The sequence below is a fragment of the Petromyzon marinus genome, chromosome 27, assembly GCF_048934315.1.
Source record: "Petromyzon marinus isolate PM22_M1 ecotype Great Lakes invasive population chromosome 27, UKy_Petmar_22M1.pri1.0, whole genome shotgun sequence".
Classification (NCBI taxonomy): domain Eukaryota; kingdom Metazoa; phylum Chordata; class Hyperoartia; order Petromyzontiformes; family Petromyzontidae; genus Petromyzon; species Petromyzon marinus.
In genome coordinates, this window is record NC_133693.1 from 2,767,701 (window position 1) to 2,839,789 (window position 72,089).

General features: G+C 47.0%; 2 protein-coding genes across 6 annotated transcripts in view; both read left to right on the forward strand.

The window, feature by feature from the left end:
- ELOVL5 (ELOVL fatty acid elongase 5) overlaps positions 1-6,033 on the forward strand; it is a 14,763-nt gene extending 8,730 nt beyond the window's left edge. For both annotated transcript variants that reach the window (XM_032961753.2, XM_076070012.1), the window contains exons 5-8: positions 448-619; positions 1,282-1,406; positions 2,343-2,477; positions 3,412-6,033. In XM_032961753.2, coding sequence (XP_032817644.1) covers positions 448-619; positions 1,282-1,406; positions 2,343-2,477; positions 3,412-3,540 — 561 coding nt within the window. In that variant the 3' untranslated portion in view covers positions 3,541-6,033. The remainder of the gene's footprint in view (positions 1-447; positions 620-1,281; positions 1,407-2,342; positions 2,478-3,411) is intronic.
- A 10,196-nt stretch (positions 6,034-16,229) lies between these two features.
- Positions 16,230-44,908, forward strand: LOC116946639 (uncharacterized). 4 transcript variants are annotated; one of them, XM_032961748.2, is made up of 17 exons: positions 16,230-16,384; positions 18,642-18,848; positions 18,977-19,874; positions 20,016-20,173; positions 20,362-20,492; positions 20,717-21,364; positions 21,535-22,153; positions 22,951-23,092; positions 24,265-24,424; positions 24,529-24,645; positions 24,774-24,866; positions 24,986-25,118; positions 31,783-32,194; positions 34,288-34,417; positions 34,663-34,752; positions 35,625-35,820; positions 39,363-44,908. In XM_032961748.2, exons 2-17 carry the CDS (start codon positions 18,785-18,787, stop codon positions 43,595-43,597), a joined length of 8,226 nt encoding a protein of 2,741 aa, XP_032817639.1. In that variant the 5' UTR covers positions 16,230-16,384; positions 18,642-18,784; the 3' UTR covers positions 43,598-44,908. The 4 variants fall into 4 exon arrangements, with proteins under 4 accessions (XP_032817639.1, XP_032817638.1, XP_032817643.1 ...); XM_032961747.2 differs by having other exon boundaries at positions 16,231-16,384; positions 18,584-18,848; XM_032961752.2 differs by lacking the exon at positions 39,363-44,908 and adding an exon at positions 36,369-38,994 and having other exon boundaries at positions 16,231-16,384; positions 18,584-18,848.
- The last annotated feature ends 27,181 nt before the right edge of the window (positions 44,909-72,089 follow it).

Genomic DNA, 72,089 nt, shown 5'->3' on the forward strand with positions numbered 1-72,089 from the left:
CAGACTCTTTCCTTCCTGTCCAATTTTTGTTAGATTTCTTCTTCGTCATGCTGTTATGCACCTACCCTCTCCCTCCGCCTATCAATAGTCATGCAGCATCTTGCTTTTTCTACCTCTTGGTCATTTTCCCAACATCATCTTTTTTCGACAAATAGATATCTGAATAGATAATGGGAGTTGAACAATGTGAGCTGTGAATATTGATGTACAGGTCCCCATCGGTTAAACAAGGAGTATGAAAAGTAACTGTTTTGCAGGCAAATTCAGCCAACTTGCACAGTTGGTGTATCCTTGTTACAGTTTATAACATTGTTTATAGCATCGTCATAAACACTCAAGGTATTTACAACACGATGACTATTTTAAAGTTTTACCAGTGGAAGGGGGTTGTGTACTGTGAGATAAAAATACAACCGATTGATTTTTTTTTTGTTTCTCACTGCACAGATTGCCCGTGTACTCTGGATCTACTACCTCTCCAAGCTCATTGAGTTCCTGGACACGGTGTTCTTCATTGTGCGCAAAAAGAACACCCAGGTCACAGTGCTGCATGTCTACCACCATGCCTCCATGCCCACCATCTGGTGGTTCGTCCTCAACTGGGTACCCTGCGGACACTGTAAGCCACGGATGCCTGCCACGGAGCACTTGACTGAGCGGGGTTTTTGAACTCGTGACCTTTAAATTCCACTTCTGTTTGCAATGTGAAATTCACACGAGTTATATCATTTTCAAATTGCTTGTTAAAATATAGAATTGTATTGACTCGCCCCCTGCCAAACTCTCCCCTCTCATCTCACTCTACTCCCCTCCACGCATTCTCCTACCTCTCCCCACTCAACTCAGCTCACTCTACTCCTGTCTGTGCTCTCCGTACTCGAGCAACCGAGGCTTTTTCTGTCGGAGCCCCCAGATAACCTGTCAGTGGAAGATCCCTTATTCTCCTCTGCTGCCCCCATAGTATGGAACTACTTTCCCCCAGCCATCCATGCTGTCGACTCTACCCCTGCTCAAGTGCAGGCTCAACAACTTCCTTTTTTCTTCTGCCTATAAATGGCTGCCACTTTCTTCCTATAAAATAAATATGCCCACTGTTTCTGTACCGTATCTTGAGATGCGGTCACATCTAACCGCTAAATCCAAATTACGTTGTATAATTGAATTAAACGGTACTAATGGTGACCACATTCCTTCCCAAAGAGGACAATAACCCTGCACAATTTTCTGCAAAGGTATTTTGATGTTTCAAAAAACCATGCCGTGCATTGGTGTACGTTGCAGCGTACTTTGGGGCAACGTTCAACTGTTTCATCCACGTGCTGATGTACGGATACTACGGACTCTCGGTCATCCCTGCCATGCGGCCCTACCTCTGGTGGAAGCGCTACATTACCCAGGCGCAGCTGGTATGTGTGTAGACCCGCCTAACTAAACTGCCTTAACGTGCTGTTTGCTTTGACATTCGTTTTTGTAAATATAAAACACAGGTTCTTGGAGTGGGACTTTTGGGTTAGGTCACATATTGCTCTGGCCAAAATGTTTGTCACTTGTACATGTGACATTTTCATTTGTTGGGTATGTTGAGTGGTGGAGGGTCTTTATGACTAAAATTTGGTAATATTTATGACGTGGCCTAACCCAAAAAGTAACTATCACTCGTTAATTGTTCTATTACATACTGTTAAACCCCAGCGTGAATATTGCATGCACATGTAGTTAATTTTGATTATGTAAACAATTGCTTATCCTGTGCAGTGATCCGAAGCCCTCTGCTGCACGGATGATTGGATAATAAATTATCAATGCTGCTATGTGTACTGTAAATGCGTCCTCAGTATAGAATTACATTACATAAGTTAATTAATGTGTATGCCAAATACCATGGGTGTTTAAGCATTTAATAAAGACAACCTGTATTTAAATGATGTTACCCTGTTTTTGCCATGGTGTAATGATTAGGACATTCGACTTGCAATCCAGAGGTCACTGGTTTGATTTCCTGGCATAGAAGTTAAAACAATAGTGCAAGTTTATTAAATCCTGCCCGCCTCTGTCCACCCAGCGGTATAAAAGGGGGCACCACAGTTAGTTATGGTGGGGTAATGTATGGGTTCTCCCAGCTCTTCCAAGACATCTGGCCAGGGTTGCAGAGTGGGCCAAATATCCTCCAGAGGGTCTCTGCAGAGCTCCCTTTAGTGGAGGCCTTTCTGTCAGCAGTGGAATTAGCAAGTAATTGCAGGGCTAGACCTGCAATTACCTTGAGTTTATTGATTCTTAATTTCAGATGATACTTGCTGGATTTGTATAAATATCTGTTTTGTGTTGCTCTTGGTCCCGTTTAGACACAGTTCGTGATGACAATGGTGCAGTCGGGGAGTGCCATCGTGATGCCGTGTGGGTTCCCAGCTGGCTGGCTGTGGTTCCAGATCTCCTATATGATGTCACTGGTGCTTCTGTTCTCCAACTTTTACATCCAGGTAACTTTTACTCATGGTTTGGGCTCGGGGAACGATCATCGTATTGAACAATAACAACAATAGCAAGATAAATGGGAAATATGTAGTAGCTGTGCTCAAACCCACCCTAATGTAACAGTCCTAACCCTGTCCCAGTAAATTTAATTCTCCTGAATGTCTGTCATTGAATTACTGATAATTTATTGGTTGGCTTTTGGAAGATGTACGTCTCTTTTTTTAACACACTTCCAAAGCGTAGACCCAAAGGACAAAAATGTCAAGCGGCCAGCTATAAACAGTACGATCAAAGTCGTAATAGCTAATTAACACACTTCTAGAATTGAGAAAATTGGGAAGAAGAGACTATGGGAGGGGAATGCCAAGTTGTTGCATGGTCACGAAAGGAGAGGAACTTGGCTCCTAAGATGTTCGCACAAAATGTTCCTCATTGAGAAAACACATTGTACAATCAATATCAGATAATCAGCGTTCACCATTCATGCATAATTACTTTATTTATAATACAACGGATGTATGACTTCTACAGATAATACCCGAGCACGCCGTTGCTCGCTGCAGCACTTTGAGCGGTTTACGTTGTTGAGTGGAAGCACGTCTGCCGCGCTTTGCTCACGGTTCAAGTGCCGTGGTTCCACCCTGGTTAATAGTATGGATGTACATACTAAAAATACGTTAAGTTCCCTTCACAGTGGACATTAAAGATCCTGTGACGCCCTTCGCAAGAGTAGGTAAATATGTGCCGGCGTCACGGTCAAAATAAAACAAATTACCCCCAAAATTACTTAGTCGGCATATGCACAGCAATCATTGTCCCCCTACTGTCTAAACTTGGCTGGATCTTCCTGAAAAAGATTGACGGGACTCCGTGATGACTTTTCTGGGTAAACAGTCGTAAAAATAATGATACTAATAATGCTTGGTGTTTGCTCCACAGACGTACATCAAGCAGGGCTCGCGCCCGAAGCTGGAGAGCCACGCGAACGGCAAGATGGAGCCACGGAGCTCTGGGGACCTTCACGAGAACGGCAACAGCACGCGGCAGCGCAAGCCCAAGCGCGTGTAACACAGCGACACCCCAGGCCCATTTATTGTACATGAGCCGTTGATTTAAGCCCTCAACTTGGCGTGTCAAAATTGGAAGAGAAGGAAATGCCAGTTTATTTGTAAACCTAACATTTTTCCCAATAAGTCGGTGCTCACGTCCTGTACTGATCATCAACACAAAAAGCTAACACTGCATTGATGACAAAAGTTATTATTTATGTCTGTTCCCAAGCTGCAACATTGGTATATAATGCAGCCTTCTGCAGTGTGCAAATTCGTAAAATTACACTTATCTGGGAAGATTCAAGCTGCTCTGGTTTGATTTACATTTTCATGAACTCCACGATAAATTTCTTACACTTTAAAGCGGGGCATTTAGAGACTCTCATTTTGTTGACCTTTCACAATGAGGATACACATTTCAGAGTTACTAACTTGGGAGGAAAATGCACTTCAAATCTTTACGAGCACTGTCAGAATGAAGCGTTGTAGTGAGGCGGTTTATTTTAACAAATTGGTGGCACGTCTCGCGGCTCGCCGTTTATTCAGACATCTCCTGAATAATGTAAATGCCCTCAGTGACTGCGTGCGTCATCTGCGCGCACCGTGACATGGCAACTCCTAAACGCTTGACTTCCTGGCATTCTCACAAACTTACACTGGCACAATGTTGCCACCTTTTGAAGTCATGAACATGATCCTTATCTTCGTCGCTTCAGCATAATATGAGCAAAAGGCAAATGTGCAAATGTAAACGTGTGCTGAAGTGTTTGCATAACTATGTTTAAATTTGCTTAGATTTTAAGTACAATGCAACTTAAGTATACTGCTGACAAATTTGGCGTTGCTACCTCTTGAGTCCGCAGTTATTTCGTTTTTATATGCACAGATAAAAAAGTGGCTTTCTCTAAATTAGTTTTGTTAACAATGTGCGCATTATCTTGTGGCTATAGAATAAGAAAGCCTGCCCTAGGACTAACTGCTTCGTGTATTGCCATGTAACCCTTGTAGCCTGCCTAAAGCAACTGGTAATGTGTTGGCGTGATGTTCACACCAAACTGATAAGGTTTTTTTTTAATCCACCGTGCCTGATATGGTGATTATAATCATCTGTTTACCAACGACTCCAGCTTAAAAGCACTTACCTAATGTGTAGTTTTTAGTGAAATCTTGTTTTTTTATTTGCAAAAAGGGTTATTCATTGTGTTGTCATTTTAAGACCAAGAAAGACCATTGTATAGACACACAGTATCATTGTGACGGACAGGGATATACACTTAAATTGTTGTGGATCACAAGGAAATCAGTTGTAGAATGAGCACAGCACAAAACCTGCAGCTGTTGGTTTATATTCGACTTTGTGTTTTGTAGCAAGTGGAGGTATTTGCTTCCAAACTTTGTGAAGCCTTATTTTTCGGAATATACAGAAAAGACATTGCCTTAATCTGTATAAATGCGTTTTTCACAAGTATTTTGTTCACTGACTGTTGTCACTTTGCGAAAGAGCATCACTTGTTGTACCACTAATGGCCAGCTTCTAAGGGACACTTTAAACACCCAGAACGTGACTTAATGATGTCACAGTGAGTCGAATGTGTTGATCCACTTTATTTCTTACAAGACTGCTCATGCACCCACAAAGCTTTGGTCCCAGACCTGTACTCATATTCCTACACTTACGCAGATTTAACCGAGGAAGTAGTGCTGTTGCCTCGTCAATTTGATGGGGGTGTTCTGGAAAAACACTAACCCACAAAAGCGTATTGTTCAGAAAGTAGTCGGATTTTAGTTGACAGTAAGTGAATTAGGTGGTCGAAGTAAGTAAATTATTGGGGTTATTTGTGCGGCCATCTTTCGGGTAAGTGACACAATCAAATCTATTCTAGATTTGAAGCTTTCGTGACTGCAAGGATCCATACTCTTTGGTAACAATCATATCTATCAAAAATGGATCGTCAGGCGATTCAATGAAATCATGTATTTTCTACTGAAATTTAATGTGGGTTATCCCAAGTATTCCAGAACATTCCTAATTTATATAACTCGCCACACATATAAGCCCAGCCGTTTGGTTTGTTCCGATCGCCATTGCGTGTTCATGTTGGTTCACATGAGCAGCCAAGCGGCCTCATTGTGTTATGACTACCAAGGGCAGACAAAGCACCATGTCCTCATTTCTGGCTTCCCATCACTGTTGTGGAGTTGGAGTGGATCAAACAGGGCTCTGTTGTCTTCGTGTTGCTGATGCCAAGTGGATATTTGCACATTAGAGCAAAGCCAAGGAAACCGCATTGCAACCACCGACGCCATGCAGATATGCCCTTCGACCGTCTTAATTTTATTTCCGGATGATTTTTAATATTTGTTTTTACGCGTATTGTACTAAGAATGTGAAGTGTACCGTGATAAGATCTTGCAGAATTTAAATCGCCCAAGGTTTGTCATCACAACGTGCGCCTGTCCTGCAGTAACTGAGGTTTGGCTTGCTAACAATAAAAGCAGTTGAACTTAATGAGGCCAACGTATTTTTGTGTGCAGCGAATGGCACAGAGTCCTGCTTGTTGTCAATTGTACCGTTTCCTTTAGCAGAGATTGGTGTTGAACAGCAAAAATGGCTTCACAACTGGTAAATGTGCTGCGTCTTAATAGATCCATGTACTTTCATAAATACCGTTTACAGTTAAGCTCATTCTATGTTCCTTTATGGGCGTTCTCATTCACTTATGGCCCATTTTAAATTGGTAATTTTTAATGATTATCCCTCGGTTAACATTTCAAACTACTGAATCGTAAAACAACTACCTTTTGCGACAAAACAAATGTAGTACCAATAACATTTAAGATGGTTAAAACGCGATCAGAGAGCATACAACCGTGCCGCAGACTTTGTCAAACACTCTTAACATAAATTTAGATTTTATTTTATTATGTTTATTTTATTATTTCCCTTCTACGTGACTTTACCGAAAGAACCATGAAGATGACTCTTAACATACTTTGAGCGACAGACTGACTCATACTCGTTGAGTGCTTACCACTTTCAATCCGCCATCAGGTAAATTCTAACAATATAATAATTTACAATTGCTTTCTGTGCACTTGTATTATTTAGTAATGCATTTGAATAAATGCACACATGCTAATTAAATAGCACCCGTAACTGAGCGTTTTTACAGTTGGCAGTAACGTTGCAATAAAATTTATATTTGGAGATGAGTAATCTCTCGCACAGTCTCATCTCCACAGTAACGCCACATGCTCCCAATTCCTCGTTTAAAAACATCGCATGTTTTATTCAGTTTGCAATCATTACAATTACTGGAAATTTATATTTATTCCTTGATTACCGCATTACTTAAATGTTCGAAATCCAAACATCACCTTCAAGATAGCCCAAGTTGAATTGAGCAATTATCTCGGTTTCAGGTTTATTTTGTTTAATTCCCGAAAGTATATAGTCCATGGGCCCAAACAGAAATTGGTACAGTACCACCTTAGGTAGCAAAACCTTAGCAGTAGCGATGCATTTATATGAATGATAAAATTGGATTATTTGATAACCCCATTAATTTCAAGCAGCTATCACATTATTGACTTATTAGCCACGCGAAAAACTTGGAACCAGTATAGTTATGCCACCTCGAGTGATACCGATCAGTGAAATATCAGATATGGGCTCATGGACTATTGGCAGAGTTGAGGACACATTCGCTGGCTTTTTTCAATATTGCCAACCTGCCCACCAAACTGAACCCTCCATTTATCCTGGAAACCATAAACTGCCAGGGTAAGCTGTCCTCCCATTTCTTGGGCAGAGCCCACGCTGTAAAGCTGTGCCCCCGACTTTATGCCACTAACTAGGGAGGGACTCAATCCAACGTGTGATTCATTGAGGCAAGAACACGCAACTGCAGGGTTGGTGATCACGAAAATATTTAACGAAACTAAAACGTTTTTAATTCACCGGGCAAGGGCCACTGAGTTGCATACTGTAGCTCTTTTTCAGAAGCGACCTAGCCACAAACGATAGCTCAACGAAGTGGCCAAATACTCTGAATTTGGAAGGAAAAAAACAGGACCAGGATAAAAATCCACGCCACCACGGGGAGAGAGACACAAACTCTCCAGGCGAAAGGGTCATGATCGGACCCACGACCTCCTGTATACCAGGCGAGGTAGTTAACATCTCGCCAACCCTGGTGGGTTGAGAACTGGAGTTGGTAAGCACTGCTGTACACATTCATCGCCTTCTGTCATGCTCTATCAACTGCAGGACGAAGATATTCCCAGGTCGTCGCTTTTCCCCAGGCTGAATCAACCAATGCCTTTTATTTTACACTCGGACACGGAGACCAACACATGGATGAGTGAACAAGCACAAAAAGTTGGCATGGGCAAGAAACATCACAGTAAGAAGGGCCTGGGATCGATTCCCGCATTTCTGTGTGCAATATGTATGTCTTGTTCTGCTTGGGTTTACTTTGGCTCCTTCGGTTTCCCTCCTATAACGAGTACTACTAATGGTCAAACATCCCAATGCCAAATTTTAAAAATAAAAAATATATACACGCACAGTATCTGCAAATAACACGTAGCAATATCGCCTCCTACTGTGAAAACTTTTATTTCACAAAACTCACAAAATAACTTTAATTATAAAAGCCCAGCGTTCCGAACGCTTATTCGTCAACTCAATTAGGCGCCTGGAATTAAAAAAAAGTTATCGAAAGTGGACCCCCCCCCCCCAAACCCCACAGATGTGAGGGTAACAAGTTGATCCAATAGGTTCACAACAAATTGTCGATCCCCCCCCCCCAAAAAAAACCCTAAATGTATTTTGTAGGCGTATATACATACACACCCTACATACAAGTCAGTAGTATGAGGTCATCCATTTAGTTGGTAGCAAAAATCTGTCAAAACTTGACCCCCCCCCCCCCCACTTGTGTACGTTAGCCTGACCCCCCCCCCCCCCACACCGAATCCTATAGAACGGCCGATATTTAATCCCCGCAGAAACGATCAAGGGTTAATAATATTAACGTGTTTAAGCAAACAGATAGTCCACCGCCCGACTATCTAACTCATTTGAAGGCCAATGTAGACAAATTATTATCGAGGCTTCACCCCCCCCCCGTTCCCTATGCGGACATTGTCAGTAGACCCCCCCCCCCCCATACACAGGCTACGCATTTGGGTGAACCCCCCTCCATGCGTACGTACTAAATGGATTGCCCCTATCGACACATAAGTCAGTAGTATCTACATTTCTGCTTAGGGGCCGTCCATAAATGACGTCACGCACCTAGGGAGGGGGTCAGACATTTGTGACGATGTGTGACGAGGCGGGGCGGGGGGTGAGAAATGTGACGTCATATCAAAATGCGCAACTTTAAATAAATGTAGACAACACGTTCTACTTAATTAAATAGACTTTTTACATAAATGTTTTCTCCTACAACATCAGTGTAGCGCCACATTAAATACGCGCTAGAATGACAATAGTTTAAAGCGATTTGAAGCATGTTTTATTTTCGAAATGAAAATATGGTTTTGGGGGGAGGGGGCAGAGCTTTGTGACGTCATATTTGAGGGGGGAGGGGGTCTGACTTTTTGAGGCGCCGTGTGACGAGGGGAGGGGGTCCAAAATCGTCCAAAATCGTGTGACGTCATTTATGAACGGCCCCTTATACACCCTACATACTCTCGTCAGTAGTATCTCCAGATATGCTTCATACCCTACATATATCTTAACCTAAAGCTTTTAATATTAATGTTATTTGGGTCTTTCGGTAAAGTCACGTAGATAGGTTCAATTTAATAAATAAAAAATAACAGAGAAATACGACGTTTCGATCTTCATTTTCCTGATGACGACCGCTTGTGTTGCGATCGAAACGTCGTTTTTTGTTATTTTCTTCGAACGTATCTACGTGACTTTACTGAGAGACCCAAAGAACACCCTACATGCACTACTAAGGCAGTAGTATTTGCATCTATACCTACACACCCTACATACTGAGTTAGTAGTTTCTACTGACTCTATATATTACACATAATACAGGTGTTTGAGGTCAGATCGCGTAAATATATAAGTGTGTCGTTAAACCCGCCACCACCCGACACAGCCAATTTATTCAGGTTTGTCACGTAAACAGACCTTCCCACATTGACATGCTAATCTCTCACATTTCAATTAACGTACAAATTCCTTCTCTAGCTCGGCCCACTTACCCTTGGGTTGAGCCCACCAAAATCCGATATAAGCTCTTGTTGTTAGCAGATCTTTCTCCTATGTCAGCAGTTCTCCTGCTGTATCTGTTCCACCTGATGACGGTCGCTTGTGTTGCGATCGAAACGTCGTGATTTACTTTATTTTATGTTATACCTACCACGTGACCTTACCGAAAGAACCAAAGCGTATGGACCCCTGCAGTGACGAAAAACTTCAAATCTAGATTAAAGGACGTATAAGTGGGAGACGTAATCATCACTGTGCGTTCACGGCCACGGAGTTCCTGGCTTTGACGTTCCTCCTAAACGACAGTGGTGTTCACCATCGAACGCATGTCATCAGTACATGAAGGAGAGGCCGATGCGCATATCTACTTGACAATCGGATCACTCAAGACAAACCACAGAGGGGTGCGACTGTACCCAAGCAACCCCAACTATGGACCATATCAAATTTTGACTTAAAACTTTCGTGACTGCAGGAATTCATATTCTGTGGTTATTTCGGTAAAGCCACGTAGATAGAAAAAATAATAACAAAAAAATTATACAAAATATATTTTTTTGTAAAAAATATGTAAAAAATATCACGACGTTTCGATCGCAACACAAGCAATCGTAATATTTTTTTATTAACTTTATTTGCATTTTTATTATGTAATTGTTATTATTTTTTCTATCTACGTGACTTTACCGAAAGAACCATAGAATATGGACCATATTGTAATGCTATAGACACAGAGACTGTCACATATAGAGATAAATTAGCACTTTAGTGCGGTTGTGGCAATGCAATTCAAACTATGGATGAGTCTGCACTCCTTCAACGGAGGAACAGCAACGCCTCACCAAGTCTCTGTCTGTGTCTCTGTGTCTCCCCTGTAAGGCCCTCTCGTGGTGACCAGCAGACTGTTCTCTACATTGGCATCTCACTCCTCATCACTTTGCTGCTGCCACCACTACAACACCACGACTACTACCACTACAACACTACAACACCACTACCACTACAACACTACAACTACACCAACACTACAACACCACTACAACACTACTACTACACCAACACCACTAGAACACTACTACTACAACACTACAACACCACTACAACACTACTACCACAACACTACAACACTACCACTACAACACTACTAAAACACCAACACGATAACACCAATACCACTACAACACTACTACTACACCAACACCACTACAACACTACTACTACAACTCTACAACACCACTACCACTACAACACTACTACTACGCCAACACCACTACAACACTACTACCACAACACCACTACAACACTACTACTACACCAACACCACTACAACACTACTACTACAACACTACAACACCACTACCACTACAACACTACAACACCACGACTACTACTACAACACTACTACTACAACACTACTACAACACTACTACCACTACAACACTTCTACACTACTACTACAACACCACTACAACACTACAACACCACTACCACAACAACACTACTACTACACTACAACACCACGACTACTACTACAACACCACTACTACTACTACAACACTATTACTACTACAACACCACTACCACACCACTACAACACCACGACTACAACTACAACAACACTACTACAACACCACTACTACCACTACAACACCACTACTACCACTACAACACCACTACTAATACAACACTACCACACCACTACTACCACTACAACACATCTACTAATGCAACACTACCACATCACTACTACCACTACAACCCCACTACTACCCCTACAACACTACTACTACACCAACACTACTACTACAACACCACTACCACTACAACACTACTACTACACCAACACCACTACAACACTACTACTACAACACTACAACACCACTACCACTACAACACTACTACTACACCAACACCACTACAACACTACTACTACATAGTTCATAGTTCCATTTATTTGGTATAGCCCTGTGAGCCATTCGGCTCTTGAATCGGGTGCAACCGCAACAAACAAAAAACACGAACAAGAAAAACATCTTAAAGTGACTGTGACCACTACAACACCACTACTACCACTACAACACCACTACTACCACACCACACCACTACAACACCACTACAACACTACAACTACTACAACACCACTACCACTACTACAACACCACTGCTACTACAACACCACTACTACCACACCACTAAACACCACTACTACCACTACAACACTACTACCACTACAACACCACTACTACCACTAAAACACCACTACTACCACACCAACACCACTACTACAACACCACTACTACCACACCACTTCAACACCACTACTACCACACCACTACAACACCACTACTACCAAACCACTACTACCACACCAACACCACTACTACCACACCAACACCACTACTACAACTACCACACTAATACAACACCACTACTACTGCAACACGACTACGACTTCAACACCACTACTACCACACCAACACCACTACTACTACAACACCACTACTACCACACTAACACCACTACTACCACACCAACACCACTCTTACCACACCAACACCACTACTACCACCACAGCACCACTACTACCACACCACTACTACCACACCAACACCACTACTACCACACCAACACCACTCTTACCACACCAACACCACTACTACCACTACAGCACCACTACTACCACACCAACACCACTACTACCACTACTACACCACTACTACTACACCAACACCACTACTACACCACACCACTATTACCACACCAACACCACCACTACCACACCAACACCACTACTACCACACCAGCACCACTACTACCACTACAACACCACACCAACACTACTATTACTACACCAACACCACTACAACACCAACACCACTACTACCACACCAACACCACTACTACCACTACCACACCACTACTACCACACCAACGCCACTACTACCACTACCACACCACTACTACCACTACCACACCACTACTACCACACCAACACCACTACCACCACACCAACACCACTACAACACCACTACTACTACACCAACACCACTACTACCACCCCACTACTACCGCAACAACACCACTACTACCACTACAACACCACTACTACCACACCAACACCACTACTACCACTACAACACCACTACTACCACACCAACACCACTACTACCACTACAACACCACTACTACCACACCACACCACTACTACCACATCAACACCACTACTACTACAACAACACCACTACTACCACACCAACACCACTACTACCACTACTACCACACCACTACTACCACACCAACACCACTACTACCACACCAACACCACTCTTACCACACCAACACCACTACTACCACTACAGCGCCACTACTACCACACCACTACTACTACACCAACACCACTACTACCACACCAACACTACTACTACACCACACCACTACTACCACACCAACACCACTACTACCACTACAACACCACTACTACCACACCAACACCACTACTACTACATCACACCACTACTACCACACCAACATCACTACTACCACTACAACAACACACCAACACCACTACTACCACACCAACATCACTACTACCACTACAACACCACACCAACACCACTACTACCACACCAACGCCACTACTACCACACCACTACTACCACACCAACACCACTACTACCACACCACTACTACCACACCAACACCACTACTACCACACCAACACCACTACTACCACACCACACCACTACTACCACTACAACACCACTACTACCACTACACCACTACTACCACTACCACACCACTACTACCACACCAACACCACTACTACCACACCAACACCACTACTACCACACCAACACCACTCTTACCACACCAACACCACTACTACCACTACAGCACCACTACTACAACACCACTACTACTACACCAACACCACTACTACCACACCAACACTACTACTACACCACACCACTACTACCACACCAACACCACTACTACCACTACTACACCACTACTACTACACCAACACCACTACTACCACACCACTACTACCGCACCAACACCACTACTACCACTACAACACCACTACTACCACACCAACACCACTACTACCACACCGCTACTACCACACCAACACCACTACTACCACTACAACACCACTACTACCACACCAACACCACTACTACCACACCAACACCACTACTACCACTACAACACCACTACTACTACACCAACACCACTACTACCACACCACTACTACCGCACCAACACCACTACTACCACTACAACACCACTACTACCACACCAACACCACTACTACCACACCGCTACTACCACACCAACACCACTACTACCACACCAACACCACTACTACCACTACAACACCACTACTACCACACCAACACCACTACTACCACTACAACACCACTACTACCACACCACACCACTACTACCACATCAACACCACTACTACGACAACACCACTAGTACCACACCAACACCACTACTACCACACCACTTCTACCACTGCTACCACACCACTACTATCACACGAACACCACTACTACCACACCAACACCACTCTTACCACACCAACACCACTACTACCACTACAGCACCACTACTACCACACCACTACTACTACACCAACACCACTACTACCACACCAACACCACTACACCACACCACTACTACCACACCAACACCACTACTACCACTACAACACCACTACTACCAAACCAACACCACTACTACACCACACCACTATTACCACACCAACACCACCACTACCACACCAACACCACTACTACCACACCAGCACCACTACTACCACTACAACACCACACCAACACTACTATTACTACACCAACACCACTACAACACCAACACCACTACTACCACACCAACACCACTACTACCACTACCACACCACTACTACCACACCAACGCCACTACTACCACTACCACACCACTACTACCACTACCACACCACTACTACCACACCAACACCACTACCACCACACCAACACCACTACAACACCACTACTACTACACCAACACCACTACTACCACCCCACTACTACCGCAACAACACCACTACTACCACTACAACACCACTACTACCACACCAACACCACTACTACCACTACAACACCACTACTACCACACCAACACCACTACTACCACTACAACACCACTACTACCACACCACACCACTACTACCACATCAACACCACTACTACTACAACAACACCACTACTACCACACCAACACCACTACTACCACTACTACCACACCACTACTACCACACCAACACCACTACTACCACACCAACACCACTCTTACCACACCAACACCACTACTACCACTACAGCGCCACTACTACCACACCACTACTACTACACCAACACCACTACTACCACACCAACACTACTACTACACCACACCACTACTACCACACCAACACCACTACTACCACTACAACACCACTACTACCACACCAACACCACTACTACTACATCACACCACTACTACCACACCAACATCACTACTACCACTACAACAACACACCAACACCACTACTACCACACCAACATCACTACTACCACTACAACACCACACCAACACCACTACTACCACACCAACGCCACTACTACCACACCACTACTACCACACCAACACCACTACTACCACACCACTACTACCACACCAACACCACTACTACCACACCAACACCACTACTACCACACCACACCACTACTACCACTACAACACCACTACTACCACTACACCACTACTACCACTACCACACCACTACTACCACACCAACACCACTACTACCACACCACTACTACCACACCAACACCACTACTACCACACCAACACCACTACTACCACACCACACCACTACTACCACTACAACACCACTACTACCACTACACCACTACTACCACTACCACCCCACTACTACCACACCAACACCACTACTACCACTACAACACCACTACTACCACTACAACACCACTACTACCACACCACACCACTACTATCACACCAACACCACTACTACCACACCACACCACTACTACCACTACAACACCACTACTACCACTACAACACCACTACTACCACACCACACCACTACTACCACTACAACACCACTACTACCACTACAACACCACTACTACCACACCACTACTACCACACCACACCACTACTACCACTACAACACCACTACTACCACTACAACACCCCTACTACCACAACACTACTACCACTCAATGGCATGGAATCACCGCCCATCGACTCTGCAGCCTCCCATCATGGACCCCTCCCCTCATAGGGCCCCTCCCCTAATGGGCGGATCCCTTCCCTTCCGAGGGGCCCCTCCCCTCATAGGCGATCTCCTCCAATCATGGGCGGACCCCTCCCCTCGCCGGTGGCCCCTCCCCTCAGGGGCGCCTACTGCCCCGCCGCTCAATCCCCCTGGATCCCGCCCCTCTGCCGCGTCACGTGACTGTCTCGAAATGGCGGCTCTCGGTTCGCGCTGATTACCGTCCGCCTGGGCCTCGCGGTCTCCTTCCAAGAAACAAAACTTCACGCCTGAGAAGACGACTTCGCCGCGGTAAACTTCGCCCGTCGTCGTCGTCGTGTTTCCCGAGCACAGTTCACGTTCGCGACGTACGTGTCGTAACCTCTATGCGCGGGCCGATTGTTGTGTGGGTTGACCCGCTCGTCGCGGGGGCGTGAGCGCTGCTCGTGTGTGTGCTCAGGCGAGGCCTGGGCCTTGTGCCGTCCTCCCCGCGGCCCTCACGCCGCGCTCCCCCGAACTGTGCTCGCTCCCTCTAATCAGCGGGGTATCCTGCTCTCCAGGGTCTTTCCCCCTTGCTCCCTTGGGGGGTTTTCCGCCTCACTCGACTCTTAATATCGGGGCTTCATTTCACCCTTACTGGGCGTCTCCCGTTGAAGCACCGCTGTCTTGGGTTTCCGAATTCAATGTTCATCTTCACGCGGCGACTCTCACCATTCTCACCTGAGAGAGCGGTCTTGTTACCGAAGTTTTCCTCCCTCTCAGCGGGCAGCCCCGGCACTCGTGAGCGTCCTGGGACGATGCGAGGGTGAGCGCGAAGCTTCTGTGGTCGGTGCAGTGGCTGCACATTAGTCGCCTTTCTATTCGTGTGTTTCTTTCAGCTGGCGTTTTGAGTGCTCGAGTCTGGATGTTGTGCCATAATGCAGCCTCGTCGAGGCAGAGAGAGACAGGAGCGTGTGAAGTCGTGCGGTAGTGGAAATGGCGATGGTCATTGGGGCCCCGACCTAGTGTTTATAGCGCAGTTCGCTGCTTTCGATGGTTTGTATTCGTACATTTCCTTGCTTATTGTGGTGTTTGGGTAAATAACTTCGTGGTCCACGAGGATAACAAGCCCGCTTGTTATGGGGGCTCCCACGCGGAGTAAGATGGCGCTTTTCCCAGTGTTCGTGCGAGGCTTTGATAACTCCGCATGGTGGAGCGGGGTAGGTAGGTAAAGTCCATTGGGCTGTGAAGTCTTAGTTTATACCTGGTGGTGCGTGTTGATTTATTTAAATGAAATGCCTAGCCGGCTTCTGAGTTGAACTATTAATATGGTATGCTGTTTGTTTACATTACACTGTTCAGGGAGTGCATACAGTATGTTGTACTGCACTGCACGCTGCGACACATTCGCATAACAATGACACGCATTATCGTAAAAACTAATTTACTTGAACAAAAGTCACCACATTTAATGTTTAATCCGATAGTTATTTTAGCATACTTAAAAAACAACATTTGTGAATGGTAGCCAATGGAGAAAACGCGTCCAATAGGACGACTATCGCGGAGATAGAGCGATGAGATACTGAATGGACATGCGGTGGAATGACATGGATGCAAGTTGCAATGGTCCTTGAGGGCTTGAGACGGTGTGGGGGAGGCCTTCATCCAGCAGTGGATAGACTAAAGCGGATGATTAAACAATTGTATACTTTTTATCGCCCCACGGAGCGGATGTGTTTCAAATTGCAAATGTTTATTTGGGGTTCTTAATATGCCAACTTCGTGGCAGCGTCGAATTAAAAGTTAATGTTTTCACTGCAATGAACTGTACCTCGTAAAATGCTCTTGAGTCTGGAAAAGTATGCGTTGTAATGGAGTTCCTATGTAATGTGTAATGGAAAGCGTCGTTGTTTTTGGTCATCCCTATTTTATCGCGCGGTGCATTCGCCTTTAATTCTTGAGATATAATTCACTCGATAATCTCAGCAGTACGAATCCGTGACCCGAGTGGCTTTGGAAGATATTTTAAAACATCTCAAAATCCCTTGTACAGTGCCCATTTATTTATTATAATAACGTGGTGCACGTTTCCACACAGCTTAGTAGTGTTTTTTTTACGCGAGCCAATTTTGACAAACACTTGGAAAAGGCTAATCTTTACTCTAGATTTTATTTGTGCAGTCATTGGAGACGATCAATCAACTCGTTCCATATTTTAACCCGGCTTCATCAATGTTAACTGTCCAGATTCGATCAAGAGAGTTCACTTTGCTGGTGTCTGATCTGAGCCACACCATGACCTCCCGTTAGCAATTTTATAGTGATTCTAGCCATATATAAATTGCTTTGCATGAATTGCGCATGTTCAAGTGGGTGGCATTTATTGTTTACTGTGTATAAAGATTTTAATTTGGGCAAATACTACAAGTGTGATGCGAATCCTAGCTGTTAATGATGCGTATTTTAAGCATGTGCTGGTTTTTCCGTAGACAAAATCAAGAGTTGTGTTTCTCCTCTGTTTTTGTTTAGCATTGAGATGCAACTATTATGGCAGACACTGACAAATCTGATGCTAAATTTATGTCAGTGACGAGCACTGACCAGGTTTCTGCGAATGCAGAGAAGAGCGCTACTGAGGACGTGAACTCACAAGCGTCTGACGGTAGAGAAAATAAGCTTGAAAGTGGTAGTCCTGTCGGTGGTTCAAAAGATCCTGCAGAGCTGGAGTCTATGAGAGGAGATGCTTCCGGAGGATCAGAAAGTGAACTTCAAGAAACTGCCTCCCAGCCCGAAGGTAATTTTAAGCTTCTGTATCATAAACATGACACTATTATGAAGAAGCGCAAATAATTTTTCATAAATTGTTTCCAGGTTACACGTGTCGTGCATTGCATAGCTGAAGTGGTAATTTTGTCGTGACAGAAAACGACGAGGGTGTGGAGGAAGAGGGAGACAACACTGAGGATGAAAAGAAAGCAAAAGAATTGCGAAAGACGTGGGGGTTCAGACGAAGCACCCTGGCACAGCGTGATGGCGAAAGTCTGAGCGATTCACAAGAGGAGAAGCCCATGACACGGGGACGCAGCTCTTTTACCTTACAAATCATGCCCAGGCGCAGTGGGCGGTCGACGAAGCGTTCGCCACATGTACAGGCCTTCCTCGCCCCAAAAAGTCGGAGTAAAAAATCGTCTGGTTCCCCTGCAAACTCTGGTAGCAGCTCGCCAACGTCGAGCAGGTCAACAGCTGGCTCTCCCGTGAAGGAAAGTAAAGACAAAATTGACTTGAGTAGTGATAGTAAAGGCTCTAGTAGGTGTGATAAGGATACTGTGATGTCTGAAAATAAAGAAGCGGCAAGTTACTTTTCTGAAATGTCCATTAACAAAGCGTGTCGAGATAAAATTGCCAAAATAGAGTTAACACCTCTGCCGACTGCTATTCTGAGGAAAGAGGAAGATTCTGCTTTGAAGCCCATGTGTGGAAGTAGTGAAGATGATCTTCCTCTCAAAGAACTGCAAGAGAGGTTAAGGAAGAAAAAATTGGAGCAGCAACAAATGGAAGCCCGTTTGGGAGCTGTGGTTGAAAAAAGCAAAGTCACATCAGAAAATTCAACACCAGTCGCTGATGATAACAAAGTTAATGATGTGAAACATCAAAACAAATCTGAAAATGAAGGTTTGCAAGATGTAGCAATAGTTGCTGCTGAAGACGCAAACACTGATGACAAAAATCAGTCACTTGGCTGTACAGGGAACCTGTTAGATCACGACTACGCCTTTCAAAAGAGAACTGGGTGCATCTGTGGGAAAAATAATTTTGACAGGTAAGCATATTCGCCAGAGCATTAGCTGCATTTAACTTGTGACCATATAATTTACAGTCGGCTTTTCTTTGAAGCACTGCACTTTGAATTTGGCGTGCGTTCATTTGTGAAAATTGAAATGCCCCCGTTTACATTGTGCAGAGTTCAAGTGTTGTGCAAGCAGTGTGAGGAGTGGATTCACGGCAGCTGTGTGGGCCTCACGGTGGAGCTGGCACTTGAATTGGAAAAGGACAACAAGGTTTATTTATGTCCGCGCTGCTGTCCTATGGAGAGTGATGATGAAGACCCACATACGAAAGGTATACATGCGTGTTGTTTTTAATTTGCATTTTCTACTTTAATTTTACAGAGGAGTAAGCATTTCACCAAAATTTTATCTTGTTACAAATGCCATGTTGAAAGCACATGAGAGAGCAATCTTTTCACATATCTGGGTTTTTACTTGTTTAATCTTGATTTCTGTGCCTACCCTTTTGTTTAATGCTAGGTCCTGGTCTAAGTGCAAAGCCGGCATCAAAAGGGGAGTCTGGGGACTCCAAAAAGTATATGGGAAAACTAGAGCAAGCAACTGAACCTTTGGATCCTAAAAGGCCAAGAATTAGGATACAACAAGAAGAGGTAAGGAATGTGTAATTCACCGTCTCTGCCTTTTTATTCTTTTGAACATATTGTGTGCAGATTATATGTTGAAACTTTTGATTTTCCTATTTGTATGATTAGATAGCATTCAGTTATTTTGCATTACAATTTGTTGGGCCTCGAATGGTGGGATAATTGTTTGGGGTGCTTGTTCAGCTTATTATGATAATCTGATTGAAATGTGGTGTATTTCACTCTTAAAGCCTGCAAAGCAGCCAGAACCTGTTGCAATGGACCCAGAACCTGCTGCAAAGGACCCAGAACCTGCTGCAAATGACCCAGAACCTGCTGCAAATGACCCAGAACCTGCTGCAAAGGACCCAGAACCTGCTGCAAAGGACCCAGAACCTGCTGCAAAGGACCCAGAATCTGCTGCAAAGGACCCAGAATCTGCTGCAAAGGACCCAGAACCTGCTGCAAAGGATCCTGAACCGGCAGAAAAACAATCAGAACCTGCAACAACGGAATCGGAGCGGTCGGCAAAAGTCTCGGAACCCGCGGAAAAAGAGACACAGCCTGCACCGCATGAGCCGGAACCCGCATCAGTCTCGCAGAAGTGTGTTGTTGTCGAGTGTTCCAACAATGCCCTAGCTGGCTCGGTGTACTGTAGCAACGAATGCATCTTAAAGCACGCCGCCGCCGCACTGCAGAGCATGCGCAAGGATGGTGCCAAACAACAGGTCAAAGGCAAAGATGCTGTCAAGGGTAAAGGAGGGAAAGTTAAGGATAAGAAAAACAAGAAGAAAAAGAAAGGTTTGCTCGACAAGTCCCGGGATCAGAGCCCGGCGAAGCACGAAAAAACGCCCAAGTCCAGACTTCGGTCCGCAAGAGCTGACGAGAGTTCCACACAGGTACATTTTGGCACAGATATGCACATTTTGTTCAGTCGTTAAAATATACCTTACTTAATCAAATCCAGGGTTAACGCAATGGTGTATTAATCTATATATTTCAATTTACGGATATTATAAGTTAGTTCGTTTATTTACCATTTTGTGATGTGTTAAATGTTGTTTTTCAGAAGAGTAAGGCTGGAAAGATTGCTAAAAAATCAGTGGCGGCAGCAAGTAAGGACTCCAAACAAGCCAAAGAGTCTCTTCCCACAGATAAGGGAAAAGGAAATCCTCAGGCTTCAGTCACAAGGACTGCATCAGAAGAACGATCCCAGGAACATTCGGCTGCAGAGGTGGCCAAAGCTGCAGCGAAAGTAGATGCTCTTAAACATACTGTAAAGCCGGGTATGAAGCAAGCAACATTTAAGCCGTTTGTTAAGGTAGAAGGCAAGTTAAATGTGAAGTCAGACAATGCTAAGCAACTCATGAAGCATGACATTGGTAAGTCTGTTGTCAAACAAGAAGCTACTAAGACATTGATCAAGCAAGACATTTATAAACCAGGTACCAAGTTAGAAACGTCTAAACCTGGTTTTAGGCCAGTTGTCAAGCATGAGATGGGTAAAACGGTTGTCAAACAAGAGGCGAGTAAAACGGTCTTAAAGCACGAAGTTGCAAAAACAATATTCAGGCCAGATAAGTCTGTTGCTGGAACACCAGGAATCAAAATGGAGAAACCAACAGCTGCTTCCACAACTCCTAAAATAGAAAAGGCTGCAGTAGCTTCAACTTCTTCATCTCATCAAGGTACATCATAAATAATGGATAAATATACACTTTTTTTACAGTAATCAATACCCCGATTCATTTAAAAATATTCTTTCTCGCATCATTACCCCAATCTGTGTTTAGTAATAGGCCTGAAGGGGTGACGTGACACTTGCCTGACACTCATCTTACTCACGACTGACGTTCACCTGCTAAGTCACCACCAAGGAGACCACTCACCACTCACCTGACCACAGAAACTACTGAGTACGACTCGTGCATTACACCCTCGTCACATTTACCACTTGCCAATCACCACTTAACTGACACCTAAAACCAGACAATTTCACTCGCCTTGCACCACACGCCTGATGCTGCTCACCAGAAACTCACAACATTTATCACTCACCTGACACTTCGCGTTGCACCACACGTTCACAAATTATGGACTGATATCTAAACGTTAAAAATGTTCCTGTTGACATAACTTTCATATTTCCACCCTGCTTGCCTGAGCTGAGCATGCTAATTAGTCTAGCATTCATCAGGAATTCTAATCTGGCCATTGGGGGGGTTGAGGGTTTGGGGTGATGGTCACATGACCTTTAGTGATGACGGACTTACAGGAAGACTTGGGCATGCTTGATTGATCATTGACGACAAGCAGACAATGGGATGGGGACAACCACATTTTATATTTGAGATACAAATTAAATGTTTTCATACATTGAGCTACATTTCAATTAATCTGGTCCACTGCTGTGTTTCTTTGCAATTTAAAATGAGATATGCCTTAATACAAAAAATGTGTTTCGTGAAATGTTTTTTTGGCTCAGTTTCCAAAGAGAAAATACTGCATAAGGAGACTGTAGGGCCCTCTGGCAGCCACCCAGCGTCAAGCCACCAAAAGAACCACCCATCTGTGGAACAGATCCGTCAGAATGTTCGAAGGACACTCAAGGATATTCTTGCCAAACGGTAAATAGTCAAGAATTTTTATTTAAAGCTTTCGTGACTGCAGGGATTCATATTCTTGGTTCTTTCGGTAAAGTCACGTAGATAGGGAAACAATAAAATAATAATAAAATTCTTGCTGTGGTTTTCACACCTGATGATGATTGCTTGTGTTGCAGTCGAAACGTCGTGAAATTTTATTGTTTTATATTTTTATTTTATTGTTCCCCTTTTACGTGACTTTACCGAAAGAACCAAGAATATGGTAAATAGTCATGTTCGTGTAACTTGAAACACAGCTGATGTTTAGCTGAGCCATCAGTGCTTTATTTTGTAAAGTTGAAATAAAAGACCACATTTGCCAAACTGGTTTAATTTGAAAATTATATAGGCTGGTGCTTCTCAATCATTTCAACTTGATATATATTACGTGCATATATTTGTCCGAGGAGGCTCCATTGTACAGAATAGTTCACTTGCCGTTATAGCAAGCTATGTTAAGGTTCATAATCTTGTAAAACGTGAAATATGTATTTATTTGGTATAATACGGGTTAGACTTAATAGATAATGTTTTACCAGCATTAAATAACGTTTGCTAATTTAGCATTTGGGTTTTATGAATCAATGTTTATCCCAATCTTGCCGGTTTAAACAAATTGTGTGAACATGCGTTGATGTGGCCCTGCAGGACTATAGACTAAAATGTTTCACTTATGTTTTTGGTTGTCAGCGACCTTTGTCAGTGTAGTTTTTTCACAGCACTATTCTTATATCTTTCTTGCATTTTTAGCAAACAGTTTCATTTCATATTGGATTTTGGGTTGTGAATGTTTCACCATAGGCTCTGCCATAATTTAAAAGTTAATGTACTAGACTTGCAATGCAGATGTCACCAGTGTAAGCTCCTAATGTGGCTGTTGAAACAAATGTCACTTTTCTTGAATCCCACCTCGGTGCACCTTTGCGTGTAAATGTCACTTGGCAGGTTGCATGGTGTGGGGTAAGATGTGGGTTCTCCCACTTCTTCCAAGATGTGGAAGAGTGCCAAATACACTGTTGAGCTGCTCACTAGAGCTTCTATTAACAGAGGCCTTTCCTGTTAGAGTGACATGAGCAAGACATTGCAGGGCTGCACCTTTGCTGGACGTTCTGCTGTGTGGGACATTGATTGCAACCTGCCCTGTTGCACAACAGGTGCAGCGACTCGGACGACCTCACTGTGGCAGAGGAGGAGTTGGTGAAGGTGGCAGGGCGCATCGAGAAGGAGCTCTTCTTGCTCTTCCAGGCTACGGACAGCCGCTACAAGGGCAAAGTCCGTGGCCTTATCCTCAACCTGAAGGACCCCAAGAACCAGGTTGGGAGTCTAACTTCACACATTTCACACAGAGCTGCTGCCCCATTGCTTGTTGGTGTGTGTGCATTAAGTGGCTGACGATTACCACTGCACTGTGTATGAAGGGCCTCTTCCGGCGCGTATTGGTGGGGGACATGACGGCGCCTCGCCTGGTTCGCTTGAGCCCTGAGGAGCTGGCGTCTCGCGAGCTTGCCTTGTGGAGGGAGAGGGACAGCAGTAAAGTAAGATGTCTCTCCTTGGACGTTTTTCCTGAGCTTTATAAATACATAGGTGCCTTGTTATTTTTGGTGCCGTAGCATATCTTTAGAGAGGGCATTTAAACATTAATGTACGTGTTGGTCCTGTCCAGATGATGAAACGCGAGTCGTGGGAATCGGAGCGGAGGCATCGGCACAAGGTGGAGGTGGACATGGAGGAGAGTCCTCCACATCCTGACTCTGAGGTTGACCTTTGTCACGTTTCCCCCGTTTGAGTTTTCCGGTAACTGCTATGCTGTGTCATGTAGGACCATGCGCTGCACGCTGTTTTACACCAGCTGATGACCTGGTGTGTGGCCTGCAGGAGGCAGAGGAGAGCATTCCTGAGGGCTGCAAGGCTGAGACTGCAAAGGCCGACATCATGTCTAGCATGCTCACCGACACCACTGACCAGCACAAGGCTCATCTCTTTGACCTCAATTGTAAAATCTGCACAGGTAACCGTGATGGATCTCAGCAAAATGGAAACCCTCTACACTCATGCAATATAGGGCTCCATATGAAAAGCTGTTTATCAGTGCATTGCCAGGTGGTGTGCCTCCACCACGCCTTGCAGCCCATGAGAGATATTTGACCTTCACGCTGTTTAGTATGTTGCGGGGTTGGTGAAGGTGCGGAGAGAGTACACAACATCAATGGAATTGCTGAACTGCCCTTTGCTGCCCACATTCTATATTGTTTTTTTGTGCATGGTGGTCACCCATCCAGCACTGTCCAGGCTCTCTGGACAGTGGTCCTTGCCGTTTTATAAATATAAACCGTATTTAATCTGGGAAATGTCCTCAAGGACTCAAGGTTTCCTGTACTTTGCTTTATAAAGAGGATTATTGGAATAGTTAATTCGGTTATTGCGCTTGAGCTAGTTTTTTGTTCTTTCAATGACAGTGCACAAATATGGAGTGCTTGAACAACTTGACTCATGCATTTCTGGTTGCCTGAGTTATTTTATATGCATACATGACTGCGAAGAGTAAAACACGGCACCCACGTTTCATTTATGAATTAACGCATTTTTACTGATTGATGGGTAAGGTTCAAGCTGGCACTCATCGGGTGTGCCATCGAGTAATGGAATTGTGGGATATGGTCCAAATGTAATGATTTAGTTTTAAAAATAATATTGAATTGCTAATTTTCAAGCAACTGCTGAGTTTCCACGATAAAGAAGGAGAGTTCAAGAAGTCATCACGAAGTTGGTGTCGCTACACTTCATCACTTCCTCCTGCGAAATCCTAGAGTTTCAAAGTCAACACCTGACTTCCAATGTTTGTAAATTACACGGTCCCACCATCTGGCTTTTCCCAAGGTCGTGGACCTCTGCCGAGTACAACTCATTGGCTACCTCGGTAAACTGCCATCCTACCGTCATGACATGTTATTTTCCACCTTTTACCTCCATGAAATTCCTACCATACTCTGCATACAACACCTGTTTTGAACCCAGAAGCTTTGCTATATTTTTAAGTCCAGCCCATTGAACTGTACAGGCTTCATCTCACCTTACCTTTGCTAAATTTGATAATACAAAATGGCTGTGTAGTCCAGGGGTTGGCAACAAGAGCCATTTTTTTGGAATTCGGTAAAAAAAACTCAATAATTCAAGAGCCGCAATGCATGTGAATACGAGAGGCGGTCCTTGATAACGTCACAAAGCAGTCGTTACAGAGTCACATGCGACTCCAGAGCCACAGGTTGCCGACCCCTGGTGTAGTAGATAACCTGCGATTAAGGCGCTTGGGGCTTAACCATAACTACTGTTGTCAACTTTAGGAAAAGGTAATTTTAAGTAATCAGTATCAAGCTCCATCCAGTACCTAAGACTAAGGTTGCTTCAATGACGATATGATACATTGTACGATATGTCTTATAATATTTCGTTTTGTAAAATATTGCTATACAGTGAAATCTCACCTTATGTTACAGTGTTTGTGGAGACCCTATATATTTATGTTTTATAGTGAAAATATTTTCTTGTGATATTACAAGTCCTACAAAAACATGCATCTGTATACATAACCAGATACATATATTTTATGAGACCTTTGCCAGTAACAAGATATAGTAATAGGTTTTTACCCTTTTAGCTGGCACAAAAAACTGACACCTTTATACAAGGGATCATGTTTGCAATAACCACAACACAAGCAGTCAAAAATGCAAACAAAAAGAAACAACTCTGATAATGATATGCACTGTTCTTGAATTTGATTGGTCCACACCCGAGACGGATTTGCTTAGAGCCTAGTCTCCACTGGTGTTGGACCAGATGAAGCCATAATTCATACAACTCAATACAGCGCACTATCAGAGTATTGAGAGCTCGGGGTAAGCCTTTACATTGAGACTTCCAAACATGATCCCTTGTATAAAGGTGTCAGTTTTTTGTGCCAGCTAAAAGGGTAAAAACCTATTACTATATCTTGTTACTGGCAAAGGAGGTCTCAATGTAAAGGCTTACCCCGAGCTCTCAATACTCTGATAGTGCGCTGTTTTTAAGTTGTACGCCTTTTGGTGTCATCTGGTCCAACACCAGTGGAGACTAGGCTCTAAGAAAAGCCGTCTCGGGTGTGGACCAATCAAATTCAACGACAATGCATATTATCAGAGTTGTATCTTTTGTTTGCATTTTGACTGCTTGTGTTGTGGTTATTGCAAACATGATGCCTTGATTAAAGGTGTCAGTTTTTGTGCCAGTTAAAAGTATAAAACCTATTACTATAGATACATTTGTACATTCACAAACATACTCGTGCATACAGATTCATTCACACCATATACATTGGCTACCTATCCATACATATTTTTGCATCCCTTTCCATACTCAAAACCATATAGTTACAAATCTATACGGTAATCCCTTGAGATTCGCTAAAATCTGTGTGTAAGTAGAATTTGCGAATGTAGATATATGGGTAAAGGGGGCGAGGTTCCCTTGTCCGACTAAATATGGGAGAAAATTTAAATGTTTCATAACATTTATCCTGTATTGTACACACAAATAACACCCATATACTCAAAGAAATGATACATTGTCATTTTGGAATTTGTATTTATATCGACACAAATAGTCATGGTCACTGGAAAGTTAATGATCACGCCATTGAGGCGTTCGTAGGGCACGTCCTTGACGAGCGGACGGCCAAATGCATGCGGTGACGTCACTGCGCGCCAGCACTGTGTGTGAGTGCTTCGAGTCCGAGTTACACAATGGCTTCGTGTAAGCACATGGGGGCGTGATCCACCACTGCAAGTACCCTTCCACCACGTAAAATGGCGACTAGTGGATGGAAAAAGGTGTGAAACTTCAACTGGTATACAAATCTTGATTTGAAGCTTTTGTGACTGTAGGAATCCATACTCTGGTTCTTTTGGTAAAGTCACGTAGGTAGAAAAATAATAATAGATCACGATGTTTCGATCGCCACACAAGCAATCGTCATCAGGTGGGAGTGATGTATGTTGAACTTCCCTCAAGACTTTTTCGATTTAAAGCTTTCGTGACTGCAGGGATTCATCTGGGTTCTTTCGGTAAAGTCACGTAGAATGGAGATAAAATAAAAATAATAAAATTCTCACGACGTTTTGGCAACAACGCAAGTAGCCTTCCTCAAGTGAAGAAACAGAACTGTCCAGAAGACGGCGCTTGAGTGGAGCGCTCTCAAGCGCTGTCTTCCGGACAGTCCTGTTTCTTCACCTGAGGAAGGCTACTTGTAATTAATAGGGTTTTCCCCCTTTTTTCTGGCAACAAAACTGAAACCTTTTTACAAGGATTCATGTCTGCATTGACCACAATACCTGCAGTCAAAATGCAAACAAAAAAACATCCCTTGGTGTGGACCAATCAGTTTCAAGGACAATACATATATTATAGTGTTTTTTGTTTGCATTTTGACAGCAGGTATTGTGGTTAATGCAGACATGAATCCTTGTAAAAAAGGTTTCAGTTTTGTTGCCAGAAAAAAGGGGAAAAACCCTATTATTACATTTTGGTACTGGCAAAGGAGGTCTAATGATGTAAAGGCTACTTGTGTTGTGGCCGAAACGTCGTGAGAATTTTATTCCGTTATTTTTATTATTTTATCCCCATTCTACGTGACTTTACCGAAAGAACCCAGAAGATGATTCCCATAAGACGGTTGCTTGTGCAGAGATCGAAATGTCGTGATCTATTTTTTTTCTACCTACGTGACTTTACTGAAAGAACCAAAGAGGAAGGTATACAAATGTAAAATCGCGAATAATTGAAGGTCACGACGAGATTGTCCTGTATCCTAGATATCCACATACATCATTAATAATACACGGTCACACATCCTGCCTGCCACACATTACAGAATCTACTCAGTGTTCCATATGTGCAGGTAAGCTCACACATGTACATTTCGAGACGGATGCCTTTTTCAGTCTGCATACACTTGGTGGTGCATTATAGCTATCGATTATTGTTACTTTTTGTATTTTATTTCTGAGCAAATATGTATGTTGAACCTCTTTTCGCACTGTATGTAGCCAATGGTGCTAATCAGAGGTGCTGGAGAAAAAAATTAAAACCAATAATTTAAATTTCGATTTAAAGCTTTCGTGACTGCAAGGATTCATCTTCTTTGGTTCTTTCGGTAAAGTCACGTAGAATGAGAATAAAATAATAAATTGATAAAATAAAATAACACAATAATATTCTCACGACGTTTCGGCCACAACACAAGCGGCCTTCATCAGGTGAAGGGGACGAGACTGTCTGGAGGACAGCGCTGTCCTGTCCATTCTACGTGACTTTACCGAAAGAACCAAAGAAGACCAATAATTTAGTTAAATGGCTTCTACCCATTTTATTGGTATGTTGTAAGTGATGGCATGGTGTTTACCGTATTTTCCCGCATATAACTCGCGGGGTATACCACTTTTTACAAACAAAACAAGACCCTGCGGGGTATGTCATAACTTGTTTATTTTTTTAATGGTAGGACTATCCACTATGCAACACTTACCTTTGACTAAAGCACTGCTGAATAAACCACTCGCACTAAAATTGCACATGTTATCACGTTTTAAATGATTCGAATTGTTTGTACAATGAAACGACAATGTTTGAAGTGGGCGCACTTTGTTTACCGTAATACTTTGTGTGGCTGTAGGGGGTGCGAAAGTTTCAGCTGAGGCTATGGATTGCACAATGGAAAGGGCCTTAACAAGCGTCTGGTAGACGCGGAATCATAATTGCTGAGTCCCTTAGGCCGCTGCTATTGGCTGAGCAATATACAGTCACGACCATGAGCTTTGTTTCAAACTTCCAATGGCTTTGTTGCCAGGAGGCAATGGCGTTACCGTAGTGCCGCTATTGTCTGCGCAGTGCGCAATCTACCGGTGCTAAAACTGTACAGGGGTAACTACCGGTCCAGTAGCTGTTGCGCAATCTACCGGTGCTAAAACTGTACAGGGGTAACTACCGGTCCAGTAGCTGTAATATGATGAGGTCGAATGCAGGTAAGCCTAACAGTACGCTTACTTATCTACCAGTTATTTATCGGATATTTACTTTTGTTACTTCATTTCCGGTTAGTTTGTTTTCTTTGTGCACGTTATGATTTTAACGTTAACAATTGATAGTGGAATGTATTACAATTGTAAACGTATTAATATGATGGAATTATGCTGCGGTAACGACGTTTAAAGATATGAATGCATGCGGGGTATATGGAGGTGCGGGTTATCTGAAATTTGTTTTGCGCACAACGCTATTTTTGTGGGGTATATACGTCTGCGGGTTATATGCTAATGCGTGCTATATGCGGGAAAATACGGTATACAATGCCATCTTTGCATAGTCTGACTTTTTATGTCATTGCACATATTTCTGGCAGATTGTTATAATATAGACTATGAATTTAGAAAAATTAGAATACTTATGGCAAGCTTATGTTCAGTGAACAGCAGTTGAATAACTAAATAATGTTTACTTAATGGAAGTATATCAAAGCCTGAATCCAACGCCATGGAAATTAGTGAGTTGCAAAATTATGGGATTTTTGTTCATCCCAACAATGTTCTGAAATTATCCTACCTGTAAATGGAGGTGTGTGGGTCCTCATGCCCATGACGTCCACAATTCAGGTAACTCGTGCTCACTGTTCTACCCAATCGCCAAACACTGGATATACAGTATTTCATGCATCGCTTCCTCTAGACATCCTAAAGGCATCTACGTATGAACAACAATGTTATTTTCAATTGCAATCATGTCTTGGTAATATTTTTAGTTCTTTTACACTAGTTAATTTTACTTTGATAAATTAGTTCTGGAGAAGGAAACAATTTGTTGTTTTTGTCATTCTTGATGTGACAACTACGTACAGTCAAGCTTAATCATGAAACATTTTTCATGGATTGTCACATTGCCAAGTTATCTGCCTCCATACTGCTAATCTAATGCTTCTGGTTTTGTTCCATGTAAGTCCATCACTCGTTCTAGTAATATTAATCGAGAGGCTGGGGTATTGCGCATTTTTATTGTAAGGCACCAGGGATGTATGGTATTGATAAACTTAACAATACCCTATTTTGACCTCTGTAAAAGTGACAATATTTTTGCAATGTTAATCTTCGTAGTGCACCACCTTATGGCCAAAGTGCGGTATTGCAAGTAATATGAAAAGTTAAATCGGGAACAGCCTAAAACAACTACCACAATCTTGCAATTCAGTTTTATCAAGGCGTTTTAGTTTCATTTTTGGAAAGAAATCACCCACTCTTGGGGCAAAGTTGTCCTCCAGACAGTCTCGTCCCTTCACCTGATGAATGCCGCTTGTGTTGTGGCCGAAACGTCGTGAGAATATTGTGTTATTTTATTTTATCAATTTATTATTTTATTCTCATTCTACGTGACTTTACCGATAGAACCAAAGAAGATGAATCCTTGCAGTCACGAAAGCTTTAAATCGAAAAGTTGGTACATGGTTATAAAGAAGCACTCTGGTATGGGCTTCTTATAGAATTAGTCACCGGTTTATGGGCCTTAATTTATAATGCCTGGGTGTTGGTCAGATGGTCATTGTCTTGACTTGTATTGGCTCTTGTGTTTGTGTGTGTGAATGTCTTGAGCAGGCCGCATGCCGCCACCGAGTGAGGAGACGACGGCCAAAAAAGTCAAGTTTTCCCTGCCAACAGCCAGTAGCGCTTCCCCCACCAAGAGAACCGACTCGACATTGGACAGGCCAACCACCCACTCTCTAGCCGAACCTACACCGATTGCGGACGTTTCTTCCCCCATCGCGACACCAACGAGCCAGGTTTCCACACAGGCAATGCAGGATTCGCCAGAGGAGCCTGCAGAGCCTGTAGCTGTCCCGGCAGCTGTGTCTGGAGGGACACCAGAGTCCAGCTCGGCTTCACCAACTTCGGTGGCGTTCACAGCAGCGCCCCTTCCTGCCTCCGCTGCAGAAGTGATAAAGGAGGAGAGATCAGCCAGTCCAGAGCCTGTCAAGTCTCCCCCGATCATCTCTGTACCTGTCGTCAGGTGCTGCAGTCACATGCAACTTATTACCCGTTTAAGTTAGTGTGGGATGTGGTATATTTATAGTGTTTAAAAAATTCACACTGTGCACTTACACGTAATGTTAAGATACTGGTAATTTTAATTATAACAGTTGAGGTTTGCTTCAACACATAGTTGTCAGTCTGTTGCTAAAGGGATGGTTTCCCATTTCGCATGAATTCACACTTTGCCGGTCTTTAACTATTGTAAAGGTTACACTTTTACATATACTCGTGACATTTATAATTGAATGGGTTTCATTAATTATCTCGTTTTTAAATGTTAAATACTATACATGTTTAATGTGAAACAAATCGGCACATTTTCAAATGTATTTCATACGTTTTGGTTTAATGAAAGTTAATTATTTTGATTATGCAGTTATGACACGAGGTGTAGTAGGATTGATAACCGTGTTAAGGTTGGAAAGTTAAGTATTCCCTCTGGTCAAATATTGCCAATGTTTTAAATGTTTAAGAGTAACGTGCAATATAAAACTTGTGTGATATGAACAATTTAGTTTTACAAAGTATATATGCAGATGTAGCATGTTTCCAGATTTTGTAGTGTACTGTAGTCGACCCAACCAGGTGCACAAAGATGAACATGTTTGTTGTGCCGAATTAGTTTAAATAGTGGCCAGCAAGAAAGTATCAGATGTTTGCGGGTGATTGGTACAAAACGTCGAGCTGATTTGCTGTTGCTTGCGCCATAGTAATGATAAGCACATAGGGTCGACTGCCATAAGAGTTATGTTGGATGAGTTGTTATGTCACGGTCATATCTACAATATAAACCTATTTCTCTGCATTATACTTTAGAAGCTAGGTTTTAAACCTATTATCCTGACTAAAGTCTTAAATCATTTTTAAACTTTCCCAACCTGGGCAGGTCTCGGTTGCATTGTTTGTGCTGAACATTAGGCATGTAATGTTTCATTTAATTTGTAAAAATCGATTCTTATGCTCACAAAACATTCGTTGAAATGTGGGTTAAGAATGTATTTTTGTGAAGATTGTAATGTAAATGTTTTTTTTCGGCCAATGGTTCGAATGAGAAATTTAATGTATGCAAAAATTGAATAGCTCGATAGTACAGATGAAATAGACTTAAATATGTTGGTACAGATGAAACAACATATTAGGTGGTATAATATAAACGGTACAGATGAGACAAAAATGAGGTACAGATACGACTAATGAGGGTACCATTGTAACAAAACAGATCGAACAAACAAGATAATAATGGGCAAGACAAACTACAGATGACGAGAGTACAATGAGACCATACCAAGTGTGACAGTACAGACAAAACAAGTGAGGTATGATGAGACAAATGGTACAAATGAGACGGTACAGACGAATATTTCAAGTATTGGCACAGATATGACGATATAATAAACATAAAAATAAGGTAGTGCACATGAGACAACAAGTAAGACAGGCAGAACAAAACTTACTAAATAGACTACCAACGCACAAACGAAACAAAATGAACAAGATTGTATCAAAGGTGATGCAAACAAGGAAGAATAACTCTCCATGTGCATTTTTTCTCCAACGTGCGTCCGGTCTCGGAAGCATTTAATTCACGACAATGTAGTCCTCATTCCAGTCGCACAGGAAGCGTTGTGACCCATAATCCGCGGTGGGACCACAGAGCCTGGGTAGTCGCTGTGCCGGAGAGGGCACGGGCAGCTCCTTTGTTCAACTAAACCAGTTCGTTTTTTTTCGTGCAAATCCATAATGGCAGCACAACGTTGTTTTACATGGTCATGTTGGATCATTTTTATGGGACCAACTTAAAGACGGGACAGCTCGTGCATAATGCTCTCAATCTTGGTTGGAAAGCGTTACAGCATTTTCTTGAATTGCGACCAACAAATCATGACAGATTGAGGGACAGTATGCATTAATTATTACATGCCTACTGAACATGCCTCTTCGATAAGATCAGTATGGTATCGTGCGTCGGTATATACATTTCCACATCTTGTTTGGATTTCAGTTCGGCTGTGCAGTGAAAACATTGTATTTTTTATGTTATACACTTTTGTATTGCCTGCACCTGTGTAGCCAGGAGATTGAACCACAGAATAATGCACGGCTGGATAGTCTCTGGAAAGGCTTCATCAATATGCATGGTGTTGCCAAGGTGGTGGCCAAGGCCTACCCAGTTTCTGGATCCATGGCCAATGTGGCTGAGGTAAGATGATAATGTCCTTTGGTAACAGGCTTTGTTCTTTGAAATATGAAGTGTTTTAAGGCTCTGGGTGAATTTAAACATGTCGGGAAATGCAAGTTTCCACCGTGAAATCATTGTTTGCCTTTGATCAAATGAGACCAGGTGGATGAGTTTCGTCATGCACAGAATATGCATTGTTTTATTGTCTTTGATTGTAATTTTAAGCATTTCTTTTTAAACTAACTTTTCATGCCTTCCTAATCCAGGAACTTCCCGACACCATCCATGTTGGAGGGAGAATCTTAGCAAAAATGGTTTGGGATTACGTGGGCAAGCTTAAATCTTCGGCATCTAAGGTGAACTTTTGAGTGTCTGCCGTTGCGCTTGATGTGAGTGATCCGGTTTGAATTGCATTCATGTTGAGTATCCATGCCATGGCAAATGTGCTTCTAGAATTTGGCAGTATCTGCTTTGACAATGTGTGAGCAGATGCATGGTTTTACCTGCATTAAAGCTTGTAACATGGTAAATGCAAAGCGTTTATCATGTTAAGCTGGCTGTTGCCAATTTTCACCTGCTATATGTAAAAATTGTTGAAAATTCTCGACTTTAGAGTCCGTCGAAAATACTTTTTATTTTGTGATGCCAATCTACTGCAAATACGGTTAAAGATTACCCCACTTATTTCAAATGGTCCTCATCAACAGGTGATTAGATATTTTGGAAGATATGTTAGATAAAGTGTCTCTGGAGAGATTTTAAGATATTAACACATGCGTTGAGATTGGTGGGAGTTGTATATAGGACCTGATTTCTTTTGATTTTTTTCTATTTTTAATGGGTTATCTAAATGGATTGCCCAGTATTTATTGTCTTTACTGGTATTAAAAAAAACACACTTGGAGTGATATGTTCTATACTTCCTGTTAAGCGTCAGCTTAACCCATTTAAAAATGCTCTACATTTGTCAGTAACACGGCCTGAAAAATGTAAATATGTAAATGTATACATTTTGGGCAATAGCCCTGCACTCATGTCACCTATGACTTTTTTCCCTTTTTTAAGGCAGTGTTACTGACGAATTACATGTTTTTTGTGAATTTGTGCTTAGAACCACTGCCATTGTGGGAAATCGTCCAGACCTTTATTTAAACATGTAGTGTCACACCTTAATGTTTTTTCCCCCATTGCTTTGTTTCTGTGCCCACAACCACACCCCCCCCACCAGGAGGTGTGCATCATCCGCTTCCACCCAGCCACGGAGGAGGAGGCGGTCGCCTACATCTCACTGTACTCCTACTTCAACAGCCGCAAGCGCTACGGGGTGGTGGGCAACGCCTCCAGGTCCCTCAAGGACATGTACCTCATCCCGCTGGCGGCGCAGGACCCCATCCCCCATCAGCTGCTGCCTTTCGACGGTCCCGGTAAGCCAGTCACTCGTTCTTGTCACCATCTCGTGCTCACCGTTTCTCCGGTGCATCTCTATCCCAGATCAAACCTCCTAAGACTGCACTTTCTATGCTCAACCTCGGGTTTCATTACCGTCCCGAGAGGTTCTTGTGACGTGCACACCTCCGATTTAAAGTATGCCGCCCTATATTCTTCCTTTGCATTCTTGCCTTCTCTAAACGGCAAAGTTGGTAACCTTTGCAATGAGTCTTTTAAAATATGGAAACGCTGTTTTACAAGATGTTTCCTCAGCCTCTTTCATCTGTTCCTGAATGGTTTGTTTTCCAGGTGGGTATTGTTGTATGGCAGTAACTTTATGTTGATTATAACTTTTGCTTGCCGTTTGATTTCAGTGCGTGCAAGTTGGTGTCGAGTTTCTGTTAATGTTCAAATGTTCTAATCGTAAAACCTTTCCACGTATGATTCAGTATCTCGGTACAAATCGTGTGCCGTTTCCTACGGTATAGATTTTGAGTACAGTTGCTTTGTGTGTGTAAATGTTGAAATGTTTCTCTTTTTGCAGTGCAAAATAAATGTTTTGAGACCCCAGACTGGATCCTTGGTTCACTTTCCAGCCAGATTACTGAAATGCCCCGTCCGTATCGGCAGCCGCGGAGCAAAAACGCACACTTAACCCGTCCTACACACACTTTCACACGTGCGTTAGACACTCGCCTCACATTTCAAATACACCTGCACACATTCGTTTTTTCCTGAAAGGTTGCGAGGGTGTTTGATATCACTGTACATGTTTTAATGTTAATATTTGCAAGTGCATCACACAGTGTTGCGTGCATGTTTTACCGCAAAGCAAGATGAACTCGTTTTAACGCTATCGCAATGGAAGAAAAGCCCCAAACATCTTACGCTGCAGTTGGAAAATAGTCGTGTTGCATCGTTGAAAAGGTTTTGTATATCGGTGGATGTTACTTTGCACTGAATGATTATCTCACAGTGCCTTAAAGAACACTTCTACTGCGTGCTGTTTTGATCGTTTAATATGGACATGTGCATTTCACTACAACTGTGGGAAAGGTTGACTTAGCGGCTGGTGATACTGTAGGCGCATGAAGTGGTGGACGAAAGCAGCAGGGTTAGCGTTGTCACGTGGGCGGCAACAGCAACCAGTGTGAACCTCGATGTGGAAAGATGTCTCTTGGCCCACCTGCCAACGCTTCGAGTTTGAAGGGACGGGCCCCCATCTCCGATGGATTCACAGCCACCAAAACCTGCCGACCTCTTTCCTCGGGCGACCGGGGAACAGGCGCGTTCGCTGCGCTGTGGCCACGCGATGCAGAGGTGATCGCCAGTTTTGGTCTGGAGCAACACGACACGCAGGAGCCCCCGAGACCTTGTGCAGTGTCTGCTTGAGTCGACGTGCGTTTGTGTTGACCAGTGCCCTAATTGCGGCTGCAACAGTCCGCAAAGCTGTTTCGGGAATTATTGTGGCACGCCACATCCGTCTCGCTTCATTTTGCCTGAAAATTACCTTGACTCTAGTGGGAGTACCGTTCGCTGATACCTGCTCAAAGCCAGCCACGTTCCGTTCAAGAATGTATCGAGTGAGAAAAACGGCCCCATTTACGCATTGGTCAATAAATACAGTGACACAAACATACATTTTAGCAAAATAAAAGTGTGAATTACCGTACGAACAGTTGGCAGGGGGCATTTTACAGCCTCGTGAAGTACATTGAGTCAATCTAGTATGCCATTGATATAATCTTAATTACACTGGTGTACCAATTGCACACTTGCAGTCGTGTATTGGGTTCGGTGACCTAAAGAGGTTCACAGGATAACTTTTAAGGTAGTTCTACCAAGTAGCGAAGACGTTACATTTTGTTCTTGGGTAAGGAATAATCATTTCATTGGTGACTGAAATTCATGCAGTTGAAAAGGAAATGGCAGCAGTACAGCAATCCGTAATTGAATGCACAGCCCTGACCTTTGCAGGTCAGAGGTTACTTCGGTATGGAAAATATAGGTTTAAAAAAACCCCACTCACGTTGACATCAGTCCCACACCAAAGGTGCTGCAGCGCCTCAATGCTCCTGCAAGGCATTCTGCAGGAGCTCTCCTCGCCGTCCCACCCCAGTGAAATTCTCGTGCAAGACCTTCGACCGAAGAACGTTCTCACAATGCACTGAGTGGCGCCCCCTGGTGGCCGGCCTGGGCTAATGCACAGGTACTGCACGCGCGTGCGTGGGCCCTGGCGTTGAATTTGAGGAGTGGGGGTGGCGTGCGTCGATCCCGATGACGAGAGATGCGCAGAGTTCGGCGTGTCCAGCACTATTGCGAGTTTTTTTTTATCAATGAACAGATTATTTTAGAAGTTTGCTATGGCTCAAGTTGGGCGAGTGTGAACTGCGTGGGTGGCTTTACAATTGCATTGGCAGCTCATGGGGGTAGCTTTCAGGGCTTTTTATACACGACCGTTTACGTTGGCAGCTATATTTTGGCAACTTGTAACGGTTAAGCGCCCACTGATATAGTTTTGAGGAATGCATGCAGCGGGTTTGGCTGTGCGTAAATTAAAATTGGATGTGTTCTTTACGAACACTGTCAAGTGGCTCAACAATACACACTTTCGATTGCTGTGCAGCGTTCTTGCACTGGTTGAGGGTTTATTACATTCCTGGAATAGACGACTACAGTGGGATGAATTCCCAAAGCCACGGTAGCCACATCTGTCTCCTCGCCATGCTCTTGGTGCTAAGGTATGGCAGTAGGTACTGCTACAAGCAACGATAACCAGTATAATACAGTAGTTAACAGCGATTGCAGTATAGCTCGTTTTTTAAAGATAAATCGACAACTAATATGGGACATTGCAGTAATTTCTTGGATGCTGCAAGTAATTGGCCAGTAAAATATTGCACTTTGCAGGAACTAAAGAGTGCAGAAGTACGTTTTAAATGTCTCGTACTGCACGGCATTGCACTGATTGTGTCAGTAGATAATGTCAGTGCATTGGCATTGAGATGCATTCATGAACAATGGACATCAATGGGCCACTTTCCCTGTGTAGGCTAATGGATGTTGTTGGTAAGTTTGGAGACATGTAATGCCTATATATCATATGGTGTATTCTGGTTGTTATTTAATCAAAAACTAGTTTTCGAATAAAAGCTTTTCATGAAACGTGACTTGAATTGCATGTCCTTGTTTTTTTGTAATATGCACCAAAGAATCACACTGACTCCAGTTAGAAACACACTGACAATATTACATATCTCCACAATAAGAGTGTCGAAAATTACCACGAAAGCAGCTATCTTAAAAGGTTGAAGTTCCAAAGATCCAGGTCTGGCCGTATTTATATTGGAATACGTTGATGTACAAGTATTTGTCTTATGCTTATAATCTGTGTGTCTTTCACCTGATAAATAATGGGCATTGGCCAATGTGCACATCTTCCCTCTGTCAAGGCAGTTGTTGGCGCATTTCAAGACTAAACAGTTTATGCATTTGAAAGCCCGTGACTTCGTAACCTCATTGCGTGTTTGACTTGCAGGCTTGGAACCATCGCGATCACACATGCTGCTCGGCCTGGTGATAAAGCAAAAGTCCAAGCGTCGGCATCAGGGAGATTCTTCCGAAGGCGGAGCCGAGTACGAAAAATCTTCTCGAAATAGCCCCGAGGAGAAGAAGGGAAAGTACTCGTACGACACCGGGGAGTCCTCTTACTCCCAGCGCAGGGAAAGCAAGAAACATCGGCACAAGTACGAGGACACGAACTTTGGCACGACGCCGCCCGACTTTCCTCCTCCACCGCCGCCGCCGCCACCGCCCGTCGCTCAATCAAACCTCCTGACAAAGCTGTTTTCAGACAAAGCTTCAGAGCGGCCAACTACGTCGGCTTCCCAGCAGCCAATGATGAAGCCACTGGAGCACATCCTGAAAACGCTGTTTGGCAATAAAGAGCTTCCCAAAGAGACTCCGAAAGAGCCAGAGAAGGAAAAAATTAATTTGGCATTTTCTGCTTTGGGCTCATCCAGTCTTCCATTTAGCACCAAGGCAGGTGGTTTTGATTCAATTATTCAACATTTCAGTGGAGCTGCGGATGTGAATAAATTAAATGATGACCGACCATACGATCCAGAAGATGCATACGATCCAGAAGATGAAACCATATTTGATGAGAAAAAACGTGTTTCAGAGACGACACCTTACGTTACACTCGAAAGCCTGATTCCAGGACTGGGAAACCCTGAATCTCTTTTCAAATCGGGAGAGCTGCAGAAACACCTGCCCGGAGAGCAAGACATAGCACCAAAAATCAAGGAGACAGCTGCTCCTCAGTCATACCTCATGGCAAGCCGGGATCCACGACAGGCAGCCAACCGGAACCAGTTAGGGAGTTCCATTCCACTGCCAATTTTCCAAATCCAGGAAGCTGTTAAGCCTGATGTGGGAAAATCAAGCGACTCGTCAAACTTTGACGTCAAATCAGTTGTTGAGGCCAAACCTCAAGAATTGCAAGTAGATTTGAATTTTCCAGCTAAAGAAGTAGAAGTGCCCATTGCCTTACCTCTTCCGCCAGCAGTTTCCCTTGAAGTCACGGACAAAGTGGACACGCCTGTCGAAGAGGTGTCCACACCCGAAGCATCAGAGATGACTGAAACGGTCTCGGAACCGAAGGCGATTGAAGAAAGTTCTCCTGCAGTTGAAGATACCATAGAACATCAAAAGGATCCTGAAGCAACTGACGAAATGAGCACTGCCGAGGTTCCGCAAGACACAGAGCCCATTATAAATAAAGCTGACAAAGTACAGGAGGATAATACTGCTGTCGAAGAATCTACAGAAAATAAAACCGAAGAGATGTCATTGGAAGTCTCGGAAGATAAAGACGAGGTTAAAGAAGACGATAAAGATGACTTATATGATATGGAGGAACTTTTTATTAGTTCGGAAAAGAAGGATGAAAGTGTCGTTGAAGATGCTGATAGTGCGTCATCTAATGAACAGGAAGATGCAACACCCGAAAGTGGAAAGTCTGAACAAAAAATGGATGCGCAAAGCATACCATCGTTTATCTCCGATGCCCCACAAAACATTCAGTCCATCAGTACATTCCACAGAGCGGTGCTGCCTCAGCAGTCCAATTCTGAAGATGACATCGGGTTATCTTCATGTGATCCTGAAACAAGCATGACAGAAAGTCTGTATGAGGAAGACAATTCTTCGCGTAATTTGTCTTTAGCTGACAGGCATCCATCGGGTTTACTAATACCAATACCCGATGTTTCGAGAGACGCCCCTCCACCTGTTTCCCTCGTAGGGCCTCCACTCACAATCCACGGACAACAACGCTCGGTGCCGCCTCCACTTCACCTCCTCAGGCCGCCGCCACCAGGTCATCCAAGTGGAATGCCGCACAACGTGCCTCCACCTGGTCATCCTTTAGGTCCTCCACCAGGACACATGGGTCTACCCCCTCATGGACCACCCCCGACCCATCCTATTGTTCCACCACCAAACATGATTGGACATCCACCAAATATGCCACCACACCTTGGTCCACCACCTGGACATGTGGGTCCACCACCTCTGGGCCCACCGCCAGGACAACTGTTGGGCCCGCCACCGTTCAATAGGCAAGGACCTCCAACTCAACAAGGGCCTCCAAACAGCCATCCATTAGGCCCACCACCAGGCCATGTCAGTGGACAGCCACCTCATGCCCCTCCACTGGGACAGTTAGGCAATCTCCCGCCTGTCCATGGACAACAGCATGGGCTTCCCGTTGGTCATCATTTGGGTCCACCTCCGAGCCACATGGCTATCAGGCCACCTGGCCCACCGCACTCGGCACCCTATGGCATGCCTCAGCTAGGTGCACCTCCTCCACCAGGGGCGCTACCTCCACAACATTTCAATATGTTACCACCAAGACCCCCGGTCTCAGGCCACGTTGGTGTCCCCCCAACTCACATACGTGGTCCACCTCCAGGCCATGCAAGTAACCCTTTGCCTGTTAGGGGGCCACCTCCAGGACACATCAGTGGCCCGCCGCCCAGATTTCCATGTGGTCCACCGCAAGAGCAAGGTCCACCTAAAATTATGCCTGATAATCAGCCGCTGCATATACCTCGATCGGGTGCCTCAACCGTACCTCCCCCAGGTTTTGGCAGTGTTCCAGTTTCTGCACATCACGGTCCCCTAGAATCACGAAATACACCACCTTCAGATGCTCCACCATGGGGATCTGATTTTTCTCGAGGGCCACCTCGTAGTCAGGGTCTGCCCGCAGCACATGCTCAAAAAAAGGAAGGTCCTCCAGAAATCCCACAGGACAGGGGAAGCAGACAACACAGAGAGTACCCGTCACAGCCTGGACCTGGACCCCAGCAATCACTTGGATTTCGCCCACAGCGGGCATTGCTTCCAACCCCTCTCATTCGACCAAATGACGGCCTTCGACCAAGATTTCCTGGAGGTGACCGCCAGGCTCCTGGATTTCCACGACCCCTTTTGCAGAATCCTCCAGGGCAGATACCTTCAGGGTTCCAACCAGTGCATCAGCATGACAAGCCAGGGCAACCTTTCCCTCAAGGGCCGTTGCTGCAGCCTAACCTGCAAGGGCCTCACAGTCGTCGACCTAATTTTCCAGAGCCATTCAATGATCCAGATAATCGAAATGTGGAAAGAGAGGGAGTCGATTCCCACAGTGATGACAGAATGGTTGAAAAACATGTTGAGGAATCATGGGGAAGGACGGAAGATCAACAGGAGCACTTTCTATCAGAAACGTTTCCGAGAGAGGAAGAGGAGGGCATGCCGTGGGAAAAAGAAACTCCTGAGGATTGGGAAAGACCAAAAGGTGAAAGAGGCTGGGATAGAAACAAAGAGAGATATCGGGAGAGAGATCAAGAAATTGAACATGTCCGTGATCGCGATCGAGACAGAGACTGGGAAAGAGGAAAAGACAGGGACAGAAGTAGACACGGCCGAAGTAGCAGGCACCATCGCGAAGGAAAGGGAAGACACCGGAGCAGGAGCAGGGAGCGAGATCGCCATCGTGAACACGGCAGAGAGAGAGATCGCGATCGAGGCAGAGACAAGGAGAAGGAAGAAGAGCTCGTAGTAGGCAAGGATCGTGAACCTGAGGCCGACGTTAGCAAGGGAGGGGGAAATGTCTCCAAGGAAGAGCCTGAGAAGGACACGGAGCCAGAAAACGAGCCAGAGAAAATGCGCGAGAAACCGCAGGAGAGAGAAAGGGGAAGAGATCGAGACTACCACGAGCGAGAGTACTACGAAAGAGAGCGTGACTACCACGAGAGGGACCGGGACAGAGAGCGAGACAAACCCCGCCACAGGGAGCGGGCGAGAGACAGATCCCGAAGCAAGGTTCGTGACAGACGGAGGGACCGCTCCAGGAGCAGGGACAGAGACCGACGGGACAAATCTCGGAGTAGGGAAAGGGAGAAGGTCCGGGAACGGGACCGGGACCGGGATCGGGACCGGTCCAGGAGTCGTGAGCGGGACAGGCACAGGGGCAGGGACAGATCTCGAAGCAGGGAGCGCGAGAGGGACCGTGACCGGGACCGAGACCGAGACCGAAGGTCACGGAGCAGGGAGCGGAGGCGTGACAGGGATCGCGAATACTCGCGCTCCAGGAGCAGGGACCGCGACAGGGATGCGGGTCGGAACAAAGAAAGCGACGGGAACAAAGAGAGCGATGGAACCAAAGCGCGGGACAAGGGCAAGAGCAGAGAGGAGAAGGAGAAAGCAGATGATAATTGAGAGCCACGCAACCGCGCCATCTTGACATCTGCAGGAGGAGGGCATGCTGCCTTGTATTTTATAAATTCTGGACTGCTCTAAAGAAACGCTGTTGCGATCATATGGACACACCGGATGCATCGAGAATTGCATTTCTTGCAGCGATGTTTTTGTTTTTATAAAGCCGAGTTTTATTTCCGACTCTCGCTGGCAATGACATCACGGATGAACATTTTCTTCCTGTAAGTTTTGGACATTATCCTTTCCCAGGTCTGCACAACACACAACAAGAGGAAGACAAGCTGCGCCGTAACACTGGATGTCATTGAATTGAGAGTTGCTATTAACAGCTGTGTTTGTGATTCTAATTTACTGAAATGAAATAAATAGTGTTGCTAGTTTGTGGATACAGTTAATTAACTTTTTATAAATCTTTAGTTCTGCATCATCACTTGAACGTGTGACCGACCACCTTTAAAACCAATTGGGCTAAATATTTTCTCTTATTTACTAGTTTAAAAAAATAACATGGCTCTTAATTGACAGTTAAGTCTCTTAAGCGCGTTTAAGTTCATAGCCGAGGTGTGGTTGTCAATTTGTAAGATTGCGTAGGTGGATGTACATAATGTATTTCGGGATTTAAACAAAGTGCTGCATGAATGCTTGGCTTTGTTAAATGAACCTTATGGCGGTACCCCGGGGTACCATAGCCCGGCGCTCGCATAATGTCGGTGATGCAGTCATTTTTAGTTTGTTGATGGTCGGCGGCGCGGCTATCGACTCATCTCGACGAGCTGTACTCACGATGCACCACTACGGTGTGTACGAGCGTTCAGGGTTTCAGCGCAATCGTCCTCGCTGCTTTTCGACATCGCAGAGTAGCACTGATTTCGGATTGATTGGAACCCCAGTCGCGGAGTTAAGTGCAACCCTGGAAAAAAATAGTGTCCCAGAAATAACATTTAATTGCCTCGGCCATTTTGTATTATTTGGTACCCCGGGCTACCGCCATCAGGATCAAATGTATATTGATGCTTTCGATAAAAGTAGTCTGGGTTAAACCTCTGTGTAGATATTATGGTTTTATTCAACGAGATGTGTTTTCCCATGCCGCCCAATTGCTGTTCACATCCTTCCGTGTGTAAGTTAGTTGATGGTCTTTTCAAGACTTACAGTGCAGTATATAAAATCCCAGTGACCCATAGTTGGGCTCTACGGTGCGATTTCCCCAAAAATAAATCATGCCGTTTTTTTCACAAGCGCCGAGGCTGAAAACAACGACTCTTGTTTTTGTAACATGCTCAATTTATTATTAAACATGACTTTACATCAGTCCCGGCTTGCAACTTGGGAGTGATTGTATTCTTCTGCCTGCTATGATTGCTCTCGACATTCCATTTTGATTTGGTGAAAACATGCCGGCGTCTATAAGACGCAGCCCTGGTATTGCAGGTGAAAGGTCGTTTGCTCGAGGGAAACTTCGAAAGCGCTTCCTAGATTATGAGAATAGGGCTTCCCCTTGTTTCTGGCAACAAAAGAGGTATTAAGATGTTAAAACACCAAACTGAAAACTTTTACAAGGAATCGTGTCTGCATTAACCACAATACTTGTGGTCAGAATGCAAACAAAACACATACTCTGATAATATATGCATTATTCTTGGTTCTTTCGGTAAACAATACAACTTTATTGTTTTATTTGTATTATTTTATTATTTCCCTTCTACGTGACTTTACCGAAAGAACCAAGAATATGAATCCCTGCAGTCACGAAAGCTTTAAATCGAAATATATGCATTGTCTTTGAAACTGATTGGTCCACACCAGAGACAGCTTTCTTTGGAGCTTCGTCTCAAAAAGGTGTTAGACCAGAGGACCTCAAAAGGCGTGCAGACATGATTCCTTGTAAAAGGTTTCAGTTTGGTGTTTTAACATCTAAACACCTGTTTTGTTTTGATTTAACCTGTTTTGTTGCCAGAAAAAAAGGGGAAAACCTCTTCTCATATTTTGCTACTGGCAAAGGAGGTCTCGTGACGCCTCCTAGATTATATAGTGGCCTCTTCTTTCACATTAGCCAGACCTGGAAGAGGTGGGAGTACATCCAGTTTATTCCAGAAGATTCCACGTGATGATAAGCCGCTTAATTGGGCTCATTTGTGGCCAGGTCGCTTCTGAAAAAGCGCAATATAGCTCGGTGGGCTTTACCTGGTAAAATAAAAAAAACCTGAGACCACAGGAGTCTAACTCGACTCGAGAGATGGATACATCCTGACTCCAGAGCACTCCATTACATTGATGGACAAGCTGGGGAGGCCCAATTAAGTTTACTAGCTCTGGAACTTGGGACCAAACATACATTAACTGCCCTTATCTCTGATTCATGGGCAAGCTATAGATGTCTGGTTAAATCTGTAAGGCAGTGCTCTTCACGAATTTTCAGAGGGGTGCGGGGGGCCACTTTCCCCGATAAGGCATCAGTGTGTGCGGGCTGCCACACCGCCTGCAAGGGGTGTTTTTACATGCGTGCACTGAAGAACACTATGGGGTAAGGTCTCCATTGTCTCACAAGAGCGAGCGTGAATCCGATAGGAATTGCATGATTTACTTATACATATGTAGTGACATCGCGGACGTCACTGTGTCATGCTGGCCCCAGAGAGGCACGGCGTGCGATGTACTCACATCGCGGACACCACGTGGGTGTGGGTGTAGTAGCGGCCCGAGAGGGGCTCGGTCAGCGCTGAATCATAGCGCTGAGTGGCACCACGCTCGGCGTGCAGTGCCGACCCCTACAGGATGGGGTGTGAGAGTGTCAGCCACGGAACGGGGTTACTATAGGCCATGGCACTCTGGCTGACCCCGGAGGACACGTGACTGGTAAAGTCTACACAGGGGCCCTAAGTGGGGGCTCGGGGTGGTCACGTGTCAGGGTGAGATCCCGCTCGAGCAGGGGTGGGGAACCTTTTTTCTGCAAAGGGCCATTTGGATATTTATATAACATCATTCGCGGTCCATACAAAATGATCAACTTAAAAATTAGCCTGTTATATTTGGTCAAACATTTAATTAACTCGCCCCCTATTGTGATGGCTGGAACTGCTTCTCTTTGGCGAGGCGTGTGATGATGTTAGCTGTTATTGATGATGTTATTGCTACTCACAACTGCTTTTCCAGGTTTGCTCCTAGATTTATTGAATTTCGAGTCCCGCCTGCGATTGCCTTGGCAGGGCCACAACAAATGATATCGCGGGCCTTATACGGCCCGCGGGCCGGACATTCCCCACCCCTGCGCTCGAGGATTCGAGAAGGTGGTCGTGGCCAAGGGCGGAGCAAGCCACGACCAGTGAGGATATAGGCCGGGTCCCCAGAGGGACCGGGGTTGCACGTTGCTCTTGTCATCCTAAAGATCTACGTTCGACGTCCGTGAAGAGTCACCAACACGTGGACCTGGACCCAAGCTGGGGTCCTGTCCGTTGTAGCTACTGCCAGTGTATTTAGTGTAGTTAGCCTGGTGGTCCACCATCATAGGGTGTAGTTAGCCTGGTGGTCCACCACCATAGTGTGTAGTTAGCCTGGTGGTCCACCACCATAGGGTGTAGTTATCCTGGTGGTCCACCACCATAGTGTGTAGTTAGCTTGGTGGTCCACCACCATAGGGTGTAGTTAGCCTGGTGGTCCACCACCATAGGGTGTAGTTAGCCTGGTGGTCCACCACCATAGCGTGTAGTTAGCCTGGTGGTCCACCACCATAGGGTGTAGTTAGCCTGGTCGTCCACCACCATAGGGTGTAGTTAGCCTGGTGGTCCACCACCATAGTGTTTAGTTAGCCTGGTGGTCCACCACCATAGGGTGTAGTTAGCCTGGTGGTCCACCACCATAGTGTGTAGTTAGCCTGGTGGCCCACCACCATAGTGTGTAGTTAGCCTGGTGGTCCACCACCATAGGGTGTAGTTAGCCTGGTGGTCCACCACCATAGTGTTTAGTTAGCCTGGTGGTCCACCACCATAGGGTGTACAGTAGTTAGCCTGGTGGTCCACCACCATAGTGTTTAGTTAGCCTGGTGGTCCACCACCATAGTGTGTAGTTAGCCTGGTGGTCCACCACCATCGGGTGTAGGTAGCCTGGTGGTCCACCACCATAGTGTGTAGTTAGCCTGGTGGTCCACCACCATAGTGTGTAGTTAGCCTGGTGGTCCACCACCATAGTGTGTAGTTAGCCTGGTGGTCCACCACCATAGTGTGTAGTTAGCCTGGTGGTCCACCACCATAGGGTGTAGTTAGCCTGGTGGTCCACCACCATAGGGTGTAGTTAGCCTGGTGGTCCACCACCATAGGGTGTAGTTAGCCTGGTGGTCCACCACCATAGTGTGTAGTTAGCCTGGTGGTCCACCACCATAGTGTGTAGTTAGCCTGGTGGTCCACCACCATAGTGTGTAGTTAGCCTGGTGGTCCACCACCATAGGGTGTAGTTAGCCTGGTGGTCCACCACCATAGGGTGTAGTTAGCCTGGTGGTCCACCACCATAGGGTGTAGTTAGCCTGGTGGTCCACCACCATAGGGTGTAGTTAGCCTGGTGGTCCACCACCATAGGGTGTAGTTAGCCTGGTGGTCCACCACCATAGGGTGTAGTTAGCCTGGTGGTCCACCACCATAGGGTGTAGTTAGCCTGGTGGTCCACCACCATAGGGTGGTTAGCCTGGTGGTCCACCATCGGTTGTTTTCTGGTGAAGGGGCAGTTACCCCTTTGTGTTGGTATCAATAAATGTGTTGCCTCCAAGGAGTACGTCTGCGACTCATTTGAACTCGCTACACAATTGTAGTGGTGTATTCACACGGACACTGTCAGCATTTCTCCTTGTCACTTTATTACATCGCATCCCACACGGATGCTCCTCACTCTTTACACAACGCACTCTTGCTCCGAACGCTCTCTTACTCCACTAGCCTGTCACTGAATACTCCACTAGCCTGTCACTGAATACTCCACTAGCCTGTCACTGAATACTCCACTAGCCTGTCACTTACTACTCCGCTAGCCTGTCACTGAATACTCCGCTAGCCTGTCACTGAATACTCCACTAGCCTGTCACTTACTACTCCACTAGCCTGTCACTGAATACTCCACTAGCCTGTCACTGAATACTCCACTAGCCTGTCACTGAATACTCCACTAGCTTGTCACTGAATACTCCGCGAGCCTGTCACTGAATACTCCGCTAGCCTGTCACTGAGTACTCCACTAGCCTGTCACTGAATACTCCACTAGCCTGTCACTGAATACTCCACTAGCCTGTCACTACGCTAGCCTGTCACTGAATACTCCACTAGCCTGTCACTTACGACTCCACTAGCCTGTCACTGAATACTCCACTAGCCTGTCACTGAATACTCCACTAGCCTGTCACTGAATACTCCACTAGCCTGTCACTGAATACTCCACTAGCCTGTCACTTACTACTCCGCTAGCCTGTCACTGAATACTCCGCTAACCTGTCACTGAATACTCCGCTAGCCTGTCACTGAATACTCCACTAGCCTGTCACTTACTACGCTAGCCTGTCACTGAATACTCCGCTAGCCTGTCACTGAATACTCCACTAGCCTGTCACTGAATACTCCGCTAGCATGTCACTGAATACTCCACTAGCCTGTCACTACGCTAGCCTGTCACTGAATACTCCACTAGCCTGTCACTTACTACGCTAGCCTGTCACTGAATACTCCGCTAGCCTGTCACTGAATACTCCACTAGCCTGTCACTGAATACTCCGCTAGCATGTCACTGAATACTCCACTAGCCTGTCACTACGCTAGCCTGTCACTGAATACTCCACTAGCCTGTCACTTACTACGCTAGCCTGTCACTGAATACTCCGCTAGCTTGTCACTGAATACTCCAATAGCCTGTCACTGAATACTCCGCTAGCCTGTCACTGAATACTCCACTAGCCTGTCACTATGCTAGCCTGTCACTGAATACTCCGCTAGCTTGTCACTGAATACTCCACTAGCCTGTCACTTACTACTCCGCTAGCCTGTCACTGAATACTCCGCGAGCCAACACCGCTGGGGAGGACGAGGTGTGTAGGGCGAGGTCCCAGGCTCCTTGTCTCCGGCTCCTGTCCTCTTCGTTCCTTCAGCTCCAACCAACTCAACCAACCCCGTGTTCTCCGCACACCACTTTAGATCTACCCTCCTCAGTTGCCCCCCCCCGCCCCATGAATCCGATGCCTCTGCGGTGCCTCCTGCACGTGCTCTCTCCCCCTCATCGTCGTCTCCGTCTCTCCGGCGCCTGCTCCGGGTTTCCACGCTTGCATGCCTGTCCCCGAATGCCCCCAACCTCATTACCGCTTCTCCCCTTCATTGCCGGCGCCTCCCTGGCGGCTGTTCCGTGTCCTAACGCTCGTACCTGCTCGCCCTCAAATGCACCCGCTGTTCGCAACGCAGCGCGCGTCACGCCACTACACATACACCGGATCATTAATAGAACGAGTATATCGGTGGGCTACGTGAGAGAAGAATCAGGAGCAGAGAAAGGGAGAGAGGAGGAGAGCCCAGAGCGCCCAGAGCTAGCCGGGTCGCGTGCGCTCCAGTACTGTGAAAAAGAGCTTCATACCTCATCGGATTCCTCCAGTGTGAATACATATTCTTATTGTCGGACATTGAAGAAAGAAGAGTGGGGGTGGAGTAGGGGGGGTACATTCATCCCATTGTTCCCCCCTTTTTAAGTGGGGGGTGGGGGGGGGCAGGGCGGGTCCGCCGATCCTTTGCCCCCCGCGTTTGAATCTTGACAACGTTGCCAACTATAGCGCCGAAAACGCGCAACGCGTAAACGACACCGAGTGCTTGTGGCCTTAAATTAAAATAAAAAAATAATCGCCGACGCTTCCGGCAATGACCCTACTTCGCAGCACATCAACCGGCTGCTATTGTTATTTTATTGTTCGTTCGTGCACCACTGCCAACGGAGCAGCATCCCCAAGTATAATTTGTTTAATACTAACGTTGCCATTTACAGAAGAGGTCATTGCGTTCGTACCTGCAGTGAGGGAAAAAAAGTATTTGATCCTCTGCTGATTTTGTACGTTTGCTCACTGACAAAGAAATGATCAGTCTATAATTTTAATGGTAGGTTTATTTGAACAGTGACAGACAGAATAACAACAAAAATACAGAAAAACGCATGTCAAAAATGTTATAAATTGATTTACATTTTAATGAGGGAAATAAGTATTTGATTAGGAGCACACTCTTAAAGGGAGTGCTTCTAATCTCAGCGTGTTACCTGTATAAAAGACACCTGTCCACAGAAGCAATCAATCAATCAGATTCCAAACTCTCCACCATGGCCAAGACCAAAGAGCTCTCCAAGGATGTCAGGGACAAGATTGTAGACCGACACAAGGCTGGAATGGGCTACAAGACCATTGCCAAGCAGCTTGGTGAGAAGATGACAACAGTTGGTGCGATTATTCGCAAATGGAAGAAACACAAAGAACTGTCAATCTCCCTCGGCCTGGGACTCCATGCAAGATCTCACCTCGTGGAGTTGCAATGATCATGAGAACGGTGAGGAATCACCCCAGAATTACACGGGAGGATCTTGTCAATGATCCCAAGGCAGCTGGGACCATAGTCACCAAGAAAACAACTGGTAACACACTACGCCGTTAAGGACTGAAATTCTGCAGCGCCCGCAAGGTCCCCCTGCTCAAGAAAGCACATATACATGCCCGTATGAAGTTTGCCAATGAACATCTGAATTATTCAGAGGACAACTGGGTGAAAGTGTTGTGGTCATGTGAGACCAAAATGGAGCTCTTTGGCATCAACTCAACTCGCCGTGTTTGGAGGAGGAGGAATGCTGCCTATGACCCCAAGAACACCATCCCCACCGTCAAATATGGAGGTGGAAACATTATGCTTTGGGGGTGTTTTTCTGCTAAGGGGACAGGACAACTTCACCGCATCAAAGGGACGATGGACGGGGCCATGTACCGTCAAATCCTGGGTGAGAACCTCCTTCCCTCAGCCAGGGCATTGAAAATGGGTCGTGGATGGGTATTCCAGCATGACAATGACCCAAAACACACGGCCAAGGCAACAAAGGAGTGGCTCAAGAAGAAGCACATTAAGGTCCTGGAGTGGCCTAGCCAGTCTCCAGACCTTAATCCCATAGAAAATCTGTGGAGGGAGCTGAAGGTTCGAGTTGCCAAACGTCAGTCTCGAAACCTTAATGACTTGGAGAATATCTGCAAAGAGGAGTGGAACAAGATCTCTCATGAGATGTGTGCAAACCTGGTGGCCAACTACAAGAAACGTCTGACCTCTGTGATTGCCAACAAGGGTTTTGCCACCAAGTACTAAGTCATGTTTTGCAGAGGGGGCAAATACTTATTTCCCTCATTAAAATGCAAATCAATTTGTAACATTTTTGACATGCGTTTTTCTGATTTTTTGTGTTGTTATTCTGTCTCTCACTGTTCAAATAAACTTACCATTAAAATTATAGACTGATCATTTCTTTGTCAGTAGGCAAACGTACAAAATCAGCAGGGGATAAAATACTTTTCTCCCTCACTGTATCCTCGGGTGCTGTAACACGTTATGCGTGCCGAATTATCTTCAGCGGACACCGCGTGCGTCTTCAACAGAAGATAAAACAACGCGCATACATTTTGCGGAAAAAAAACAAAAACTGACGATACAATTATCGCGGCCGTTATGCCGTACGATACTGTCGTGTTATCGCCGTATCGCGATAACCATATCGTCGCACGACTGCGTGTGTTGACTTAACGGGCGGGTGACTGGCGTCGCGTCGCCACGAGTGACGGGAGGCTTCGCACAACGGAGCCGATCCCTCTCCTCGCAAACTCGCACAGTCTCTGACTGACGCAGGCTGGGGCTGGGGGTTGAACCGTGCCTGCTGCAGGCGAGAGGCTGTCTGGGACACGATGTTCCTCGGTGGGGTGTTCTCGGAGCGCATTGCGCTCTCTTCTCGTCCACCGTGTTCCAGTTGCCCTCGCTAAACGTGTGGGAATGGATTCGTTACCATCAAGCGCCATCATCAGCAGCAGCAGTAGCCATGATCACTCCACTGCTGAATACAAAGGATCACCATTGAGATGAACGGACTCACAATGTGATTTCATTATCCGCGAAAGCCTCAACGAAGCCTCAAGATTATTGTTTTTTTCTTTCCACGGGAGCCCTGCAGCATTGGGTCGTTTGACCGAATCAAATTTAAAGGAGCGTTTTGCTGAATGTGGCGAGAAACAGGATTCCACTTGAAGGTCTGCACTGCCGAGCGTCACGAACCCACTTGCTGAACTGCCATGCAATGGCCACTCATGCAGCCCATCGAGTTTGGAGGTTTCGCACATCTTTGCTTGATCCACCAACCCTCGCCTCCAAAGTTCTGGATCACAGGCGTGCGCCACCACAATCTTGATGGTATATTCCGGATATAGATGAGGAAATAGCCGTCTTCATTCCCCTAAGGCACCCTTACTGTGGTTACAGTCGACCAGAGACGCGTGTTTAAACTTGGACTGGAGGGAGACACGTGGATTGGAGTCTGAGACACGCGGACTGGAGGGAGACACGTGGTTGGAGTCTGAGACACGTGGATGGAGTCTGAGACACGTGGATGGAGTCTGAGACACGTGTTTGGAGTCTGAGACACGTGGTTGGAGTCTGAGACACGTGGATGGAGTCTGAGACATGCGGACTAGAGGGAGACACGTGGATGGAGTCTGAGACACGTGGTTGGAGTCTGAGACACGTGGTTGGAGTCTGAGACACGTGGTTGGAGTCTGAGACACGTGGTTGGAGTCTGAGACAAGTGGTTGGAGTCTATGACACGTGGATGGAGTCTGAGACACGTGGATGGAGCGTGGAACACGTGGTTGGAGTCTGAGACACGTGGATGGAGTCTGAGACACGTGGTTGGAGTCTGAGACACGTGGTTGGAGTGTGAGACACGTGGTTGGAGTCTAAGACACGTGGTTTGAGCGTGAGACACGTGGTTGGAGCGTGAGACACGTGGTTGGAGCGTGAGACACGAGTATGCGGTTTGAGATCTGGTGAAGGTGATTGTCGCAGGAGCTCTCTGGCTGCCGTGAGGAGGCGCGGGCACCATGCCCCAGATGGGGGACGCGTCCCGGCTGCTGAGCCTGGCGAGCAAGTCCGAGTGGCCTGCTGTGGAGAACTTCCTCAGTGGGGTGGAGCGGCCGGACGCGAGTCTCTTCATCCCCGAGCAGGTGAGGATGATGGTGATGATTGTCATCATAATCGCTTTACACCGCGTCGTCCATCGTCCGCTTTATCACAGAGCAATTGACATCAATCGTCGTCGACAGCGTTGTCATCCATCGCGATTGGCACATCATCGTCAAATCGTTAACGTTGACACTGCATTGTCCATCACTGTCATCGACACTGCATTGTCCATCACTGTCATCGACACTGTATTGTCCACATTGCAATTTGACGCAGCATTGACATCAATCATCACAATTATCGACACATCATAGCATTGCTTGTTTGCCTGCATCCCAAAAGAAGTAAGCCTAGGCTATCATCGAGATACATTTTTAGTGTGGGCGTAGAGTGTGTGTGTGTAGAGTGTGTGTGTGTAGAGTGTGTGTGGAGTGTGTGTGTGTAGAGTGTGTGTAGAGTGTGTGCGAAGAGTGTGTGTAGAGTGTATGTGTGTAGAGTGTGTGTGTAGAGTGTAGAGTGTGTGTAGAGTGTAGAGTGTGTGTAGAGTGTGTGTGTAGAGTGTAGAGTGTGTGTAGAGTGTAGAGTGTGTGTAGAGTGAGTGTGTGTGTAGAGTGTGTGTGTAGAGTGTGTGTATAGTGTAGAGTGTGTGCAGAGTGAGTGTGTGTGTGTAGAGTGTGTGTGTGTAGAGTGTGTGTGTAGAGTGAGTGTGTGTGTAGAGTGTGTAGAGTGTGTGTGTAGAGAGTGTGTGTGTAGAGTGAGTGTAGAGTGTGTGTGTGTAGAGTGTGTGTGTTTAGAGTGTGTGTAGAGTGTGTGTAGTGTGTGTGTGTGGTGTGTGTGTGTAGAGTGTGTGTAGAGTGTGTGTGTGTAGAGTGTGTGTGTTTAGAGTGTGTGTGTAGAGTGTGTGTAGTGTGTGTGTGGTGTGTGTGTGTAGAATGTGTGTAGAGTGTGTGTGTGTAGAGTGTGTGTAGAGTGTGTGTAGAGTGTGTGTGTAGAGTGTGTGTGTGTAGAGTGTGTGTGTGTAGTGTGTGTGTGTAGAGTGTGTGTAGAGTGTGTGTGTGTAGAGTGTGTGTGTTTAGAGTGTGTGTGTGTGTGTAGAGTGTGTGTAGTGTGTGTGTGGTGTGTGTGTGTAGAGTGTGTGTAGAGTGTGTGTGTGTAGAGTGTGTGTGTCGAGTGTGAGTGTGTGTTGAGTGAGTGTGTGTAGAGTGTGTGTGGTGTGTGTGTGTAGAGTGTGTGTGTGTAGAGTGTGTGTGTAGAGTGTGTGTGTGTAGAGTGTGTGTGTGTAGAGTGTGTGTGTAGAGTGTGTGTGTGTAGAGTGTGTGTGTTTAGAGTGTGTGTGTGTAGAGTGTGTGTAGTGTGTGTGTGGTGTGTGTGTGTAGAGTGTGTGTAGAGTGTGTGTGTGTAGAGTGTGTGTGTCGAGTGTGAGTGTGTGTTGAGTGAGTGTGTGTGGTGTGTGTGTGTAGAGTGTGTGTGTGTAGAGTGTGTGTGTAGAGTGTGTGTGTGTAGAGTGTGTGTGTCGAGTGTGAGTGTGTGTCGAGTGAGTGTTGATGTTATCCACAGGAGATCTCGTTGTGTAGGTGCATGAGCTTGTGTGAAGCTTCAGGGCTGTGTTTGTGTTGTGGCTGTGTTGTGTCTGTGTTGTGGCTGTGTTGTGTCTGTGTTGTGGCTGTGTTGTGTCTGTATTGTGGCTGTTGTGGCTGTGTGTTGGCTGTGTTGTGGCTGTGTGGTGGCTGTGTTGTGGCTGTGTGCTGGCTGTGTTGTGTCTCTGTTGTGGCTGTGTTGTGTCTGTGTTGTGGCTGTGTGGTGGCTGTGTTGTGGCTGTGTTGTGTCTGTGTTGTGTCTGTGTTGTGGCTGTGTAGTGGCTGTGTTGTGTCTGTGTTGTGTCTGTGTTGTGTCTGTGTTGTGGCTGTGTGCTGGCTGTGTTGTGTCTGTGTTGTGTCTGTGTTGTGTCTGTGTTGTGGCTGTGTGCTGGCTGTGTTGTGTCTCTGTTGTGTCTGTGTTGTGGCTGTGTTGTGGCTGTATTGTGTCTGTGTTGTGTCTGTGTTGTGGCTGTGTGGTGGCTGTGTGGTGTCTGTGTTGTGTCTGTGTTGTGGCTGTGTTGTGTTTGTGTTGTGGCTGTGTGGTGGCTGTGTTGTGGTTGTGTTGTGGCTATGTTGTGTCTGTGTTGTGGCTGTGTGGTGGCTGTCTTGTGGCTGTGTTGTGTCTGTGTTGTGGCTGTGTTGTAGCTGTGTTGTGTCTGTGTTGTATCTGTGTTGTGTCTGTATTGTGTCTGTGTTGTGTCTGTATTGTGTCTGTGTTGTGGCTGTGTTGTGGCTGTGTTATGTCTAAGTTGTGGCTGTGTTGTGTCTGTGTTGTGGCTGTGTTGTGGCTCTGTGGTGGCTGTGTTGTGTCTGTGTTGTGGCTGCAGGAGTCCGGGTTCACCCTGCTCATGATGGCCGTGAGAGACAACCGCTTGGCGGTGGTTGAACGCCTCTTGGAGCTGGGGGCGAATTTGGGCGACCGTGCACTTGTGAGATCACCACAACCCAACTCAACAACCCAACAACCTCACTCAACAACCCAACAACCTCACTCCACAACCCAACTCAACAACCCAACAACCTCACTCCACAACGCAACTCAACAACCCAACAACCTCACTCCACAACCCAACTCAACAACCCAACAACCCAACTCAACAACCCAACAACCTCACTCCACAACCCAAACTCACACAACAACCCCAACAACCTCACTCAACAACCCAATGTCACACCACAAACCAAACTCAACAACTCAACCTTACTCAACAACCCAAACTCACACAACAACTTTTACATGCGATCATCGATTTACACCTCATCTCAACACATTTTAAAGGTCACCCCGCCCCCCCCCCCACCACTCAGTGGCAGCTGTCTCTGTGCGGCAAAAGGTCACTCAGCACCTGGCCTTTAAACGGGCATTAGTCTGCCAGTAGGGTGGCGATGATTGCCTTTATGTGCAAACCATTTTTGAGTAATGTCTCGGGAAATTTCTTAAATTTGGCAAATTCTGGACCACGGCGCCGCTGGCACACGATGGCCTCGTCATTTCGAATTGCGTACGGCGGGTTGGGAATTTAACATCCACTGTGAGTTCAGCAAGTGGCGTCTGGTATTTTATGGTTGGCGCCCACCGCAGTATTAAGCAGGGCGGTCGATGTGAACCTCGAACCTCGGCAAAACAAGCGGCAAACGCGATGTGTTGCTGCTGGGCCGAGTCACGGACCCAGAGTTCGCAATCGCAGCGAGAACACCACGTGGGCCACTCTAAACTAAAACTATTAGACGAATCTATCCTTGTTGTTTTACCAGGTGAAGGCCCACTGAGCTATACAGCTCTTTTTCAGAAGTGGCTTATCGCGTGGAAATGTACGGCAGCCGAATCATCTAAACGCACGTTTCTAAATGTGGTGGGATAAACCGGAGGACCCGGAGACAAATCCACGTGAACCACGTAGGAGAGAGGGAGAAGATGAGAACTCCAATTATACAGCAGCAAGCGTCAGGGTTGGGATCGAACCCGGGACCTCCTGCGCAGCAGGCGAGGTAATTAACATCTCCTAGCCACCGTGGCACTTCGCGTGTTCCTCCCCTGACCTCACCCGGGGCGCTCGCGTGTCGTTGCCCGAGCAGGACGGGCGCACGGCGCTGCACGTCGCAGCTGCACAGTCCCGGGACGAGATGGTGAAGTTTCTGCTGCTCAAGAAAGCCGACCCCAATCTCACTGGAGGGGTAATCACTCATCCGCGATGCGTCCCTTCATCGATTATGGAGGGGGGGGGGGACACCCATGCAGTATCGGGGGCCATTAGCGAAACACATTTTTGGGTGTGTCGCACGAAAACATTGTTGTGGATAAGCTACGTAACGTGCTTGTCTCACACGTAGTAGGTTTTTGCAGCCAGTGTTATGATTCGTAATAGGATTTTGGGTTCGGCATTTTTGTGTTCTCAATGTTGGCGATCGTGGTCTTCCATAATAGTGGCTCGTTGGGTCAGATCGCGTAAATGTAAATCTGTCGTTAAACCCGCCACCACCAGACACAGCCAATTAGTAAAATTTGTCACGTAAACTGAACAACCAGATTTAAATATGGCTGTTGCCTGATGATGCTAGTTGTAATTACTGGCGCAACGTCGTACTCTGATTGGACATTGCGTGGATTTACTCTCCAAAACACCGGTGTGCTGTACTAGTAACGAATTGGCACGTTCTTTTAGGTGACAAACCTTACTAATTGGCTGTGTCGGGTGGTGGCGGGTCTAACGACACATTTATATTTACGTGATCTAACCCCAAAAACCTGTATTATGGATGATATTGGTTTTCGAAAGCCTACGTGTTGACCTGATCATGGTTTTCCCTCCATTCATCTCTGTCCGTGATATTACTCAAGAACATTGCATTGGACACTTCCAGTTGCATCCAAATTGTTCAAATATCATATGTGCTTAACTCGCTGTCTTCCCCGGCTTATTGTGGTACCCCCAAGTTCGAAACAATTATATTGGATTAGGCCACGTCATCCCATTAAGTTACCAACTCGCCACGTGCCCTTTTGTCTTGTTTGCTCTTGGCACCTGCTGACCCGCCCCATACTGGACATCTGTTAAAAAACAAGAGCTTCATAGCTCATCGGATTCCTATTCCAGTCTAAATAAAGATTCTCATTGTTGTTGTTGTTGTGCGAATACCCCCCGCCCCCACCAGCCCAGCGAGCAGCTGCCCCTGCACGTGGCGGCCTCCAGACCCTCGGGTGCCCTCGCCATCGTGCAGATGTTGCTCAAGTCGATGGGCAGGGACGCGCGCCTCGCTCACGACGAGGTGACGCCAGCGACCGGCGCCGCTCATTCCTCGACCAGTCGCCCCCGGTGCTGGTCGAGTCTGCACCACTGCATGCCCCCCCCCCCGCCCTCCCACCACCATCCCATCCTGGAGGGGCGCGTGCAGTAGTGCAGCGCTCCTCCCGACGTGTTTTCAATGCGTTCGCTCACGCCTTGCGCTACTTTTCCTTTCTGCTGCTGGAGTAAGGAGCGGGCCGTCAAGTCGTGTGCTGCGGCGGCGACGCGGCTCAGCGGCAGCGCGGTTGTTGCAGAGGCTCGCGGTTCTAAGCCGGGCAGGCCGCCCCGGTTAATAACGCGGCGTGTATTTAGTGTTAAATGCTACTGCACAGGGGTTGTGTTCAACACCCAGTGGACTTCATTCGAAAACGAGGCAGGCCATCGTGCGCCGTCGTCACGGTGTCAAACTTTGCCAAATTTTGACCGGCGAGGGTCAGGTGTCGGGTGAGCGTCACATCACCACGTTCACTGGAGCTACCGCCCACGAGTGAATGAAGAGGCGAATCGTGTTCTACTGGTAAGGGAACGATGCCACAGTGGTGTAACGGTGCGAGCGTGCCGGACTTGCAATTCAGAGGTTCGCCGGTTGCATTCGATCTTCCGGCGTGGAAGCTGAAACGACGGTGCAAGTCTCTTAAATCCCTCACCCCCCCCCCCCAACCGCCTCTGTTTCACACGACAGCATCGATGGATTCGCCGCAGTTCGTCGATGGGCAGGTCACGTGTGGTGGGGTAAAATGTGGGGTGTCTCCCACCTCTTCCAAGATGTCTGGCCAGCGTTGATGGAATAAACCCCAAAATATCCTCTCGTAGGGCTCTCTTGAGATGTCTGTCACGGAGGCCCTTCCGTCAGCAGTGGTGTGAGCAAGCAATTGCAGGGCTGCGCCGTTGCCTATTATCTTAATCATTAACTTAATACTTATCTTAATAAAAGGCAAGACGTCACGCGAATTGGGGCCATCCTCGTAGCAGCGGCTTTCGGCTGGCCATCGAACAAAGACGGTCACCGCATCGCGCGCGTTCAGATGCACTTCGGCGGCCGTCTGGAACGCTCTTCCCTTCCGATATCAGGAAGCCACTGCAGCTCTGCACTTTTAAATCATCATCTTGATTGAAAACGAATTTCTTTCGAACCGCTTCGTGTATTTGAGTTTCGTTGTCCTTCGCCCGCGCCTCCGATTGGCACGGTTGGCTACGTACGGCGCGAAAGAAGTTCAACACACGCACACTCCCCGGCACCAGTAGAGTTGGAGTGATCGCGGGGTGGTGGTGGGGTTGCGTCCGTGCGCTCAGGAGGGGCGACTGCCGCTGCTGCTCGCGGTGGAGGTCGGCAACTTGGCCGTGTGCAAGGAGTTGCTCGCACTCACGCCCCACGCGCAGGTCACGGCCAGCTGGAAGGTACGCGGCGTCAGCGACGCTGCTGGTGACGACGACGATGATGGTTACGACGGCAATGGTGATGATGGAGACGATGACAATGAGGACAATGATGACGATGATGTTTACTTGCAATGGTGATGATGATGATGATGATAACAACGTACAATGTACTCCATCATCATCATCATCATCATCCTCAGCAATGAGCAATCTACTGCTGGATGAAGGCCTTCCCAAGCCATCGCCATTTCTCATGATCCTGCGGCTTGAAAATCACAAACCCCCCCAATACGGTTTTAATGTATCCTTTATATATTAACACTGCGCTTGAGTGGTGGCGCAGTGGTTCAGGCACTGCCCTACGAAACCAAATAACTTGAGTTCGATTCCCAGTGACGGCTATGACCAGTGACACGTGATATCCGAACGTGGTCAAGTGTGGTCCGACAACCAGACCCCAGGCTGACGCAGCCTTCACCCGACAGTGGATGTTGCAAGGGCGCTGTAAATTAATTCATAACAACGTTGAACACGGCAAATGGAACGCAAACCCGTGAACCGTGAGAATGTCTCCCGCGCAGGCGAGCGGAGACACTGCCCTGCATGTCGCTTGCAAGAGGAGGGATCACGAAGTGGCGCGGCTCCTCGTCGAAGCAGGCGCCCAGACCGACGTCCAGAACGTACGGGAGCCCCGTGGCACCACGAAGCCCACCCCGAGTGTCCAGCGCATGGTGGACTGCACTCCGGTTATTCCGCGCCGCGCCTGCACGACGTTGCGTCTCGAGGCGCTGTGCGCGAGCAGCGGTCACCGCCGATTAGCACGGTTGGCTGCGTACGGTGCGAGAGAAGTTCAAGGTGGTTTCAAGGGCAACACGCGCGTGTTGAAGAGAGAGGTTCGGTCAGTCAGCGGTCACTGGCAGAAAAAATAAACGAAATGTCCTTCGACAGAGATCCTCGGCTGCTGGAGAGTGGCATGGAGGAAGGTGAGAGGGTGGACAGGCAGGCAGGCAAGGGGAGAGTCCAGGGAGGATCACCAAGCCGGTGAGAGTGATCTTGAAATAGATCTGGGATTGGATCGGGAACCAATGTCGAGGGAACGAGGAGGCGTCTGACAGCCGCATTTTTGGATACCGTGGAGTTTGGAGATGGTGGATTTGGGCAGGCTGAACAGGAGAGAGAGTGGCAGGAGTTGAGTTGTCATGTAAATTAAAATTAAACTATAAACTATTTGTATTTTATCAGGTTAGGCCCACTGAGCTACATAGCTCCTTTTCAGAACCGACATGGTTATCACAAATTATAGCCCAACGAAATGGCTTATCACGTGGAAATGTATGTCTGCCAAATACTCTAAATGCATGTTTCTAAACGTGGAGGGACAAACCGGAGGACGCAGTGTAAAGTCCACGCGACCACGGGGAGAGAGAGACATGCAAACTCCAAATGTACAGGCATCAGGGTCGGGATGGAACCCACGACTACTGTATACCAGGCGATGCAGTTAACATCTTGCCACCGGGGCGTCATGTGGGGAATGCAACGTTGTGGTGCAGTGCCAATGATGTAACTGACACTGCATCGAGCCTGATGATGCTTGGAAAGCTGAATGGAGCTCACAAGGGGGGTCACAAACAGCTCGTGAGGGATCCGGCGCAGAACATCCCCGGCTTCGATCATCCGCGACGCTTAAGGGGCCGCAACCCCTGAACCGAATCCGCACACAAACCATAGCGTTAGCAGCAGATGCGGTGATACTTGACGACGATGATGTTGACGACGATGATGATGCGGCAAATGGAAAATTAAACTCCCTGGCAGTGTGCGGCGACCGTGGTCGCCACCCAGCATAGGACCATTGAACGTAGGACGACTCGTTGTCCGATTCGCATACACGAAGAAGGTGGCATCATCGCAACGATGCACCACTCCGCTACTCCTGACGCAATCGCTTGGCTCAATCACCGCAGTGTAAAATTATAGCTGTTGCTCGACATCAACATCAGCCATACGAAGGAGAGTGATGTCATTGATGGCAAACACGTGGCCAGATGAGAATCGTTATCTCGTTGTTTCTTGGCAGGACGAGGGCCTCACTCCGTTGCACGTTTCTGCCTGGGAGGGCGATGAGGCAATGCTGAAGTTGTTCTACAACATCACCAGCGCTGACCCCAACATCACCGACAAGGTTGGAGACACGTTGCGCCGGTGCAGGAATCTCGTTACGTCTCACGCATTGCACACGTGTCGGGCACATTTGATTGGTGGCATTGGCCTGCAGATGTTGTCAAATGACTGCGCTCCTCCGTCTCTCAACGTAACTCCATTAATGTTGGTGGCGTCCAGTCGAAATAATCTCTCGCACTGTAAATAATATGTCTACTTCCCATACTTCCCACAATACGCCCCGCCACGTACACATCCCATCAGCCTCACACGGCCTTCCGGGACGTTCATAATTTCAGCAGCGTTGGATGTACACGAGATAAACAGTGCACTGGTTTTCGACATGCGGTGCCTCATCAGCAGAGTCATGATCACGTCGTGACACTGAGTGTGGATCTCTGCCCCGTGTGGTGGTGCTCAGCTGGACCGCTCACCGCTGCACATCGCGGCCGAGCGCGGCCACACAAACGTGGTGGAGGTGCTGACTGACAAATTCAAATCGGACGTCATGGCCAGGACTAAGGTACTTGCAGGGACTGGGCAGACCCGGTCGAAGCTGGACGAAGTCGATCTAATCGGGAGGAGGGTCTCTCCGGCTGTCGGAGATGTCCAGCATACCACCAATAATGGGATGATTGATAAAAGAAGGAAACAAATAATGACACGTGTATGTCCTTAACATTTAAGATATGTGATCCATGGTTAACAGCAATTGTTATTGCTGTTAGATAAGCCACTGATTTCCATAAGAGCAACAGATGGTATGAATTGATGTCTGGGGAGTTCTTTAGCCATTCAGCCTCCATGGTTGCTCGCTGATGAATAACAATTAGCGAAGTATTTCCGATTTAATATTTACAATCTAATGTCAAAACATCATCGCCGTTAGTTGTGCCCGTTACCCTAAACAGCGTTCCATTCAGAGTTTTTTGGTTTTATTCGTAAGAAGATGTATACGTTTTTTAAATTTTCTTTGGGAAGCATCCTGGCTTACCCCACAAAATTGTGGCTTACTCCCGTTCGGCTTCGAGAGCTTTCAACAGCGACGTTTAACACGAGACGCGTGCGGCACCTCCGCAACAAACCCGCGCGTCGCATCGTCTGCCGCAGGACGGCAGCACCCTGATGCACATCGCCTCGCAGTGCGGGCACCCCGACACGGCGCTCGCCTTCCTCAAGAAGGGGGTTCCCCTGCAGATGCCCAACAAGGTGAGGCCGCCAAACGTTGCGCCGTGCGCGGCCGGTGGCAGTCCCGACGGTTAGAGAAGGGCCTGCTCCGGCTGTCCCCCGTGAAACATTTGCCTACAATCGGGAACGTAGTCCGGTGGTCATCGTGTTTCTGGCCTCGTCCTCAACCGCGTGCTATCTGAGCAGTGGGCGGGGGCTACCTAAGCAGTGGGCGGGGCTACCTGAGCAGTGGGCGGGGCTACCTGAGCAGTGGGCGGGGCTACCCGAGTAGTGAGAGGGGCTACCTGAGCAGTGGGCCGGGCTACCCGAGTAGTGAGAGGGGCTACCTGAACAGTGGGCGGGGCTACCCGAGTAGTGAGAGTGGCTACCTGAGCATTGGGCGAGGCTTACTGGGCAGTGAGCAATGACACCTTAGCGGTGGTAGGGGCTAACTGGGCAGTAAGAGGGGCTACCTAAGCAGTGGGTGGGGCTACCTGGGTAGTGGTCCCGGCTCGACCGTGCAGTGGAAAAGGGGTGGCGGCGAACACGTGCTGAGTCGTGCCTCGAGGCCAAAGGGAGCCAAGCATCTTCCATCTCTGTCACGTTTCCCAGAATCAGAATATGTATTTATACTGGAGGAATTCGATGAGCTATAAAGCTCTTTTCCACAGATGTCCAGCAGGGGCGGGTAAGAACGTCACGACAACAAAGATGTTAAACACGACAGTAGTGCAAAGTACAAGAAAATAAAAACAAATCACCCAAAAACGTACAAATAAAACTAAAACATATTCTTTCGGTAAAGTCACGTAGATAGGTTCAAAGTAACCTAACTACGTGACTTTACCGAAAGACCCATAGAATATGAATTCCTGCAGTCACGAAAGCTTTAAGTCAAAACTAAACCATCCCCATCCTAGCAGGTAAATCACACTGACGCATCAACTTCCTTTTCAGAAGCGACCTGGCCACCACGAGCGATAGCCCCAACAAAGCGTCTTGTCACTTGGACATTCACAGCGGACGTGTCGATGGGTTCACATGTCCCACGTGTGTCCCGCGTGTCCCCCGAGGCCGGCGCCCTGTGCCTGCACGTGGCGGCCCGGAGAGGCCACGCGGCCGTGGTGCGCGCGCTCCTGCAGAAGGGCGCCCCGCCGGACGCCCGCGCCAAGGACGGGCACACGGCGCTGCACGCCGCCACGCTCCACTGCCGGCCCCTCGCGGTGCAGGCGCTGCTCGGGTTTGGGGCCCAGGTGCAGCTCACGGGGGGTCCGGTGAGTCCCACGCGTACAACAGAGGCGGGCGCCGCATTCGCTCGCGCCCTTGGAGGCGCTTCTGCGGCCGTCTGGAACGCTCTTCCTTTCGATGAGGAAGCCACTCGGGACGTGCACTTTTAAATCGCGTAGATCGGTAACTCATTTCATTAGAACTGCTTTTTTTCAGTTTGTTGTGTTCGCACCACCCCCCCGCCCCCGCACCTCCGATTAGTACGGTCGGCTTCGTACGGCTGCGTGAGAAGTTCAACGTACGAACGCGTGGGTCCGCGCAGGCGCAGGAGACGCCGCTGCACATCGCGGCCCGGGTGCCCGAGGGTGAGAAGGTGGCCGAGATGCTGCTCAAGAGCGGCGCCAACGTCAACGCCGTTCAGAAGGTGCGGGGGAGCCACCGGCGAATGGGAATAAACGCCAAGTCAGCATTTTGTGTCAAAGCGCATTTACGTTCATAGCGTACCGTGGTTGTGCATAGCATGCGAAGGCGAGAGACTGAACGTCATGTTTTGACTGGGCAGAGTATTGGTCACCACAAGAAGCAGGGGGAGACAGCGAGTGAAGTTACATGAGCAATGCGAACGATTTGGATGCAACTGGGAATGTTCAACGCAAGGTTCGCGAGTGAACATTACGGACGGAGCTAAACAGAAGGAAGGTGATGATCGCCGACAGCCTTTTAAGAAAGGACACGGCGCATAGAGAGAGATTTTTTAAAATATTTGCTCTTCAACCTGCTCTCATCTGCCTCTTGCTGTCATCATTGTGATCCCGGTCTGACTTATATAACCGCCCGAGGTTGTGAAACTATGAATGAAAGCAACTACCAACGTAGATAGACAAGGAAGGGTTCCCAAACAGTGCGTGTAAAAACTAAATTATTTAAACTATTTTTACTTTACCAGGTAAGGTCCAATGAGCTATCTAGCGCTTTTTCAGAAGCGACCTAGCCATCACAAATAACAGCTCAACGAAGCGGCTTATCACGTGGAAATGTAGAGCCGCCAAATACTCTAAACGCGTGCTGTTCTAAATGTGGAGGGAAAACCCGGAGGACCCGAAGAAAAATCCACGCGACCACGGGGAGAGAGAATCACGCAAACTTCACATATATAACATGTCAGGGTAGGGATCAAACCCACGACCTCCTGTAAACCGGGCGAGGTAGTTAACATCTCGCCACTGTGGCACCCCGGGGCAGGATGGGCAGACGGCTTTGCACGTGTCCGCCCGGCACGGACACCTCAAGATGCTGCAGGCTCTGCTGGAGGATGGAGGAGACCTCACCTGCCTCTCAAAGGTGCTCGCCAGTGGTATCATCATGCCTCGATTAATGCGCCATCAGTTAATTCATGCTTCCTTCCCATACACGGCCGGTTGAAGGCCACCGGGCACCCGGGAAATTGCACTTCGATCATTCCGATTACCTAGTAAACGTGCAACGTTGCCTCAACGTTGGCCCAGCGATTACCCTTCGGTGGCCCAACCTGTCACGTGTATAAGGATACTTACTGCATTATATCTTGTAAAGCTCATGGCAGTCCTTTAAAACCACGACGTGACGGAAGAGAACCCAAGCAACGCAAGCGTGGACCTGGTGACAGCTCGATCAACGATCTCTTTCGACCGATTGTGGTGTTTAGTCAAATGTCTTACACAAGCTAAACACATCTCGATGTAAATGTAAAAAAGTGTAGTCAAAGTGATTTCCCGTTGAAGTGAGCGTTGAGGTGGTGCTTATTACCAGATTACAGCTGTGGGCCAGTGGTGGAAATTCCACCGTCCTATGGCAGGGGCGAGCATTTCTAGCGGACAGCCACTTTTGACTTCTCCACAAAGTGGTGCTCATTTCATTGATCTCTGAGGAATGATGAGGAGTTAAATCAACCCTCGAACGAGAATGTGAACTTGCATCCTTCCACTTGTAAGGCGCTCGCTTTAGTTACTAAAACATAAGTAATGCCTATATTTCGAAAAAATACTAAACTAGTCTATTTTTTTAAAACCACTTTCTATATATAAAAAAATGTTTACCAAAATGTTTTGCTTTCTTATATATTTATTTCGCGTGTAAAGCAGACCTCTATGATTGTCTTTCAAAATCGGTACGCAAGTTTTATTGACTCGGGCTTGACGTCTATCCGGGGTATCTTTGTCTTTGTCCATGGCGAGGCCGGTGAGGGAGTCCTCCACGTGGCGGTGCGTCACGGCCACGTGGCCCTGGTGCGCGAGATCCTGCGAGTCTTTTCCTCCGATCCGCGCCGATTCCAAGTTACGGCGCTCGTCAACCAGGCCAACGAGGTGGGCCTCCCTCGCGATTTAAGAAGCCCGCACGGTCGTTTCAACAGCCGCGTCGTGATATCGAATTGAGCCGGCGACCTCGGGGTTGCAAGGCCGGGCGCGCTACCAACCGTGATACGGAGCGGCAGCATCCCCTTTTAACTGCCCACGCGTGCTCCAATTTCACCTTTTATGTCATCGGAACAGCAAACACAAACACACACACACGCTTGATATTAGCCGTTTGAAGTGGAGCGAGAATTGAGTCGCCAATAAATCGAGGTTGTTGCTGGACCCGGCTGTTGACTTATGAGAGCAAACTCGGCACTAGCCGTCTCTCACTCGAGCACACACATGCATGGTGGGAGCCACCGGCGACGGACCCGTGCCTGCGGCGGTCACGCTCTAGCTGCCCACGCAGGAAATTTGATGTTTGTCCACCTGGGCAGGACACCAAGTTTGTGACTTTTATTCGGCCGTAAAAAAAAACAATACACGGTTTAGCTCTCTCTTTTGGATGTGTTTTCGGGTGGCGCCACAAAGCGTGTGTTGTTCGGCCTCGTGTCCGACGTTCCGCACCCTATGCTGGGAGCTCCGCATCACTCTTCCATTTTTACTTTGGCACAAAATCCAACCGGGCCGTCGTAGTGGCAGCTCCAAGCAGGACAACGTGGGGAGCGCCGAAGGCTGAACACCATGCAGGTGGTATCAGGTGAATTTAAGGTTATAATTTGACCTTAACTTTATCTTATTGTAATTACAGGGTGCTTAAACAAAAAAAAATCAGCGCTTACATGGGATTATCGTTTTTAATGGAAAAAAGAACGGATAATACACCGTAAAATAATAACTTCGAAGAGTCTCCACTCGTTCGCCATTATTATCAACACATTGCCTGGAATCTTCTCCAGGGCCTTGAGGCAGCAGCACATGTCACGTGGTATTGCTGCAAATTCTCACGTGTTCTTTGAAGCACCCCGTATCATGCAGCCGGGCCAGTGGTGGCACGCCCGTAATTCAGCGCTGGAGGCAGTGAGGGTTGGTGGATCGTACAAATCCCGCGAAGCTCCCTTTCCGTGGGCGTAGAGGTGGAGCCATACCCTGGCTCACCAGGAGAACAACGAGGGGACTAATCTCCATCTGTTTCCCATCTGTACGGGGACACAGCGTGGACCCCCTTCGCGTGCGTGGGTGTTCTCAGTAATTGGCCAGAGGCATCTTCGTCAAGTAAATATCCCGTGTAGCAGGACCCTCCTGAAAAGAGAGACATTCGACTCATTATGGTTTTCCCGAAAAAATAAATAAGTATACATTATTTTATACACGAGAAAGGTGCGTAATTACGTGATCTAACCCCCCAAATGGATGATATTGGTCGCGAAAGCCTACGCCTTAAACTAGAGATGTGCAATTATCCAATAAAAATCAGCATGCGTACTAAGAGCGCTGTGATATGGCCTGGCATGAAGGGCACTCTATCAGCCACGAATTTGTATTATGATCACGAGGCATGGAATGATGCACGGGAATCATTGATTTAATCCGATCCCTACGCTTGCGACACCACGCGTCCAACCCGTGCACGATCTCGCAGAGCCGCCGTTGCGTTCCGTCAAACGCGACGAAACGCAAACCGTGCAGACAAACAACCAGAAAACTCACTTGAGAAAACGACACCGACGAGAGGGAAAAAAATAAAACGCGAGGCGACGAATCACAAATCGACGCCTTTAAATCGAAGTTGCCCGGCCACAAGCGCCGCGGTGGGTGCCCGTCGGCATTGCGTGACGCGGCCGGGGTGGACGCGAGGGTGCCCGCCAGGAGGGAGAGACGCCGCTGCACTCTGCCGTCGAGCTGCCGGGCCCGGCGGGTGGCGAGGCGGCCCCGGAGGTCGCGCGCCTCCTCCTGCAGCACGGCGCGGACCCCGCCGCACGCACGCACCTGGTGCGCGTGCACTCACTTACTTACTAGCTTACTCACTTACTCACTAGCTTACTAGCTTACTCACTAGCTTACTCACTTACTCACTCACACACTCACTCACTCACACACTCACTCACGCACTCGCTCACTCACTAGCTTACTCACTAGCTTACTCACTCACTTACTCACTCACTCACTCGCTTACTCACTAGCTTACTCACTCACTAGCTTACTCACTTACTCACTCACTTACTCACTCACTCGCTTACTCACTCACTAGCTTACTCACTCACGCACTCACTCACTAGCTTACTCACTTACTCACTCGCTCACTCACTCGCTTACTCGCTCACTTGCTCACTCGCTCACTCACTCGCTCACTCACTCGCTTACTCGCTCGCTCACTCACTCACTCGCTCACTCGCTCGCTCACTCGCTCACTCACTCGCTTACTCGCTCACTCACTCGCTTACTCGCTCACTCGCTCACTCACTCGCTTACTCGCTCACTCGCTCACTCGCTCGCTCACTCACTCACTCGCTCGCTCACTAGCTTACTTACTCGCTTACTCACACACTCACTTGCCTGCCCACCCACTCGCTCGCTCGCTCACCCCTCACACTCACTCCTCACACTCACCCCTCACGCTCACCCCTCACGCTCACCCCTCACGCTCACCCCTCACACTCACTCCTCACACTCACTCCTCACACTCACCCCTCACGCTCACCCCTCACCCCTCACACTCACCCCTCACACTCACCCCTCACACTCACCCCTCTCAGTCCTTAATCCGCTGTTGTTGTTGTGTATTGTGGGGGGGCTGCACGTCAGGGGCCGCACTAAAGGCCAACAGGGGCCGCATTTGGCCCGCGTGCCTTGCAATGAAGAAGAACGCCACTTTAAATGCAGATTTTGGGGGGGGGGGCAGGGGGGGCAGGCGGCATGCAACGTGAACCGCACAAAGGCGGATTGGTGGAGCGCTCGCAGGGCGTGACTTTGCTGGCTCGCTCTTAGCTACCTCCTCCGTGTCTCCCCCCCTCCAGACTGGAGAGACGCCGATGCACTACAGCGCTCGAGCAGGCGGAGTGGCCGCTCTGACGGAGATCCTGAACCACGTCGGTCCAAACGGCGCCCAGAGGGCCCTCAACCGGCAGGCCAAGGTGACCGCGGCCGATCGGGAATCTGCAGGAATTTGAGAGAATCGATCCCGGTTCGCGACTGCGGTCCGAATGATCACTTCAGCTGAATTTTGGGTTGGGCCATGGAATGATCCGGCCAACTTTGCGTAATCATCAGTCCATCGACCACCCGACACAGCCAAACGAACGGGATTGTCGCTTGTGCACGCGTTTAACGACGCACCGCCAATTTTTGTTGCGGCTCACCGAGCAAGTGGGAGAACGGATCTCGCAGCAATATATTTTTTATGCTTAACGACGCAGATTTGTCCAGATCTAATGGCTGATTCAATTGTGAACCATAATATTGGTTGGAAAAGCCCACACGTTGTGCTGCCTGAATGTTGAGAAATCCTAACATTATTTCCCTCATTGAGATTCGCGAACTGAGTTGGTTTTCGCGGTTGTGCTGTTGCGTGTGGGTGCTGGGAGCTTCTTCAGGAACTGATTCCTAGCCACCGTCTTGCAGCCCAGTGGGATTGACAGTTCAGTTCCTGAAGATGCTCCCAACACGTGGAGCGGAACGTCGGACGTCATGCCGAACAACACGCGGTACAGCCCGAAAACACCATCGAAAGCTATACTCTGCACTTGTCCGAGTTTATAGATGCTTCATTACTTTCCTTGTTCTAGATAAGGCAATGCCTTATCTAGAACAAGGAAAGGCAATGCCTTATCTAGTGAATTTTTTTTTTAAAACTATGCAGCATGCCGGGCTAGTGGTGAGGGTGACGTCACCACGGCTCCGGTGCCAGGCCAGGCGCTCTTTGAAATAAACACACGCGTAACCCCAACTCTGCAGAACGGATGGACACCTCTCATGGTGGCAGTCGAGGAGGGGCGCCTGGAGGTCGTGAATCTTCTGCTGGAGAACCACGCGAGAGTGGACGTCTTCGACGAGGTCTGGACTACAAGGAGGAGCCGCCACTGGCTGGTCCGGTCTCCCGGCCATCGCTTTTCTCGGGGAGGCACGGGGGTGTCGGGGAGGGGTCTTTATTGTTTGCTTCAGGTCGCTGTGTTCACGAACCTCCAGTGGTGGCAGTAGCAGTGTCCTCCATCATCATCATCATTCATCATCGTCGTCGTCATCATCATTTCCCATCTGCTGTGTCATTCCCCTCTCCTCACCTCTCCAGTGCCTCCTCCTGCACTCCATCATCAGTCCGTCGTGTTGCCACTCACGCTGACACTGATTTTTCTGGATTCCTGTTTGGTGGCATTGTTCTGACGTGGCCACGGCAGAGTCTGCGTTCAATCATTCTTTTTTGCTACGGTTTATCAAGATGAGACGCTCTGGGAAGTAAGACGCACTCCAAAGTTGTGCCTGGTGTTAATTCACTTACTTGATAAGCTTATTTATTTATCCAGGAAAGTCACACTAAGTCGTAGGACTCCGTTTCAGGAGGGTCCTGCTGCAGTGTGTTTTTATTTTAATGTTTTCAGCCGATTAATTATTATACAAGTGGGAGTAAACCGGAGCACCCGGAGGAAACGTGAGGGGGTAAACACTCCATCCCCGTACAGATGGAAACATATGGCGATTAGTCCCCTTGCTGTACCGCCATCTCCTGGTGAGCCAGGGCATGACCCCTCCTCGGCGGCCGCGGGAGGGGAAGTTTCACAACATTTGTGCGGCGATCCACCAAGCCCTCGCCGCCGCCTCAACAGCGCTGGATTACGGGCCACGTGGCATCGTAGCCACCAGCGCCCAGCTAAAGATATTCAACTGTGGCCACACACACACACATCCATTGGATTAAAACACAGTATGCACCCTTACCATTTGCTTTTTATGTACAGTCTGTGCCCCTATAACGCTGTAGTTGCGTTCCTGAAGAATACCGCGTTATAATATATCATGTAGGGTAAAGCACAGTCCGCGATATCACGTGAGATGTGTACGCAGGCTGAACAAACACCGAGGCGCGTGGGTAGCATCTAGAAGCATCCAGCAGCATCCCGCCTTGCGTGAAGTTGCTGCGCCGAGGCAGCTGTACAACCGCTTCATTCATACTTGCGAGACGTAGTTTTGTTCGCTCAACTGCCGTTATATCTTGATTTAAAGCT

What these genes read in the sequence shown, in the direction of transcription:
- LOC116946639 (XM_032961747.2), top strand. Translation starts at nt 18,602, where the DNA reads ATGGCAGACACTGACAAATCTGATGCTAAATTTATGTCAGTGACGAGC. An exon ending in CCATGGCCAATGTGGCTGAG is followed by an intron (nt 34,418 to 34,662) that starts GTAAGATGATAA and finishes TTCCTAATCCAG; the next exon opens with GAACTTCCCGACACCATCCA. An exon ending in TTAAATCTTCGGCATCTAAG is followed by an intron (nt 34,753 to 35,624) that starts GTGAACTTTTGA and finishes CCCCCCCACCAG; the next exon opens with GAGGTGTGCATCATCCGCTT.